The sequence below is a fragment of the Ylistrum balloti genome, unplaced genomic scaffold (assembly GCF_031769215.1).
Source record: "Ylistrum balloti isolate Yb309-2 unplaced genomic scaffold, AGI_CSIRO_Ybal_v1 Utg369862, whole genome shotgun sequence".
NCBI classification, from domain to species: Eukaryota; Metazoa; Mollusca; class Bivalvia; order Pectinida; family Pectinidae; genus Ylistrum; species Ylistrum balloti.
The window spans coordinates 161,840-233,928 of record NW_026782009.1 but is presented as its reverse complement, the minus strand read 5'-3'; the positions used below and the strand labels follow the sequence as shown (position 1 = coordinate 233,928).

At 34.7% G+C, this 72,089-nt stretch overlaps 1 protein-coding gene across 1 annotated transcript; it reads right to left on the bottom strand.

Annotated features, from left to right (window-relative positions):
* Positions 1–33,972: 33,972 nt before the first annotated feature.
* Positions 33,973–68,976, bottom strand: LOC132545908 (allantoicase-like). Its single transcript, XM_060209589.1, has 13 exons — positions 68,829–68,976; positions 64,236–64,316; positions 63,749–63,811; positions 59,655–59,769; positions 52,881–52,979; positions 52,132–52,211; positions 50,137–50,257; positions 48,721–48,791; positions 46,213–46,347; positions 41,099–41,153; positions 37,730–37,779; positions 36,885–36,942; positions 33,973–34,920 (listed from the first exon to the last, which is right to left on the bottom strand). Exons 1-13 carry the CDS (start codon positions 68,847–68,849, stop codon positions 34,682–34,684), a joined length of 1,188 nt encoding a protein of 395 aa, XP_060065572.1. The 5' UTR covers positions 68,850–68,976; the 3' UTR covers positions 33,973–34,681.
* Positions 68,977–72,089: the final 3,113 nt, after the last annotated feature.

The window sequence follows — 72,089 nt, the reverse complement described above, 5'->3', positions numbered from 1 at the left end:
GTATATTTGATGCTGTTTGTTGATACTGTGGTATATTTGATGCTGTGTTGATACTGTGGTATATTTGAGGCTGTGTGTTGATACTGTGGTATATTTGAGGCTGTGTGTTGATACTGTGGTATATTTGAGGCCGCGTGTTGATACCGTGGTATGTTTAAAGCTGTGTGTTGATACTGTGGTACTTTTGATGTATGTTGACCTTCTGATATTTCCATTGTAATGTGCTAATAGTGTGGTATAATTCTGACAGTGAGTTGATGCAGCGATACAATTTATGATATAAATCTGGTTTACCTTCTACACGATCTCATGTTATATAAATCTGGCTTACCTTCTGCACGATCTTATTTTATATAAATCATGTTTACCTTCTACACGATCTCATGTTATATAAATCTGGTTTACCTTCTGCACGATCTTATTTTATATAAATCATGTTTACCTTCTACACGACCTCGTGTTATATAAATCTGGCTTACCTTCTGCACGATCTTATTTTATATAAATCATGTTTACCTTCTACACGACCTCGTGTTATATAAATCTGGTTTACCTGCAGTGTGGTTTACCTTCTGCACGATCTTATTTTATATAAATCTGGTTTACCTTCTACACGATCTCATGTTATATAAATCTGGTTTACCTTCTACACGACCTCGTGTTATATAAATCTGGTTTACCTGCAGTGTGGTTTACCTTCTACACGATCTCATGTTATATCAATCTGGTTTACCTTCTGCACGATCTTATTTTATATAAATCATGTTTACCTTCTACACGACCTCATGTTATATAAATCTGGTTTACCTTCTACACGACCTCGTGTTATATAAATCTGGTTTACCTTCTACACGATCTCATGTTATATCAATCTGGTTTACCTTCTACACGATCTCATGTTATATAAACCTTCTACACGACCTCATGTTATATAAATCTGGTTTACCTTCTACACGACCTCGTGTTATATGAATCTGGTTTACCTTCTGCACGATCTTATTTTATATAAATCATGTTTACCTTCTACACGACCTCATGTTATATAAATCTGGTTTACCTTCTACACGACCTCATGTTATATAAATCTGGTTTACCTTCTGTTATATAAATCTGGTTTACCTTCTACACGACCCCATGTTATATCAGTCTGGTTTACCTTCTTCACGATCTCATGTTATATAAATCTGGTTTACCTGCAACACGATCTAGTTTGATATAAATCTGGTTTACCTTCAACACGATCTCATTTTATATCAGTCTTGTTTACCTTCTACACGATCTCATGTTATATAAATCTGGCTTACCTTCTGCACGATCTTATTTTATATCAGTCTTGTTTACCTTCTACACGATCTCATGTTATATAAATCTTGTTTACCTTCTACACGACCTCATGTTATATAAATCTGGTTTACCTTCTACACGATCTCATGTTATATAAATATTGTTTACCTTCTACACGACCTCATGTTATATAAATCTGGTTTTACCTGCAGTGTGGTTTACCTTCTACACGACCTCATGTTATATAAATCTGGTTTACCTTCTACACGACCTCATTTTATATAAATCTGGTTTACCTTCTACACGACCTCATGTTATATAAATCATGTTTACCTTCTACACGATCTCATGTTATATAAATCTGGTTTACCTTCTACACGACCTCATGTTATATAAATCTGGTTTACCTTCTACACGACCTCGTGTTATATGAATCTGGTTTACATATAAATCATGTTTACCTTCTACACGATCTCATGTTATATAAATCTGGTTAACCTTCTGCACGATCTTATTTTATATAAATCATGTTTACCTTCTACACGATCTCATGTTATATAAATCTGGTTTACCTGCAGTGTGGTTTACCTTCTACACGATCTCATGTTATATAAATCTGGCTTACCTTCTGCACGATCTTATTTTATATCAGTCTTGTTTACCTTCTACACGATCTCATGTTATATAAATCTTGTTTACCTTCTACACGACCTCATGTTATATAAATCTGGTTTACCTGCAGTGTGGTTTACCTTCTACACGATATCATGTTATATAAATCTGGTTTACCTTCTACACGATCTCATGTTATATAAATCTGGTTTACCTTCTACACGATCTCATTTTATATAAATCTGGTTTACCTTCTACACGATCTCATGTTATATAAATCTGGTTTACCTTCTACACGACCTCATGTTATATAAATCTGGTTTACCTTCTACACGACCTCATGTTATATAAATCTGGTTTACCTTCTACACGACCTCATGTTATATAAATCTGGTTTACCTTCTGCACGATCTTATTTTATATAAATCATGTTTACCTTCCTTACCTCCTTCTACACGATCTCATGTTATAAAAATCTGGCTTACATGTTTACCTTCTACACGATCTCATGTTATATAAATCTGGTTTACCTTCTGCACGATCTTATTTTATATAAATCATGTTTACCTTCTACACGACCTCATGTTATATAAATCTGGTTTACCTGCAGTGTGGTTTACCTTCTGCACGATCTTATTTTATATAAATCATGTTTACCTTCTACACGACCTCGTGTTATATAAATCTGGTTTACCTGCAGTGTGGTTTACCTTCTACACGACCTCGTGTTATATAAATCTGGTTTACCTTCTGCACGATCTTATTTTATATAAATCATGTTTACCTGCAGTGTGGTTTACCTTCTACACGATCTCATGTTATATAAATCTGGTTTACCTTCTACACGACCTCATGTTATATAAATCTGGTTTACCTTCTACACGATCTCATGTTATATAAATCTGGTTTACCTTCTACACGACCTCATTTTATATAAATCTGGTTTACCTTCTACACGACCTCATTTTATATAAATCTGGTTTACCTTCTACACGACCTCATTTTATATAAATCTGGTTTACCTTCTACACGACCTCATTTTATATAAATCTGGTTTACCTGCAGTGTGGTTTACCTTCTACACGATATCATGTTATATAAATCTGGTTTACCTTCTACACGATCTCATTTTATATAAATCTGGTTTACCTGCAACACGATCTAATTTTATATAAATCTGGTTTACCTGCAACACGATCTCATTTTATATCAGTCTTGTTTACCTTCTACACGACCTCATGTTATATAAATCTGGTTTACCTTCTGCACGATCTTATTTTATATAAATCATGTTTACCTTCTACACGACCTCGTGTTATATAAATCTGGTTTACCTTCTGCACGATCTTATTTTATATAAATCATGTTTACCTTCTACACGACCTCATGTTATATAAATCTGGTTTACCTGCAGTGTGGTTTACGTTCTAAACGACCTCGTGTTATATAAATCTGGTTTACCTTCTACACGATCTCATGTTATATAAATCTGGCTTACCTTCTGCACGATTATATATAATCTGGTTTACCTTCTGCACGATCTCATTCTACACCCATGTTATATAAATCTGGTCTACACGACCTCGTGTTATATAAATCTGGTTTACCTTCTACACGATCTCATTTTATATAAATCTGGTTTACCTTCTACACGATCTCATGTTATATAAATCTGGTTTACCTGCAGTGTGGTTTACGTTCTACACGATCTCATGTTATATAAATCTGGTTTACCTTCTACACGATCTCATTTTATATCAGTCTTGTTTACCTTCTACACGATCTCATGTTATATAAATCTGGTTTACCTTCTACACGACCTCATGTTATATAAATCTGGTTTACCTTCTACACGATCTCATTTTATATCAGTCTTGTTTACCTTCTACACGATCTCATGTTATATAAATATTGTTTACCTTCTACACGACCTCATGTTATATAAATCTGGTTTACCTGCAGTGTGGTTTACCTTCTACACGACCTCGTATTATATAAATCTGGTTTACCTTCTACACGACCTCATTTTATATAAATCTGGTTTACCTTCTACACGACCTCATGTTATATAAATCTGGTTTACCTGCAGTGTGGTTTACCTTCTGCACGATCTTATTTTATATAAATCTGGTTTACCTTCTACACGATCTCATGTTATATAAATCTGGCTTACCTTCTGCACGATCGTATTTTATATAAATCATGTTTACCTTCTACACGATCTCATGTTATATAAATCTGGTTTACCTTCTACACGATCTCATGTTATATCAATCTGGTTTACCTTCTACACGATCTCATGTTATATAAATCTGGTTTACCTTCTACACGATCTCATGTTATATAAATCTGGTTTACCTTCTACACGATCTCATGTTATATAAATCTGGTTTACCTTCTACACGATCTCATTTTATATAAATCTGGTTTACCTTCTACACGATCTCATGTTATATAAATCTGGTTTACCTGCAATGTGGTTTACCTTCTACACGATCTCATGTTATATAAATCATGTTTACCTTCTACACGATCTCATGTTATATAAATCTGGTTTACCTGCAGTGTGGTTTACCTTCTACACGACCTCGTATTATATAAATCTGGTTTACCTTCTACACGACCTCATGTTATATAAATCTGGTTTACCTTCTACACGACCTCATTTTATATAAATCTGGTTTACCTTCTACACGACCTCATTTTATATAAATCTGGTTTACCTTCTACACGACCTCATGTTATATAAATCTGGTTTACCTTCTGCACGATCTTATTTTATATAAATCATGTTTACCTTCTACACGACCTCATGTTATATAAATCTGGTTCATCTTCTTCACGATCTCATGTTATATAAATCTGGTTTACCTTCTGCATATTTTTTATAAATCTGTTTTGTTTTAATTTTATATAAATCTGGTTTACCTTCTACACGATCTCATTTTATATTGAACACATCTGGTATTTTATATAAATCATGTTTACTTATAAATCTGGCATCTATTTACCTTCTACACGATATAATATAAATTGGTTTACTTCACACGATATTGCCTACACGACCTCATCAGATTTGTTTGTAATAATGAGTAACAATAAATGAATCTATGATTTTAACTGTTAATAAATATTTTGAAATGTTCCAAAACTGTCAGAAATTGGCTCGATACAAGAAAGACCCAGTAGAATGTATGATGGCAACAAAAGAAATTTTCATATCCTGTTAATAGGTAATGTTATTATATAGTTATATTTTATGAGTGTCAGTTTTATACAGGTTTTCAATTGTGCCAGATACCACAATTAGGTGATTAAACGGATTTAAATTTCGAATAATACACAGAAAATACATTTCGATCTTACGATCTGCCTGATAAATAAGCTAGACTAACGCTATAAAACGCCAGTTTAAATAGGTAGTGTTGAATTTAATTTGAGGGGAATCATTTCGAGTCATTCGTTTCACATTAATAATACACTTGTATCTTATACATAAATATGCACTTATTAGCAGTTCTTTCTTATCCAATGCATTGAAGATTAATTTTGAATAGAGGAAAGTTACATCACATAGATATATAAGGCATTTCTAAAAAGGGACTTTTTAAATCTAAACTGCAAGCTAATTTAAAATGAAATTAAAACCTTGGTGTTTTGAAAATACGTTTTGAGATTTTTTCATTAAATTCAAATTAAGATATGGCCCGTAACCGATCTATTAAAATAGGAATGTATTTCAATTTAAAACGAGTGTGGATTATTACCTTTATCTGCTGCAAAATACTCCTCAGTCATTAAGGGTTAAGTTAAGATTGATTTATAGGTATTTAATAATATATATCCTTATCTGTTTGTCGTCATACTATTCGTTTATGGCTGCATTGGAAATATTGTGACTGATTCATGGAAACATATACTGGTCCTTTGGACTTAATGGATATATATTAACTATCTTTTAACGACCTCGTGTGTTCTGCCTTGAATTCAAACTGGCTTATCTAGTAATGACGATATCTTAATGAGAAATACAAAATGATGATTTGAAACCCTCTAACTTACATATATTAAAATGGGTTATCATCAGGTGAATTATCTTTAATGGTATTGCGACTCAATTTTCATAAGGATATTTCAAATTGATATAAGATAGATTCTTTTAATCAAATATTATAAGTAATATTATTGGATTGCTACACTATGACAATACAATATCACCTGAGGTCTTAAGCAAAGTAGTTTTAGTTATCAGTATTATAATGACATTCTTTGCAATAACTACAGGTCTGGATAATTATATTTTGATATGTATCCCATTATCCTTAAGGTGATCATGAGATATCAAACCATTTCATTAATAGCAAAATATAAAGCATTGATTTGAATTTAGAAACTTTCTAAATAATATTATATTGTACGTGTTCAACAATACATTCTGTATTGCTGAATAAACATTGATTGAATCGATCGTACCCATCAAAATATTTGTTATCAATTAAAACTGATTAAATTGCACGGTTTTGAGAAGCGCATTATTAGCATTTAATCTAACAAGAGTTAAAGATAGATTAACATATTTGCTGTACGTTCGTTTGTTTTTTCGATTTGGTTCAACATGTACTGACTCCACACCCACTGTGTTACACCTGAATGATGCAGGATTACTAACTGCAGCTAATTAGAGCACACTAAAGTACAAGTTATGACGGTCATTAAGCCATCGGTTCATTCCACTTGGATGATTGATTTCTAGAACATCTACTTCTCATGTCAATCTTTCCTCTCGTGTACAAAATATTAGTAAAATGGCAGTATTACGATATTTGTTACTCAACATATTCTGGTAGGAGATGTAGATTATTATCGGTGCCTCCGATGGTAGGTCTGTAGAAGTGTTTACCAATTGTCCTTACTCAATGTGAACGGATCGCCATGATCGACGTACTTAGGCGAACCTCTTTTTTCATGTGAAATCGTGCCGTGGATGTGATTCATATGAACTGGGTTTAAAGGCTGTTTACAAAGACGGTAAAATATACAATTAAAAATACAAAAAAAAAAAAAAAAAGTTGACAATTTAAGCATTTATGTTTTTGTATTTACAATATAATGTATCTGAAAATCACAAACACTATTTAATATCAAAATACCTTGTGAAAATCACAAACACTATTTAATATCAAAATACCTTGTGAAAATCACAAACACTATTTAATATCAAAATACATTGTGAAAATCACAAACACTATTTAATATCAAAATACCTTGTGAAAATCACAAACACTATTTAATATCAAAATACATTGTGAAAATCACAAACACTATTTAATATCAAAATACCTTGTGAAAATCACAAACACTATTTAATATCAAAATACCTTGTGAAAATCACAAACACTATTTAATATCAAAATACATTGTGAAAATCACAAACACTATTTAATATCAAAATACCTTGTGAAAATCACAAACACTATTTAATATCAAAATACATTGTGAAAATCACAAACACTATTTAATATCAAAATACCTTGTGAAAATCACAAACACTATTTAATATCAAAATACCTTGTGAAAATCACATTGTTAGTGCGGTTGTATGAGACCAATTAGGTTTTATCAGCGTGAACTGTCGATATGAACATAGAAGTTTCGTTTAAATATAATTCATACTTATCTGCTTTCTTAGAAGACTGAAAGCCGACTTAACTTTGTTAAGAGGATTACTAACGGTCTATTCCTACTTGTATTTGGTACATTTATGCTGCAATACACCGTTCACATCAATGAAAAATCAATTTCTACCAACTATGTACTAACGTATCTGTGTACCGTTATTTAGTGAAATTGATTATGAAAACAATTTAATGAAGGGCGAGAGCTTATTGACCTCAATTTTATCTGTATTTGTTAATTAGAAAGGGTGAATTATTCTCTGTGATGTAATTCATTCCTTTGAATGACAGAATGATATGCAGATGCAGTGTTTATTGTTTAACAATCCCCAGCGTTGGTTATAACCGGGGTAACACATCAAATACATCCTGGAATCAGAATAGTATTTTATAATCTTGAAGTATCTCTCACGATGAATTAAAAGCATTTCTTGGCAGGGTGAAGTATACACATGGTGTGACTATAGCTGATAGGAATGGTGAATTAATAAATTGTCACAATTAAAACTCTTTATACCTGATATGACTTTTTTCCAAATACATTTGATCAATTTAATACACTGTGTTAGAACCGTGATATGCGATGGTTGCCGTGATTCAAGCGTTAACTAATCAAAAAGTTCGTTTACTTTCTAAAAACAAAATTATATAAATGATACTTCAAAAATCAGTGCACAGAGATTCAATCCCTAATTGGAAGACAGGTAAAAGATTCCACATGTTAGAAGTTCCCTTGGGTAATCTAAACCAAGATTTATTAAATGTCAATTCAATTTATAAGCCTAATTGGAAATGATAAAACAGCTAGAAACCTAAAGTATAGCTTGCTTGGGGACTGAATATTCGATTGATTAGTTCAAAACAATAAATTACTGGCACTGAAGTTCTCAATAGTAATACCTATTGAGATAACATGTTGGATATGTGACACTGTCTGAAGAGTTGTTATAGATTGGGAACCTTATAAATTGTACCAGAGGACCTAGTTGTATATTAACTAAGTGTGTACATCTATATATCATAAAAGCAGAATAGAATATATAAATGGATATTACGTACGATTCAAAACATATAATCCAACTTTGAGAAACTATTTTCCAACGCACCGGAGCACACTGTCAGGCTTGTATAGACATCTTTCTTGTTTCTCACTGAGTTGAAAAGAAATGAAGATCGTATCATGATTGGAATTTTAAAAGCTATCTTTCATAATGGTATATTTCTGATTCTTACTTGAACATCATAAATGCTTGCCCAATTATCAAATTTACTATTGATATTCAACACTAAATCAATTCGTATCATTGAATCAAACGTTAAATGATATTTAGCGGGTGTGATATTATACTATTCGAGTATCTAGGCGTCTGTTTGCTACACTCGGCAGCTGCTCCTTTTGTTGGTTTCCAAGAAGTAATGAGTATAACCTATTACACTTAATAATTCAATCATAAAACGATTTTAAGAGGGTTAATCTTCAGTATTAACGGCTTATAAAACTGAATAAATGCTTATAAAATATAATTGTTTCTCCACCACAGTTGAACAGTTCATGATCAACCAAGCTTGTTTTCTTTGAAGTTTTCCTCGTTCACAAATTCGTTTCAATATGTTCCTCCTACATTAGATCGATATGTGATACACTGATAGCCGAGTGACAACTGTTACCTCATTGTATAACTACCGCTGACATCTAAAATATCGGCTTCTTTTTTTAACAGCGACTTTTTTTCAATGAAATTCAATAAGGAACGCTATGAATCATTTGTATTAACACCAGTGAAATAACGTTAAAACGTTACTACAATTTTTTTAATGGTTGGACTATTTGCTGCGATATTGATGAGGACGACATCTTTGTTGTTACTATATTCGTATCTTCATTTTAACACCGAGACAAATGTTATTTAGTGTTGAGAATTTAAAAAAAAAACGATTTTCCTATATAAAAATTTAAACAAAAAAATAGCGTATATCAGCCTCAAATGATGTACGCCGTAGATAACTTAGAAACACCATAGATATGGCACACAGAACGTAAAGACACGTATATATGTACACAGCATAGAGTTGTAAAACTATATAAATGTGTACTGCATAAACCTTTAAAACCACGATAAACGTGTAAAATGAACCTTTAAAACCACGATAAATGTACACTAGTAAATTAAAACATAAACAGGTAAACAACTATTTGTACACGTGTGAATACATTACATGAAGCGACGACGTCAATTGGGAAGGGACACGTCACATTTCTTCCCGCGCGTGCCTGTATTGCATGGGTGGGTTAGGGTGAAATACAAGAATAGCGGACCTGGGTGTATTGCCCTGGACAGACCAATATTACACAAGTAGAAATTAGACAAATATATAAATTTACCGAGGTTTCGTGACAGGTTACAATGGTTATATAAAACTACGTATAGAATTCCTGATTGTAATAAGTCGTTAGTAACTGCGCTGACAAAAAAAGGAACGCTTGCCAATTATGTATTATTGGGATTGTGACGTCCCTTGATTAAATTTCGTGGGGGCATATTTTCATTGATATTATGCGTATTGTTTATACACGAATCTTGTGTCCACATACTGTTAAAGGAAGTATAAGCAATTTTATTGAGCTATATTTTACCACAAAATCAAGTGTCCAAGAAATATTAATTTTGTTAAACAAAATATGAAAATTGAGACCCACAAAAAGACACAATTTAACAGTATTTGAATTCTCAATTTCGAGTCTGGATACCACAAATGAATCCTTTGAAATCATTGTGTCAAAGGATGCGGATTTTGTTCATGATTAAATACATATTGTTTCGTTATTCGAAATAATGGTACGTTGCTGAAATTTTAAAGCATATTCTAAGCGAGAAAAGGAAACTGACCACCAGATTGAAACGTTTTAAATTTTTTTTATTAATTTGTCTACGGAAGATTTAAGAATTGCAGACTTAGTCAACTTGTAGCTGGCATGTACTTTTGTTTCTTTAAAAAAAAGAAGGGGAAAAATTACATGGAACATGCCAAAAGAGTTTAACCTTAAGTAGAAATATGAATATCTTAACCATTTAAACCAAAAACCTTTTAAACGATTTGTGTTATTGACGCGACAGAAAAAGCATAAAACGATCGTTTATACTATAACTTAGCGTCTGGGACCAGCATAACGACAGCTAAATGTCTGTGACTCGGCCCATAGTGGATGATGGTATGGGAATAAGGTTCTGGTGATGTTCCTCTCGTGTATTTGCTACAGTAGACCGTGTCAACGTTTAGATTATCTGATAAATACAGAAAATATTTCCTTTGCCAATTCTTATTTCCACAGCTCTCAATCGTTCGTCTGAGATCAGATATAGCGAGAAAAATGTAACCACTGCGCTACTGAGCCGAATGGTGTTATTAGTGCAAACAAGATTTCTACATCACAATCTCTCATTGAATGAGAAGGACAACTATATATTTTACAAGATTGTATGCCATTACAAGAGTGTTATCTTGATGTTCAAGGAAAAGGAACACCACAATCATAAATCTGCTAATAACACAGAGACGTAAATGTTTGTAATTTCCCATGTGAACCTGACCACGTGTCCTATTGTGTTAACGACCGAACAGCTTCTTTGCCTTTCCTTAGTGACTTTTCGGAATTGGGATGTCCATGTGTAACAACCTATTTGTTATATACCTGTTATATACCTGACAATTATACTGAAGTTTTCTATTAATTGTTTCAGCAGTCTCCGTGTTTATTTTTCTTTTGTTCTTAAATTTGGGTTTGGATATGAATATGTTGACATGTTGGTATTATTTTGTCTTCGTATTAAAGTCGTCATTAAGACGTTAAATCGTGTTTAATCTAAGAATGTATATGTAGTACTAAAAGATATTGATTGTACCAACTAGATACAACGTACTATCTTATAATTATTTCAGCGTTAGATAGATATTAAAAACTAGCACATCATAGACTTACTATATTTACTAAAAACCTCCAGATACATACTGAAAGCCGCTTGATTTAATGATTATATGAGGTCAAGTAACTCAAAAATAATATGCTGTATTAATTAGATATGGTACCAATCGTACGATATAACTACTAAATTAATTATTTCAAATAATGAACTAATGACAACTGGTTATCATTATATAATATGGATATAATTATGAACGTAAAATATAATACCAAAGGACACGGGCGAGGATTATTCGATGCCGAATTAATATCTTGTCATATTATGTGTATAGATATCTAGTGCAACACTGATAAAAATTAAGTATCATCGAAAATGATCATTTACAAAAAAAGTGATGGATAAGACAGGATATTACGAAGGCAAGTAAAAACATCGGTGCCTCCTACTTGTGTGAACCCCAATAATATTCCGATACTGTTGTAAAAACCAAACGAATAGAAGAAATAAGAAGAGGTATATCGTTCATATATCGTGAGATCAAGGTTTTCCAACACAATTAACTTATTATTTAGAAGCATGTCAAAGTGTCAAAAAACTAAGCACAAATGAACTGTTTAATGATCGTGAAATACTTGATTAGCACATTCCTCTGACACATCCTTACCTTCCCGACCCTTGCGGTACTTTATGTGATACAACAACGCGACAATGATCGACTCCTTCATTAATCAGTATAGACGTACATAATTCAAACTCAGTTACAATTCTTTTGTTCTGTGGAGACAAGTCGAACCATTCTAAACATCGGCTTGACTTTGATGGAGTAATCCCGAGTGACCTGAATATTATATAGACTGATCTCTAAAAGTGCAGTCAGTAGTAAGAGTTCAAAGATATATAGTTAATTGGTGTGCGCTTCTAAAATCCTGCTGGTTTATTCTCTGATGTTGGCAGAACTGTTACATTACAAAAACTGTAGGTACGTCTGACTACAAAATGTCATCACGCGGTTCCTACACAGGAAAATTTAAATATGATTTGTACATCACTTAACATTGAAACTGTACCACAGATAGTTTTGGTCAATGTATTTTCTTACAGAATGGGTCTATTTGTACTCATTCTATATGGCAGTACAATGAGGTTTTCCCTAAGTAACGGGTAACTACAAAAAAATTGATACATTAACAGAAGCTCTTGTAATTAGTCACCACAATCACACCACGAAAGATTGTTTCCTTTAACACTTTCTTTAGCATATTTACATCAGGATAATTGTAGTACATGTCTGCTCTCTTTTTGGAATAATATGTTACCTGTCAAACTTAAATTCCCATACAGAATGTTCTATCAAGGTATCCAAATGAGGAAAATGATTTATTTTATATTGGTTAGTTCAGAGGGAATGCTTCATGAACATTTTTGGTAATACTTGTCGCGACTGTGAAACCTTAATACGTACTGTGAAAATATGTGATAATTTAGAGAGTAATGTTGTACGCATTCTAACTGAATTCTGACTGATATATATATATGAATTCTTCTTAATCTCGGCTTCACGTATTCATACCATCGTCAAAAAAGGTACTTTTCAGAATACACATATGCAATTAAAGTTTTAAATTCCATTGATATTGAAAATATAAGAAGGTATTTGAAAATAATGGATGGGTGTGCCTCTTCCTCTAGGTTTACATAGGCGTTATTGTAATTAACAGGTGTTATTCAATGTCAACTGTTTGATACATTAATCTCGCATCAACTTTAGATGACACGGATTTAAGATATTTTTGCAGAAATATAACTATTTTTTAATTATTAATTATTTTGAAATTATGAATATTAATAAATTTTAGCATTAAGGTAATACTATAATCCTTACGGTTTTCAGCAAACTATTGTTCAAAATGAACAGAATATCAATTAATTTACAGACCATGTGAAACGTGAGTATTTATCGTATATTACAGGAATTCAGAACAACATAACTAAAATTACAATGTAGTTCTAGATTTGATAGAATTAAGTGAGCAAAATACCGATATTTTAGGTCAATTTCTTTACAACGTAATTCTAAATTTAAAAGAAATTTTGAAACCAAATACTAATGTTTTAGGTCAATTTCTTTACAACGTAGCTATAAATTTAAAAGAATTTCTTTGATATTTGACAATAATTGCAGGTAAAATTTTACATCACAATTACTGTGTTTACCAAGTATATGTGGGCTAAGGGGTGGTCAAAAACAACCCCAACGAAATGGATAAAACAAACAGCACTAAATCAGTCTGATGTAGATAAACATTTATCATTTTCTTTCAACGTCACTGGGAGGTTCAAATTATGTTCAACTGACAGCTTACAAAATGTAAAAAATCTAACGCATGCGCAAATCGTGATCAGTTGCCATAGCTGTGCAGAGGGCGGAACCGACACGAGGGTGATATGTGTTGGTGGAGGCAGATAGAGTCGGACAGAGGGCCGGAAAGTAATTAATGAACTATCAACTGCTGATCTTTGTTTCGGAATTTTGATAAATTGTCAGTATCGAATATATCAGATAAATACTGGGCAATTAAAATCGTTTTTGTGAAACGAAACTGGCATGAACAAGCGTCCGTTGCATAGTGATTTGTCCAGACCCTCCTCACGATAGATTGTGACTTTCTCGGAGGATCTCTACGGGATCCACAGATATATACACATGATTACAAAATTAATTTACCTTTTTTAGATGCAAGACTGAATGAAAGGTAGTTTAATATCATATTAAACTTTCATTCAAAACTATATTAGTTCTTTGTATGAATATGAATATGACATGTTTATTTCAAACCTGAAAATAACTACAATTAGCAATGACCACTGGCTGTGTTTTCGTGCCTACAAATGACGTGTATGTTAGCTGTTAAAGTATTATGATCAACACATGCGGCTAGCCATTATGGGCTTCTCCATCAACAAATGAGTCAAATTACTGCATCAAAGATCTGCGTGTGTTGTCTTTTCACCCCTCCCTTCGGCCTCCGTCTCTAATCTAACTGTATTTGATTTGCCCCGAAATTTGCTTCATGTGTAACAGATAGCTCCCCACGTTTGATACCGTGTTATTTCAAGCGAAAATATCTCGAAATTCAGATGTTGAACAAATTTAAGTGGGAATAGGCGAGAAAATACGAGTAATGACAAGTGAGATATCGTACTTATGGTTAGCAATATTGAAAGGAGCCACCTAATTATCAGTCAAGTATCAGCCGCGTGTACCAATAAACAGACATAGGAGATCTCCTTAGCGGAAATAAATCGACGTCTTTCAAATTCTTTATCTCCCACGAAACGATAAAGATACTTCAAGAGTCTGACGGAACGAGTTCAGATGATATCAAAACGAAATCGCAATGGCAATAAAAAACTTTAATCGGTTTGTCGTCTGTGAGTTTAACAGAACTCAATTTACATATACTTTAATGATGAAAGATAGTGAAGTCAATGGTTTCAAACAGGAGTTTTACCGAATTGCAAATAAATATAAATCAATTGTGTCCTAAGTAATATATGTTATGTGTTCAGTGACTTTTGATACCAAGAAAACCTCTAAATCGAACAGAATAAAGACATATTAGGCTTTCACCAGTAAATGAAAGATAGATACACTCTAATAACCACATAACAGATCTCTAAAATTTAGAATTAATAATGTATGCAATCATATTTTTTTGATATATTCTAGCAAATATCTTTTAATTTCTCATTTAATATGCATTTGCTACCGTTTAAATATTTAAAGAGAACGATTTATATATACCTATATATATATATATATCAAATATAACTATTAACCTAAAGTTAGGAAGAAAAACATAGAATAAGTAAATTTTATGAAAATACATATCTAGGAAATTCATAAAACACTTCATTATAATTGTATTGTATAACATTATATAGCTTTTTAAAACAACAGTCCACGACAGGTCGCAGATCATTTACATTTACATAATTATTAACAAGCGGACAAACAATGCCAACTTATAGTAAGAGATTACTTTAAAAGCGTCGTGTTCTGACTAAATATTAAAAGTCAAGAAACGATAATCTTCATACCAAGGTACAGAAGTTCCATAACACAACTGCCAAAAACAGACAAGATTGACGTACGTTATCGAAGATTATAGCAAACTGCTTGATTTCTAGGAAAAGTAATGTCTTGTATGCATGGATATCTATAACAATATTACTTAAACATTTTAATCCAGCAGCAAACAGATATTTCTTCTAATAGGCAGGTATGTTTAGGTAAAAATGCTTGTAGTTCAATGACTTCAATATGTATCGTCGAGTTACAAGAAATTGTATAATGAAATATATCGATATTTATGACATTCTATAATTGTTTCGGTAGCAAACACTGATAAGTTTATATACAATGTACTTACTATTTCATCGTATATGACCGACACAATATAGATTAATATCTTTAAAAAAAAACAAGCAAAATGAGTTGATTACATTTTCGATACCTACGTAATATGTATGGTTGTCACTTTGTGATTTTGCCATGTTAATGTATCAGTGAGTTATAAACACTGGCTATGATATAGTGTTTGGTATCTAAACTATCTAAAAATCACAACATTATATGTATATGATTTGGAAATCAATATCGACTAAACGGACATTAATAATGACCCAATCTCCTTAAGTACCGACATTTTCCTGACACATCTATTATAATTCCATAACATACACTCGGTAGCATCCAGGCAATTACAGGTGTACTGGCAATTCAATTAGGATTTATTTATACAAAAATACAATAACTAAATTAGAAGGTCTATACTTGGTTAACATATCACATTAGATAACAGTTACAGATGAAATTATATCTTTGACCTACAGCCGAATGAAAGCATATAGAAGTAAATCAAATCAATTTTTCTAGCCGCTCTATTTCCATATCCTATGTTAAGCGACAGTTTCAAGCCTTTCTTATCAAAATCAATTAGATTAAAAAAATAAAAAAAAAAAAAAGAGAAAAAAACAAAAAAGAAAAGAAAAAAACTTCGTGTCATACCAAAACAATATCGTCTTATTATTAATGTTCGTGTCAAAGTACACATGATATAAAACTGTTCTGCCTATTTCCCTTTTTCACATTGGCGTTGTCACTTTTAAACAAGGTTTATATATGAAAGACTACAAAGCATTGGAATGAATAGGCTGCATTATCTTCCATTATGATGCTACCTAAACATTACTCATATTAAAATGTTCGGTGACATGTTTGTATTCCGTACAATAATTAGCGCGTAATCAATTTTGCATTGTTTTAACGCCCTCAAAGCTACCATTTCTAATGTATTTGCTAATCAGCCATCGAATGACTTTTCTGCTAAGTGAATAATTACCCAAAATACCTTGTTTGTTTTTATGGTGTTGTTTCCCGATGAGTTCGGACTTAACGTATTCATTACATCTGGGGTGCAGAATCTCTCTCTTAATTTACCCAGCTTACTAACCGAAAAAAATACTACGATTAATTTCCAAAATATTTTCATAAAAAACTTCTCGAAATTGCGTCATATCATCTTTAATACGGCCGTGACGAAAAATATCCTGCTTATTTCTTAGATTCTCAATTCTGAATATATTCGTTGGAGAAAAGTGATGTCCTGTAAGTACACAATGCTTTTGGAAGTATATAAAGTAGGACACAAATGCCTCTTCATCGTTTGTCACCCTACTACACATCATAATTTAGCCCTCACTTACACTTAATTCCTGTGCCCTGACTTCTACACAAGACGCCTTAATTTACCAAGTGGCAAAATGATTGTGTTTGTGTTGTTTTATGCTTCTTTCTTTGTGTGAAACGATCACGCATGTTCTATAACGAGATACCTCTCATTCCTTGTACCCCTATTCTGTTCGCTTTGGCAGAACCAATTGTCTTGTACGAATGCCTCATCATTCCGGCACGGGATGGCGGCTTAACGTTCATATGAAAACCCATACACTTTCAGCATTCCCAACATTTCCATCATCGCCATGTCGCTTGTATATACGACCATCTTGCTCTTATCTTAATTACTTGTAAATCTTACGGAATCACCCTGGCACTATCATATATCTGTATATACAGATTCTTAGTACAACTAAATGTAGAGATGTCATCAGGGCTTTTGGTTATCATTTTTCAAAATGCTGAAACATATGAAGTTGATGTTGCTTGTCACCAACACAAAGTACAGAGCCACGATTCTGCATTTTTTAAAAATCTAGTGTATTTGTAGATTATAGTTCGTCTTGTATACATGAACGTCCAATTTATTTGAAATATTCAGAAACAACATACCTCCGTCAACTACAAGTACAACAAATTGATGTTCTTACAAATTATTCTATCTGAACACTGGGGGTAAGATATCTGACAAAGTACTTTAGTGTTTCAGGACAAGGCCTCTTCTAAGAGGTGATATTCTGTTTTTGTTATCCCACCACACATAAACGTAAACATAAATTCGATAAAATCAATTGGATTTATCTTTAACAATACTGTAGATCCTAACTAATTTGCTTTTTATTGCGGTTAAAACTCTTAATGTAAAGTGATAAACAATAGAAAAATCATATACGTGTGAAGCGAAAGAAAATTAGTAATTTTCTAGTCTGCTTAAGACACATATATGTATAATGGTAAATGAAGTGAAATACAAATAATATGTGTTCACTTTTCATACATGATAAGATGACAGGCTTCTAACATTGGCTCCGGTTCATCATAACGGGAGACGTTGTGTGTGCAAAGGGTGATAATTCGAGGCTACCCGTGCTTTAAAACGAAAAGCATATGTGCTATGGATCAAAGGGGAGTGTGGTTTACACAATAAACAAGCCGACCTCGATGCCCGTAGTATCAAATTATATGCCCTCGTGTGGCCACTTAGAGGTTAATTTAATAACGCTTAAGGCTAAATAATTGTACGTACATACATCTTGACAAAGAAGTGGTCTAGGATGACGAAACAATTCAGATTATGTCAAAATCGAATCAACAATGGTAATATGATTCGATTAATTACTAATTGAACACAATATTCAGTGGCGAAATAATTCCATTACAATACATTCTCTATTTTTGAAGAGGTTTGTAAATGTCCAAACACGATTATAAATGTATTACCGAGTGTTATACGTGGTATAGCACGCTACAGACAGCGAATTTCACTTTTCTACGCGTTGGCCTTTTATCATACTTTTTAATGAAAACGAGAACTTTTAATCCCATCAGATCGATGTTAATTCTGATGCATGTTTCACTTAATATAGATTTTTTGCTTTGATGTACTTCAAAATTATGTATTCAATTATATGCACATTTTAAAAATGCGAGTTAAAATATATAACTATGTATTTCCAAGGTTTTGTTGGTAAGCTTAATCCATCCATTGTGCCCAAATAACGTAAATTGTAACATTACATGTACATATATGATACGATTCATTTACAAATGTTAAGGATATACTGACATCTTGTGCGAGCGTTGTATTTGTAGGATAAGTATGTCGTTAATGTCTTTATACCTTCGAGCTTCCCTATGCATTTTTACGTTCCATGTACCATCGTAATTATTAACCGGGAAAAGGGTAGGCGTTCGTTGATTTCATGACATGGCAAAGCGTTATATATATATTTGAAGCACACAATAGACGTATCTAGATCATTTCTGTGAACAATATTAATGCACTATATATAAGCATGATATTGTATATTATCATGTGCAATAGAAAATGCCGATATCTTTGTTAGTCATTATAACAAAAATATTTTTGTGCATTTTTGTAAAAGGTATGAATAAGCATGATATTATCTATCATGTGATTCATTGGTATGCATGTTGTTATTAAGAAAACTTGTAGTAGGAACACGGGCGTCACTTTTTGGCATTTATCGCTTTGGGATTCCCTGAACTTACATAATGTTTGGCAGACTAAATAAGACTCAAAACTCGTCAACATAACGTACCGCGATAATTTTGAAACAAGTAACTTAGTGTAGCAGTGAAAAACCTGTCTGAAAGAAGACAAATAAAATCTTTTAAACTTTCTTTATTCTACAGTTATTCTCATATTGAAAATATACATCATAGAAGTTGTAAGGTAAAGTTAAGACGACAAATTTCAATCTAAATAATCGTTAATTTGTTGCTGTTTTCTTGATTCTTCGAGAAAAGGTCTCAAATCGCGATATTAGTTCAACTGATTCACATTCAAATTAGTACCAAAAACGAAATAATGAAAATATAAGAGTTCATCCAACTATAACCAGGAAACTGGGAATATAACGTATATAAAAGAAGTAACCATTAGCATGGATTTAACCAATGGATAAATAACCAAACTGGGGTTACATTTGTCAGAAGAATGAAATACTGATGCAGTAGGAAAAATAAGGAGTAAAATAACAAGTAATATCACACTTGAAATATCGCCCTTGATGAAACAACATCCTTTATTGTGTTGAAATGAAATTAAATTCTCTACATGACTCTATGCATAACTGATATAAATCATTTTTTTAAACAGAGTCCCTCGCATCAAGTTAAGAAATTTAGGATTCATTCAATTACATTTTATGTTTTCATACATGTTTTAAGCTGGAGACTGGACATACAACTGGATTATAGCTAGACTAAGAAATTCTACAAGTTCAGTGTTTCACTGACGACTTTGGGATCCTATTTTGTTACTATACAGTCAACAGTCTCCATGGGAACTACTTACCATGATTCTTATCAATGTCATAAAACTTTTCCCTTTTCTATATTTTCTGGAAAGATAAGCTATAAGTGGAACATCCAAAGCTAAGGCGACTGTAGACAGGTGCTCTGTAATGTCAGGCAGCAGTTATAGATAAGAAAAAACATATATTTCGTCCTGAAGAAATATTTCGGGTCATCTGAAGTCTAACTTGTAAAGTCTCTTGCTTTCAATAAGTTGTATGTTTATCGTATAATTTGTATCTTTATCTAATGCGTCGAAGTAATGTTGTGAGCTTTGCAAATAAATTGCTTGTAGAATGATGAAAACGAGAATACATTTTTCAGCATCATTGCAAAAGTTGCTAACTGAAATTCCAGAAACTGGTGGGTGGTGCTGGCTGTTGGTGGTGTTGGGAAAATATTCCTCATCGGGTTCACTAAGACAGGTGCCTGCCTAATCAGATGTGTTAATTTGTCTAATTTTACCGAAAAGACATTTTGTGGTTCGTTTCTCGAAATGGTGGGAATATATATATATAAAAAAAAAAAAAAAAAAGAAAGAAAAAAGAAAACTTAATTACATTTCAGAATGCCAAGAGTTTCAATTGAATAGTCAATAGGTACAACGCTTGCAATTCAGATCAAGCGGACAGCTCATAACAGGTCATATTCTAAATGAAATGGTTTCGAAATGACAGAAATTGTTGATTTCTAAATAAAAAGCCATGAAATGCCAATTCAAATACCTCATTAAGAATGGCTTCACATTCAAAATTGAAATTGTTTAGGGAATAGTGCACAAAAACTCAAACACTTTTCCTAAACCAGATGTCTATTACAAAACTTCTATACTCATTCAGATGTGCATCTAATCACATAGCAATCACAAATATACCAAATAAAGCACATATTACACTTATGGATGTGATTTACACTTGGATTCCAAATCAATACAAATATACAGTACTTGTGAATAATGTTAATGTATTACATTGAAATGTGGGGGTTATGTTTTGCGTACTTACTGGTTTTTAACTTCGTTGCGCTTCTGTACTTAAATTTGTTTTCGCAATTATCAAACAAATCAAACAAAATAGTCGTCCTGTCTTTCTTCATTAATTATGGAATACTGTTGTATTCAAATATTTGTATCTTGTAATCTGATCATAAGCTCAATTTTCCTTGTTACAGCCGTGTATCCATCAATATTGTATATACCTAATTGTTACAAATAAAGACCTGAAGATGGGTTTGAAATGACCTAGAATGAAAGAAAATTAAAAAAAAAAAAAGAAGAAGAAAACAAATACTGTACACTTTAAGAAATCCATCTGTACCTCTGGCAAATTGGAATTGTTTCTGATGCATAATATTTATATATGTAGTTGGGATTATGTTTCCTGCAATTGTAGAAATTACAGTTTGCTTTTACAGACCATTGTATACCTGCAATTAGCTCTTTATTGGTTCAAACATATTTCACTGATTAAAAACATCCAAGGAATTGGACACAAGTTCTGATAACTTAGTAGGCCCTCTCCTGACAACACAAGACATAACTGAAGATATAACGTAATGGCAAAAGGTTCAACATTATTACAATTACATGGTTCGAAGGTTATTGTAAATTATCTACCTATATGGTCTAACAAGTATTATTTATGGTGCTGTGATCTAGGGACCTATTATAGAATGGAGCAATTAAAACTATATTACTAGTCGGAGTGATATAGAACGGAATTCAGACAACTCAACAGTTTTTAGATACCACATGTATTTAGAGAACAGGAACAGTGATAAGGGTGGATTATTGCATTAAAGTCATACCTGGTCATGTAACATCAGAAAATCTTGTAAATAGTGTTATAGGTCTTATTGCAGATAAAAGGTTAAATGCCGTAGTAAACGCGAACGTATCGTCTGTCAAAGAATTAAGGGAACTAAAAATAACCATGGAAGATAATGGTAAGTGACAAAGGTTGCAATGGAATGATGCTTATGATATAAATGGTAACATATTCTATATATATATTGCTTAGACGTGTGAACAAGTCACAGTGCTTTATGTTAAGTATGTCCACGTTAAACATAATAAAAACATCAAGTTTGAATATGCTTCTACTCCTCTTGAAATCGATAAGGTTACATCACGGGTGTTATCGATAGTAAAGGAGATATCAAGGTAATTATTTATCACAAATTCTAGAACAAAAAACATGGTTTAATGACATAACAATAATGTATAATGAACAGTGAAACTATATTTGTCTTCGAAAAAAACGTAAATGATTTTAATACACGTGTGAGTTTTATAGATTATAACCAATAGATACAGAGCTCTGCTGCTTCGATCAAATGAAAAGCAATTGACTGTCAATTAGCGTATAAAAATATGTATACAATGTAGCTATGTTCTAAAAAGATTTTTTCAATTCCCTCGCTAGTCAATAGAATATGTGTTTTGCTTTACCAAATTACTAAAACTCAATTGGTCAAATTTTCTTTTCATTGAGCGCAAAACCATTTCAGAACGTTTGATACAAAACACAAAACATGGTGAAATTAGAATAACCGACGTGATCTAAACTGTAAAAAAAAAAAAAAAAAAAAAATTACACCAACTATCTACCTCTGTATGATTACATATTCATATTAAAATGGCCGTTATATTAATTCTATCAAATTTAGTCATAAAAACTTTTGATAGCAATAGTGGCTTTTTTTTCACTAGAAGACCTGTTTTGTAAACTTTTTGAGAAATCCAACCTTGTTTATAAATATGTTATGTGTTCAATTGTTTGATAACAATTTTGTTTCCAGCAAAGATATTATAAAACGTGGAAACTAGAAGTTAATGTGAAAAAACAAAGGTTGTGAAAGGTAAGTGAAAGTCAAAACGTAGCCCTAGTTTTAAAATAAATGGTCGAAAAATTGAAGCAGTGGGCAATTTTAATTATTTGGATGTAATATTTAATTATAAAGGTAAGTTCTTTATTTGTAAGCGGAAGCTGTGTAGACAACCTTAAAAGGTTTTTTTCTCAGTTTATCGGAAAATTAAAAATCAACATCTTCTTATTGACTTACAACACAGATTATTTGATACTGTAGTGAAGCATGTTTTATTATACGGGTCAGAAATAAAGGGTTATGAAAACATGGATGTTGTTGGACAAGTTCACCTAAAATTTTGTAAAAGAATGTTAGGGTTAAGAAATACTACACCGAATTCTATGGTTTATGGCAAACTTGGCCGTTGTCCTATGGCAATAGTCGTAAAACTACGAATGGCATTATTTTTACAATTCTCTAATTAGGAATTAGTATAAACTCAGTAGTTTAGTATATAGATTGATGTACTAGTTGTATGCTAATAATTTGTTTAAGTTGACAGAATTTATAAAATCGCATATTGATGTTGTACGACAAAGTGTCATCTTCCAGAACCAGTGTAGCAATACTAAACACTACATTTAAAATGTTTTTTTTTCAAGATACATTATTAGATCAATTTACGCTTAAGTGGAAGTCTGATATTGAAAGTGCTTCTCTTGGTGAATATTATGGTAATTCTAAACTAATTCTTGAACTTGAACCATGCCGCACTCTGCTTTCAGAGAAAAATGAACTGATCTTATGTTAATTTAGATTTTGTAATGTGAAATTTTCAATCGAAACGGGAAGGTGGCACAATGTCCAAAGATAACCCAGAAAATGTTCACTTTGTTTTAATGTTGTAGGGGATGAATTTCACTATTTATTCCAGTACCAAGATGTGAGAATGAAAGGCTTGAGACAGAAATATCTACCATTTTGTTATTGTAATAAACCAAATTTAGTTAAACTGTATGGGATATTATCATAATGTCACAAAAATTATAGAACTTTCTTTGTCTTTTATTAAGCAATTTAAACAGGATATTGTAAAAAGAATCATGTGAACATTATGTAGTATTACTGTATACTTACCATCCATTTTGTCATTTATCTGTGTTAATATGGTAATTTACCTCATGCAATGCGTTTTAATGTATCTATGGAAAGCAAATAAACTTAAAAAAAAAAAAAACAAACAAACAGAAAGGACGAAGATTTATGTTCCGAATTTGTGCAGTTCCATGTTCAATCCTCGGTTTTTATTGACTACTATTATCATTCTTCACCGTCTTAATAACATTTTTATCAGTGTTTATCAAAATGACATTTAGCCTTAATCGTTAGTGCCTTTAAGTTTAAAAAAAATTGCTTAAAAATATTACTTTGACAATCAATAATAGAAATTAATTTTAAAGTATGCAATGCGATCTTCAATATAATAAAAAATATCTATCTTTAATAAAAAGTGTGTATGCTTTTATGAATACAACTGATTGTGGGAAGGACAGGAAAATGATGAAGTTCATCAATATCACAGAGAAGTTCTGGACTTATAAACAAGTTCGTAAAGTGGGTTCACCAGCATATACATATATTTCTCTGTATACAATAAACGTTTTAATCCCTGTATATTAATTTAAAGATTTGATTCTTTTCTATTATTTTATTGATTTTTTCTATCTTCATGAATCATCTGTCAGGCAACATACATTACAGATTTTAAATGCACATATATCCCTCCACACACACCCCTCAAAGTAACAGTAATCTCATGAATTCCAAAAATGATATTGCGATATGATGTAGATGAAGTTAACGGTACAGTCGGAGAAACACTTTGTTCATTTTTTAGGTGTTTTGTCGTTGTTTAAGAAAACCTCTGCAACATATGTATGTAATATGAAAGCCACACGACTCATTAACGAAAATCTCCACATCAAATCACTATCATTTCTGGAAAACCACATAAAAGTATATGCCCTGACCTGACGTCATATTCATATTTAAAAGAAATCAAGTTAATGAGAAATTAATGTTTCAAAACGAGGAACACAAGAGGATTTCCGTCGTATTAGCTGACTGCGAGTATCAGTAGACACAAGTCACGTGTGTTATACTGATCAATACGTTGTCATCGTATGAATCTGATGAGAGTTAAAGGACTCGTGAGGTAAGTAGATATCATCTAGAGTGTTGTAGAGAAACAATTGACCGCACAATATAGAATGGTAAAATAATTTGAGATTTATTCTCATTTCCTTTCCAAATGGTTTAGTAAATGCACTTTTAATATTCGATCAAGGTGCAGAAAGATAAATTCTCCACGGCATCGCTTGAAGTCATCAACAGCCATTATAAAGTCATACTTGGGCCGTTTTCATCACCCTCCGGTCTCGGCTAGGATGATTTGTGAGTATTTTTAAGGTGATTGATGGCCAAAAAGTTCATTGCTTATCTAAGAGGGTAGGAATTGTTTTTACAAGAGACTGAAAACGGTTATTTTTACAGATGCCAAAAACCTTAGTTCTCCAAAGACCCCTATTCACAGTGCACCTGTACATGTATGTTCCTGTTTTATTACTCGGCAAAAGTGACCGATAAGCGTAGGGTTGTTTATAATAAAACGGCTTGGCATTATAAGTGTAAAAACGAGCTGAAAGTAATCTGTAAGCTATCAAGAATAGCTGGACCATTTTGGAAATGATTGATAGCAAAATACAGGATTCCTTATCTAAATGACAAAAAAGCTTGTTCTATACATTTCCTTGAGTAATCTTTTACAGAATATCTTTAACATATGTTTTAGCCATCAGTTGGAATAGTTCTCTGTTCTCGGTAGAAAATCAGCATAAATGATGCATAAATAAACGTTAAAATGTTATACTTTATGGTCCTGATATTCTCTCTTTTCCCAAATGAGCCATGACGAGAGACGGAAATTGTTTTCTTTGCCTGAAAACTTTGACAGTGCTGTGTTTTTATATGACTAGGGAGGCATGACAAGCCGTATCACTGTGAGTAGAGCGGGCCCTGTAAAATCTATCAGTTTACTGTATACAACAAATTGCCGTGTGCCCCTGTAGACGCAATGTTATTGGCGGATAAAACAAACACATTACTATTATAAACATAATAATTATTATTTACGCAAGCTTCAATTATTTTCATCAGTTGCTGATAGAGAAACATATGCTAGAGTACATCGCACATTTGTAGTGTATCCGGCTTCCTATGTTCACATCATCAGGGCGACTTCTAAAGGACTTTAACTATATCAGTCCAAGGATAACCAGAACCTTATATAGACCATATCTAACCAAATCTTATCACCATCAGAACCGATTCGAGACACGCCATCAGGACAAACGTCGCAATAACATAATGTCTTCTCAAACCATCGGTATCATTTATTCGCTACATGACTCGGTGCGACATATAATAGCGGAGTAGTACTGCTGGAGTTTAAAATTTCATCAGGAATAAATCAAAACAAATTCTTGAAAGATGATGCTGTCCGGTCCCTAAACGTGGTACAAGGATTCAACAACTTCTAATTAAAACAGAGTTTCCCCAAACTATCTGCACTTAGTGGTAAATTATTTTATTAACTCAATAATGAAAACAACACACTCAAAAAATGAGCAATATATTGACCTGTTTATTGTTAGTTGGTAAAGTCATTTGAATATCCCATTGTATATTTATATAAGGTACAAATATATCAAAGTAAATGAGATTCATTCCAAACAAGACACAGAGGGAGAAGTAATATTTAAGATCGAGATGATATGTCACCATAGGCAAATAAAACTAATTTCAAAATAGCTGGAATGTTATTATGTCCCACATTGTATGGTAGGAGTTTATTGTATAGACTGATCATAAGACATAAATTATGTCAATAAGGTAAAACACTGTATTCTAAAGTTATAGGTTATATGTAAGGAAAAATTGATATTCTCTTCTAAATATGAAAAATACAATGCTAAATACAAGCTTATTTAACATTAATTGGTATATAAATGTTGCATAAATAAAGTTAAACGAATATATATAAAAATTTTTCACTAACTTGTAGAAGACAAATCAACATTAATATTATGCATCATATCTATAAACAGACAAGACACAACAGATACACTTTACAATTGACCACAGATTTCCCTATCATATCTTTATTTAGTTTAACATGATGATGTCAAAGAAATCAGATCAAATTAAATCCAAGTAAAATTTAAGTTTACCTGATTAATTTGCAACTGTTAAATATTGAAACAAATTTGTATTATCTGAAGTTATTGTTACGTTTTCCCTCTTGGGAAACACACTTATATTACCCTTCTGAGAATAATCCTCTTTCTGGGGAAACACATGTCCGTGAATATTCCTTTTCTTTGGGAATACATGTCAGAGAATGTTTACTTTCTGCAGAAAAACCCTTTCCAAAAGTAAGACCCAAAAAGATAGTGTCTTTGAGAAATATTTTTCAACTGAAAAAATGTTGTATAACTTTGACAGAATCCCTTTCATGACAATTGGGCACTGAGAAAAATGTCATTAAATTCCTAGCATAAGCCAATACAGTCTTTAGATCAAGTTTCCACATGAATGAATGAATGAACATACATGATGCAGAGGTGCGATACCATCTTTCACACAAACCATTGTTACATTACACACAGATATAAAGTTAACGGCATGGACACATTATCAGTGGAGGTAAATTTAAACAATGGAATAAGATTTTGAGAAAACCACCGCTAAGAATTGTCATGGTTGATAAAAAAAATGTGACGTCTCAAGACAAGAAGTTGCTCTGAAATTGCATAATTCTATAGAAACTGTATAAACATGAAATACATTATGCATAAATAAAGGCTACAATTAACAGATATATTAGTAAAATATGAGACTTTAATCTGGCTTAATGTGATATTATTGAGTATAAATGCTTCACATGTATTACCACAATTTATTTCCTTTTTATCAATGTTATATCATTGTCGCAAAACTCAACATCAGTGTGGTTATTTATAGGAAACACATCAAAACCAATAATAAAATGAAAATAAAAAGAATACAAATTAAGATAAATAAGATAAATTGTCTGAAAGTGTACAATGATGTATAAGGCAATAGTGAATACTACAATGTAAAATATATCCAGCTCAATACATGCTGTTGAATTTCTGTCAGCTTAGCTGAAACCCACTGTTAACACTTAACAAATAGACAAATAGATACAGGTAAAGCATTCATTTGGCAAATGCAATAAAGACGTTTGCAGCAATAGACACGCTGATACACCCTCCTGTGTCGATAGATAGACAGTACAATATCTTATGTTGAAGGCATTGAAAGGCATTTGTAATAATTTCTTAATCAATACTAAACATAATTTAACCTACCAGAATTATTTAACATTTCAATAGTTCACTTGTTTTTCTGTAATATTTAGACTCATATCCATAGGGTGTGTAAATTGAATAATACAGGTCTCGGTGTCAGTATCCTACAAAGTGTTTGTGTGATTGCTGACCCAATACAGCCTTATATGATGATAGTGTTTATATTTTAAACATAATGCATATTATACATTTTTACACTTGAAATAGGCTCAATCCTTTGGTACAAGTAAGTCCAAAAGGAATGATAATGAAAAGCAAAAACAATGAGCAAATTTGATACGGTACAATACCACAGAGTCATTACCATAAATTATAACAGGGTTTATGTTACTTTTCTGTGAAGTTTAAAGACATCCTTCACTGGGCAAACTCATAAAATTCTAGATAATTATCATTCTTCTAAATCCCCTATATAATATTGATATTATATCAGATGTTCCATTTTATTAAAGTGTCATCCCTCATTATGTCTTCATAAATATTCATGAGTAAGCTATTTGATTCTACAGACAATTAATTACCTGTGGTGAATACAGGTTACAGCTGCTGTGCTATTATGAATAATTAAAGAGCAATTTCAAAATAAAAAAGTATATAGATAATTACTGCCAGTATTAAACAGCAAATCTCTCAAATATATATGGGCTCAACACACTATTATTTCAAAAAGAAAATTAGCTCAGGAAAAACATGGTTTCAATATGCATGTATGCATTATAGGTTCATAACAAGTAAGCAACATCCTTGCATTAATTGACATCAAGGAATGTTCAATTTTTTATTTGCTTAACATTGTATTACTTCAATAATTTGTCCTAATAAGAGTATACTAATTTATTTCATCTTTTACTATGGTGTGCACATCTGATTATATTGCAAAATTTTATAAAATGTCAACATCCAATGCATAAGCCACAAAGGTCATACGTCAAACAAGAGGCCTAACGGCCTTGACACTCACCTGAGATAAGCAACATTGAATATCAAGGTTAAAGGATAGTTATCAAGTGTTGGGTAAAAGAAATTATGACACTGAATACATTAAGGCAGTGTCCATACATGCATACCATGTCATCCTATACCGATAATTCTTATAAATTTATTTCCAGTGAGAAATAAGCAATGTTATGCTCAAAAATACAATTTTACTGTGAAAATTACAGTAAAGTCTAAAAAAATTTCTTCCCCAGAAAGAAATGTAAGACTTATTTTGGTAACTAAAGTACCTTAAGATGCTTCCATTCATGAAGAGTATTTTATTCTACCATATGTGGGTTTTGAGAAGAAGATTTTTGAAATTTAAGTCAATTTGACCCTTTTTGGCCCCACTCATCAGACCTAGGGGGTCAGTCAGGATCAGAATGGGCATACTATGAAACCATCATCCTTCACTCATAATTCTAACCAAGTTTGAAATATTTCCAATGGAAATTAAACAAATTATTCTCAAGAAGCTAATTTTCCTATATAAACTGTAATAAACTTTACCCCCTCCCCACGGGGATATAGGAGACCCTGGGGCCAAGAAATTCACAATTTTCGTAAAGCATCTTAAGGTGCTTACATTCATGAAGATTCTTTGATTCTATTATATGGGGGTATAAAGAAGAACATTTTTGAAATCTGAGTCAATTTGAGCCCTTTTGGCCCACTCCTTAGGTCCCTGGAGGGTGGTGACTGTATAATTCACAATTTCGGTTCATCTTAGGCCAGGAAAGACTTCTGCAAAATTTCATTGAAATTAGATAAGGGGTTTTTGAGAAGAAGTCGAAAGTGTTAAATTGTTTACGGATGCATGACACTGCATGAATGGTATTAGAATAGGTTACCATGAGACTTTGTCACAGGTGACCTAAAAAACAATCAATCTGTATACTTTTTGATTGATATAGGATAGTCTTCAACTGCAATCTATATGGTAATTTTTTACTTGCACATCTTATAACAAAGTAATGCTATTTCAAATGTTAGTAAGTAAGTCATAAAATGCCTTAAGTCAAATAAATATTAATTAAACAATCTTATTGTTATTTTTTCGTAAGGAAGTTTTTACCAGGGTACAAGTCACAGAAGGTTTTTCTATAAAATTCAAGTTATAATTTTTTTTTCAAGTTAAGCTGACAATACTCTGAACATTCACATGTAAGTTTTTTGTCTAAAAGTTACAAACCAGGTAAAAATAGGGAAGCTATAAACTTAAGAAAAATAAATGGTCTCTTCTAAAAGCAGAGTATGTCTGTTATATAATTTCATCAACTATGGTCTACAAAACTTTACAGACAATGGATGCAGTGCCATATCAAACCAGAGACAAAACTGACCATAAACCATATTTGTAGAACTGAAACATTTTAGAACCTGTACTACTTATATCAATACTGATAGTTTTTGTTGGCATCTGCAGTGGTTATTCATTGGAGCTAAAATGAATGATAAAGTCAAACTGTTCAACACAGAACAGAATTGTAAATCACTGAAGGTCAGATGCATATAATGCCAAAGGTCCATTTACATAAACACTGAAGGTCCACTGTATATAAACACTGAAGGTTCACTGTATATAAACACTGAAGGTTCACTGTATATAAACACACTGAAGGTTCACTGTATATAAACACTGAAGGTTCACTGTATATAAACACACTGAAGGTTCACTGTAAATAAACACTGAAGGTTCACTGTATATAAACACTGAAGGTTCACTGTATATAAACACACTGAAGGTTCACTGTATATAAACACACTGAAGGTTCACTGTATATAAACACTGAAGGTCCACTGTATATAAACACTGAAGGTTCACTGTATATAAACACACTGAAGGTTCACTGTATATAAACACTGAAGGTCCACTGTATATAAACACTGAAGGTTCACTGTATATAAACACACTGAAGGTCCACTGTATATAAACACTGAAGGTCCACTGTATATAAACACTGAAGGTTCACTGTATATAAACACACTGAAGGTTCACTGTATATAAACACACTGAAGGTTCACTGTATATAAACACTGAAGGTTCACTGTATATAAACACTGAAGGTTCACTGTATATAAACACTGAAGGTCCACTGTATATAAACACACTGAAGGTTCACTGTATATAAACACACTGAAGGTTCACTGTATATAAACACTGGTTCACTGTATATAAACACACTGAAGGTTCACTGTATATAAACACTGAAGGTCCACTGTATATAAACACTGAAGGTCCACTGTATATAAACACTGAAGGTCCACTGTATATAAACACACTGAAGGTCCACTGTATATAAACACTGAAGGTTCACTGTATATAAACACACTGAAGGTCCACTGTATATAAACACTGAAGGTCCACTGTATATAAACACTGAAGGTTCACTGTATATAAACACTGAAGGTTCACTGTATATAAACACTGAAGGTCCACTGTATATAAACACACTGAATATATAACACTGAAGGTTCACTGTATATATAACACACCACTGAAGGTTCACTGTATATAAACACACTGAAGGTTCACTGTATATAAACACTGATTGTTCACTGTATATAAACACTGAAGGTCCACTGGTTCACTGTATATAAACACACTGAAGGTTCACTGTATATAAACACACTGAAGGTTCACTGTATATAAACACACTGAAGGTTCACTGTATATAAACACTGAAGGTCCACTGTATATAAACACACTGAAGGTCCACTGTACTGTATATAAACACACTGAAGGTTCACTGTATATAAACACTGAAGGTCCACTGTATATATAAGGTCCACATATAAACACTGAAGGTCCACTGTATATAAACACTGAAGGTTCACTGTATATAAACACTGAAGGTTCACTGTATATAAACACTGAAGGTTCACTGTATATAAACACTGAAGGTCCACTGTATATAAACACACACTGAAGGTCCACTGTATATAAACACACTGAAGGTTCACTGTATATAAACACACTGAAGGTTCACTGTATATAAACACTGAAGGTCCACTGTATATAAACACACTGAAGGTTCACTGTATATAAACACTGAAGGTCCACTGTATATAAACACTGAAGGTTCACTGTATATAAACACTGAAGGTCCACTGTATATAAACACACTGAAGGTTCACTGTATATAAACACTGGTTCACTGTATATAAACACTGAAGGTTCACTGTACATAAACACACTGAAGGTTCACTGAAGGTATGTATATAACACACTGAAGGTTCACTGTATATAAACACACTGAAGGTTCACTGTATATAAACACACTGAAGGTTCACTGTATATAAACACACTGAAGGTTCACTGTATATAAACACTGAAGGTTCACTGTATATAAACACACTGAAGGTTCACTGTATATAAACACACTGAAGGTTCACTGTATATAAACACTGTATATATAAACACACTGAACACTGTATATAAACACTGAAGGTTCACTGTATATAAACACACTGAAGGTTCACTGTATATAAACACACTGAATAAACACACTGGTTCACTGTATATAAACACACACTGTATATAAACACTGGTTCACACAAGGTTCACTGAAGGTTCACTGTATATAAACACACTGAAGGTTCACTGTATATAAACACACTGAAGGTTCACTGTATATAAACACACTGAAGGTTCACTGTATATAAACACTGAAGGTTCACTGTATATAAACACACTGAAGGTTCACTGTATATAAACACACTGAAGGTTCACTGTATATAAACACACTGAAGGTTCACTGTATATAAACACTGAAGGTTCACTGTATATAAACACTGAAGGTTCACTGTATATAAACACACTGAAGGTTCACTGTATATAAACACACTGAAGGTTCACTGTATATAAACACTGAAGGTTCACTGTATATAAACACACTGAAGGTTCACTGTATATAAACACTGAAGGTTCACTGTATATAAACACTGAAGGTTCACTGTATATAAACACACTGAAGGTTCACTGTATATAAACACTGAAGGTTCACTGTATATAAACACTGAAGGTTCACTGTATATAAACACTGAAGGTTCACTGTATATAAACACACTGAAGGTTCACTGTATATAAACACACTGAAGGTTCACTGTATATAAACACTGAAGGTTCACTGTATATAAACACTGAAAGTTCACTGTATATAAACACTGAAGGTTCACTGTATATAAACACACTGAAGGTTCACTGTATATAAACACTGAAGGTTCACTGTATATAAACACACTGAAGGTTCACTGTATTAAACACACATATAAACACACTGAAGGTTCACTGTATATAAACACACTGAAGGTTCACTGTATATAAACACACTGAAGGTTCACTGTATATAAACACTGAAGGTTCACTGTATATAAACACTGAAGGTTCACTGTATAACAACACTTAATACCAATGATTGTCAAATAAACTTTGGATTATTATTACATTTTACCCTTTCCATTACAAAATTTACAAAAACTTTCAAAGTTAAGCTATGGCATTTATGTATTAAACTAAAAATAAAAGCTTAAACAAGTAATGCTGACTCATCATCCTATTAAACACAGTATTACTTTGGGTTGTTCAATTTTGCTTCATCTGTTTTCCATTTCAAAATCATTCACAATCATCATCTTTTCATTCTAAGATATTCATAATCATCAAATTATTTCCATTTTTCCAACTCTCCACAAGTGAACTTATAGTATGACGATCCTTAAGCCATCTTGGCGCCACCATTGTTTGGTCTTAATTTGTTATTTAAAAGTTGAATCTTTTCCTTCTTTTCTCTTTTTGTGCTTTTTATTATATTACATTCCAAAATTACTCTTACAAAAAAGAGAGAACAATCTCTAACTGCCAAATGAAAGAGGGTTGCCTGTCAGCCATTTTGCTTTTCTGAGAGTCCTAAAATCAGAAGGACACAATTAGGGACCAAGCAAAACCTACATACAGAATTTGGGAAAGATCCTTCTCAGATGGCTGTCTGTTGGCCATTTTGTTTTTATGATCAGTCTCAAAATCAACTAGGGATCAAGGAGAGCCATGCAGTACTTTTGTGTTAACAGGAGTTACTTAAGAATGGAAGGATGATTGACGATGAATGTAGGGCAAATTGAATAGTCCATCATCTGATGAAGTGATGGAACAAGTAATTATCAAAGCTTCTACAACTTGGAGTTAGGAATATCTGTAATGTAACCCCACAGTCGCATTCTACTGATGCCTCCATCTGGTGCAATAGAAAGACGTACATGGGAGATAATTCCACAGCTAAACAATTCATCTGATTCATAGATCGACTGTTTGTGGGCATATAATTTTTTGACAGGAAGTAATGGTCTCCATGTGTGGGTGTCATACTTCTTGACTAGTCCCTCCTCATGATCAACTCCTACCCAACAACCTGTAATGATGCAAGGCAACAATAATTAATGTATGTTATTTACATGACTGTACCTGTACAACACTGTGAATTTTTCAAAATGATATTGATGCTTGCTAAAAAATCAATTCAGTGGTCACCATTCTGTTCCAGCCCTTGTTTATGGTTTTTGCTCTGTTCCTTCCCCTGTTTGTGGTCACCATTCTGTCCCTTCCCCTGTTTATGGTCACCATTCTGTCCCTTTCCCTGTTTGTGGTCACCATTCTGTCCCTTCCCCTGTTTGTGGTCACCATTCTGTCCCTTCCCCTGTTTGTGGTCACCATTCTGTCCCTTCCCCTGTTTGTGGTCACCATTCTGTCCCTTCCCCTGTTTGTGGTCACCATTCTGTCCCTTCCCCTGTTTGTGGTCACCATTTTGTCCCTTCCTCTCTGTGGATAGCATTCTGCAATGTCCCTCCATATGAGATGATCATTCTATCCACATCCAGTATGGATCATTCTGTCTCCACCTATCCCTTGAGTTAATCATTCTTTCCCCATTCCTGTCAGGAGTGATAATTCTGTCCCTCCTTGCCTGGAGTTAATCATTCTGTCCTTACTCCTATCAGGAGTGACAATTCTGTCTCCTCCTTGGCTGAAGTTATCATTCTGTTCAAGTCCTCTGCCTGGGATTACTGTCTTCCACTGTTAGGGTTACTTTTTTGACCCCTCCCCTCTATCTTGGATTACTGTTTTCCACTGTTAGGGTTACTAGTTTGTCCCCTCCCCTCTGCTTGGGTTATGTTTTCCACTGTAAGGGTTACTATTTTGTCCCTTCCCCTCTGCCTGGGATTACTGTCTTTCACTGTTAGGGTTACTATTTTGTCCCTTCCCCTCTGCCTGGGATTACTGTCTTCCATGTTAGGGTTACTATTTTGTCCCTTCCCCTCTGCCTGGGATTACTGTCTTCCACTGTTAGGGTTACTATTTTGTCCCTTCCCCTCTGCCTGAAATTACTGTCTTCCACTGTTAGGGTTACTATTTTGTCCCTTCCCCTCTGCCTGGGATTACTGTCTTACACTGTTAGGGTTACTATTTTATCCCCTCCCCTCTGTCTTGGATTACTGTCTTCCACTGTTAGGGTTACTATTTTGTCCCCTCCCCTCTGCCTGGGATTACTGTCTTCCACTGTTAGGGTTACTATTTTGTCCCTTCCCCTCTGCCTGGGATTACTGTTTTCCACTGTTAGGTTTACTATTTTGTCCCCTCCCCTCTGCCTGGGATTACTGTTTTCCACTGTTAGGTTTACTATTTTGTCCCCTCCCCTCTATTTTGAATTACATTATCTTCCTCCCTTGCCTCAGCTTTCTGTTCTCTCCCTCTCATGTTATAATTTATCAAAGTCATCTTCCCTGTCCAAAATGGTTACTCCAAACCTCCTGCGATGGATTTTTACTATACTTGTATAATTTCTGCATGAAAACCCCTAGATCTGATGATTTGTCTTGGATTAAATATAAAATACAGTGATTTCTACAGTTTAATGGGATAGTAGTTGTAGAAAGACAGGTGGACGACTGGCTTCATATCATCTTCAATTCAACAGATTTATAAAGGATAATAATATTATTATAAGATTTGCCCTTTACAAGTCAAAGTGTTTACACCATATGACCTCCATCACTTTAAAGTACAGCAAGGTATCAAACATTTAAATGACCAGATACAGGCAGATGTTCACTTCTGTGACACTTCTTGAAATCAATATGTCAGTGTTAATAGCATGGAATAAAAACTAGTTTAAAAGATATTTCAATTCTTATTTTAATGAGGCATCATGATATTAGATGATATTTCTCTATTCAGATAATTTACACTATAACCTCAGGGCAAAATGTATTTTTCCACCTATACTATAATAGTAGCTATGGTCTTTCATTCATTTGGTTTATACCATTATTACAACTGAGGGGTTAGAGGTTTAATAGCTAATGACAGATTGCATACCTTCAATGCGACAAGAATCTGGAAAATTTCCTTTGAAATGGTTTGTATCAATCTCAATCTGAAATGAATAAAAATTATATGATGAAAATAAAATTGGATCAAGTCCTCAATAACTTAAATGTAGATGTTTTAATAGGATAACAGTCAGCTATTTGAATCTGGATTTACTACAGAAGTTAAATTACTCTGAAATGGACATTAACAATTTATTGGGATATATGAAATGACTTATCCCTAACAATATCAAAATATCCCTGAACCAATCATCAGCTTGCAACAGAATGTTGATACAGGTGTATCTTGATTTGATTTTTACGTCTGTGATTAAATGTAGAATATCTTAAGTGATTTCAAATTGCAACAATATAACATGACATATTTTAATTTTATAGTCATAGCTAAATTCAAATATTTGAAATATTTTTGTCATGGACACCAATAACCTCGATTATATGAAATGATATTTAAACTTGTGAATCACACTCACAAATTTCATGAAAGTTGAGAAATTTCATTTCCTTTTTGAAAATTTGATAATAATTTATCATTATTGAATACCATGAAAATATTTAATATATTGTTCTGTTTGTGTGCAATACAATGTTTCTTTCCGATATAACAAAAGAACCACAGGGGTGGAACAATATTCACCTGTCAAATAACAACTGGAAAGAAGCTTCCTAAGCTGTCGATGTCTTTACAAAATATTGATAGATGTAAAACAGATAGATGTTTAAGCACTTAGCTGTCAGTTTTCCCACTACACTAATGCACTTTGTAATAGACCCTGCATGTCTCAGGACTTATTATATGTCACAGGATACATTTATTGAGGACTACTATACCTTTGTAACAGTGCCTGGATGTCCCAGTCGGAATATACACCAGTCTTCCCCTGAAAGTCATTAATATTACTTCAGATTTTAAAATGTTTAAATGTGAAAACTAATACAACGCTTACCAAGAAAGAAAACAGAAAGTCAGACATCTATCTTGGGTTGTTTCACTACTGGTATTGGGTAGTTTCTCCCAGCTGCTAAAATTCACATTCAATCTTACAATACATTCTCTATTTTACATGACTTAACATTTTTCTGATTGAATTTCCCCTTTTTCAACAGAAATTACGTTTTGATCTTTCAGTTTTAGAGCTTTTTGAGTAGAATTTTAAAAATTTGTATGTTTTCTGTTTTATAAAGAATCATTATTCCAAAGTTGTTTAAATAGTCAATCACAATGTACTGAACTACTACAATTCAGACTATTTTCCCCCTAGTCATAAAAAGGGTACTTTTCCTTATATATCCCTAAAAGTCTTAACATAATATCAGTGAATAACTTCAATCTGATATCACTTTTCAACTGATGATATTGCTTTTTCAGTTTTGATTGGTCAGAGCAGTGCTTTTTAGTAATTAAACTGAAATTTGCAAACTTTCCTGTTCAGACACTTATGAAGCGATGGTTTAATCAGTTGATTTTCCATCAAATCTGTTGGTAAAATGTAGAGTACTACATAGCAAAGTCTATTGAAAATGGACCTGATTGATTGTCAAGTGTAACGTAAAACTATATGATGTCCTAGAATGTGCTTATATGTATTGAAGCCTACTAAGTTTCAAAGAAATTGGTTCAAAACTGAAGAAACAGATATCTGGACAAAAAAGGGCAATAACTCTTTTCAAAGTTGTAAGATCACAATTCATTAAGAATCCATTATTTCATGTAATGCGTATACAAGTAGAGCCTAGCATACTGGTGAATAACTGTGGGAGGAGATCTCTGTACAAAATCAAAATGCTAAAAAACAAAGGGTAATAACTCCTCAAAATAGTGTTGAATCAAATGTAATCGTGTAACAATAGATCAATTTACCAAGGTGTGGCGATAGCTTTGCTCTTGATAGCAATAGGTTGATAACTATCGCGATAGTTTGTTCAACTATCGCGATAGTTTGTTCAACTATCGCGATAGTTAACAATATTTTTATAACTAAACAAGAATGCTACTTGAATACAAGATTTTCCAGCAAGTTATAGCCAAATAACTGCAAAAACTTTGTTTATTTATGAAAGTGTCTTTGTGACTTCAATTGGGGTAGTGTTAAATTACAAGAATTCACCTACTTAGAGAGGAAATAGAATTTTAAGCACAAGTTATTATATTGATGAGTGTTTATATTTTAAATAAGTGTTATATTGTTATTGTTTCCAATATGATCTAATTAAATCTACAAACTATAGTAGGGGAGGTGGTGACTTCATTAACTCTGAGTCCATGTTTTAAACCCATCCCTGAAATGACCCATTTCGATAAACAACATGGCAGAAGGAAGCAACATTTCAAAAATTGTTCACAATAAAAAGGCCAAAAAGATAAAGCAGAAGGACAGTATATTTGTAATGACAAAGTGTCACAAAACTGATCCCAATTAATCTTCCGCTTGTGAAATTACAGGCACCTTCATTTTGTAAATAGCTATATTATATACCTTTAGTTACTAGGGTTATACTATAATTTTCAACACAGCTCTGCCAATGATGTATGAAGAGTGTCCAGCTGATAAGAGTTTCACAATAAATATCACAGAAAAGCATGTTTATGTTCAGAATATATAATATGACATTATAATTAACTGTAACAAATATCACTGTGCAACCTACTTCATTTTATAAAAGTTGTTAATATCTTTTTCAGTTTTAGCATTTGCTAAATTAATTGGGCATTCTTATACATAGTCTAATGGTTAGTGACTTTGCTTTACTTCAGGGTTAAAAAAGTCATATTTTAAACATATTTTAAAGGTTAGAAACTATTTTGATAGTATCAAAATAGTCACTTGACTATCACAATAATATCACATTAGTAATTTTACTATTGTAATACTGTCATGTTAGCTTTTTTGGTCTCAATGGTCAACCCTATACAAATGGCTGTGTAGGAAAAGACGACATCATGTCATGGTGTTCACGCCTAACGAGTTTGAAAGAAATTCGCTGAAAACTGATAGAAGAAATTTCCTGACAAGAACATTTTCATGAAAACAACAACGAGCATTAAATTATCAAATGACGTCAAACTGCCGTTTAGGAAATCCCAACTCAAATAAAAAAAAATACAACTTCTTTCTCATTCTACACAATGCCTATATTTGCCGATAAAAGGGGCATAATTCTGCTAAAAATGATCAGAAAATTCTGAAAGCCAAACTATCTTGACATGGAATATTTGTAGACCGTTTCATTACAATCAGTCAATATATGGTGGTAAGACAGCACTAACAAGGACAAGTAAACAGCTGAATGGACAGATGGATGGATGGCAAGGTATACCATAATATGGCCTGTTGTTGATGAGTGTGTAAAAATGTGATAAATGTGAAAAAAAATCTAATGGTTTCTCATTAAACATCATTAAATATGAATATTCTGTCATACAGGTGAAATATAGATATGATACTAATTAGGTACCCATCAAATATCCTTAAGTTATCAAAGTGAAAAATACCCCTGTCTCTCTGCTTGACCAATTCAAAGGCTGAATTAGTGATTCAGCATTTTGCTTAGACAACCATTAAAAAATTTTAAATCCTAAACAAACTGAATGAAAAAAAAACCTAAAAACTGAACTATGAAACAAAATTGAATAAGTACAGAATCTTTACATATATACATTTCTTCTCAATCTAATATTTATATTTTGAAAATCTATACTTTGTATACTTGCCAATCAGTTCATGTGTACTCCATTATAAGTGTTTAGGTGCGTCTATATTCTGAGGAAGATTGTTAGAGAAGTACATATGTACTCCATTGTACTTTATAAGTGTTTAGGTAAGTCTATATTCTGAGGAAGATTGTTAGAGAAGTACATATGTACTCCATTGTACTTTATAAGTGTTTAGGTGCGTCTATATTCTGAGGAAGATTGTTAGAGAAGTACATATGTACTCCATTGTACTTTATAAGTGTTTAGGTGAGTCTATATTCTGAGGAAGATTGTTATAGAAGTACATATGCCATTTACAAGACATGTAGAAATTTGTGTAGAGATTGATCCTAAAGGACATAGATCAGTTTGGGTACATCATATCACTGCAGCACGCCTCATCCAGACATTTCATTGTCAGTATGTATGAAATATTGTGTCTGTCTCAAACCAAAAAGTACAAATAAAGGATATAATATTTGTTTGGTGACAAGAGGGGTTCCTACCTGGAACATGCAGGATACCCTGTGCATCTGCTGTCAGTATTGCTGGTCTCTCTGGCTGTAACACAAAATGCAGGTACAGTTACTCAGTATCACTAATACCAGTAAAATAATTCAAAATATGCTTTCATTTCATAGACTAATTCAATTTTTTTATGTAACTTACACTGACATATACAAATTCTACAGAAAATATATAATCATTTCCCATTTCCTCCCCTTCTCAACCGCCTAAAACAAAGTAACACATGATTGGGTTGTTAGTAGTGGTAGTCCATGAGGAACTGACCTAAACTTGTGGTTGTTGACATGTGAGCTCACTATAAGTGAGAACCAATGTCACCCTGCTGACAGACACACATTAAATCTCACTACAAGTCCTTTAATACAGTGAAACAAAGCAATGCAATTGGGAGGCAGCTATTTAATCATTTGTTATTATTAGTATACATTCAATGAACATTCTTGCTAAATAGTAATGGCAATATTCCTATTATTCGACCTTTCATTTATCTACCAAGGAAATAGTGGACCCTTTGTAAGGACCTGTATTCATCCCTATGTAAACAACATGAATACCCATCCCTCACATGAAAGGACCTGCATCCATCCCTGATGTAATGACCAGCACACATCCCTGATGTAAGGACCATCAACCATCTCTGATGTAAGGACCATTACCCATCCCTGATGTAAGGACCATCACACATGTCTGATGTAAGGACCATCACCCATCTCTGATGTAAGGACCATCACCCATCCCTGATGTAAGGATCATCACCCATCCCTGATGTAAGGACCATCACCCATCTCTGATGTAAGGACCATTACCCATCCCTGATGTAAGGACCATCACACATGTCTGATGTAAGGACCATCACCCATCCCTGATGTAAGGACCATCACACATCCCTGATGTAAGGACCATCACCCATCCCTGATGTAAGGACCATCACCCATCTCTGATGTAAGGATCATCACACATCTCTGATGTAAGGATCATCACCCATCCCTGATGTAAGGACCATCACCCATCCCTGATGTAAGGACTATCACCCATCCTTATCACCCATCCCTGATGTAAGGACCATCACACATCTCTACCACCCATCCCTGATGTAAGGACCATCACCCATCCCTGATGTAAGGACCATCACCCATTTCTGATGTAAGGACCGTCACCCATCCCTGATGTAAGGACTATCACCCATCCCTGATGTAAGGATCTTCAAACATCCCTGATGTAAGGACCATCACCCATCCCTGATGTAAGGACCATCACACATGTCTGATGTAAGGACCATCACCCATCCCTGATGTAAGGATCATCACCCATCCCTAATGTGAGGATCATCACCCATCCCTGATGTAAGGATCATCACATATCCCTGATGTAAGGACCATCACCCATCCCTGATGTAAGGACCATCACCCCTTCCTGATGTAAGGACCATCACCCATCTCTGATGTAAGGACCGTCACCCATCCCTGATGTAAGGACCATCACACATCCCTGATGTAGGGACCGTCACTCATCCCTGATGTAAGGATCGTCACACATCCCTGATGTAAGGACCGTCACACATCCCTGATGTAAGGATCATCACCCATCCCTGATGTAAGGATCATCACACATCCCTGATGTAAGGACCATCACACATCCCTGATGTAAGGACCATCACCCATCCCTGATGTAAGGACTATCACCCATCCCTGATGTAAGGATCTTCAAACATCCCTGATGTAAGGACCGTCACCCATCCCTGATGTAAGGACCATCACCCATCCCTGATGTAAGGACCATCACCCATCCCTGATGTAAGGATCATCACCCATCCCTGATGTGAGGATCATCACCCATCCCTGATGTAAGGATCATCACATATCCCTGATGTAAGGACCATCACCCATCCCTGATGTAAGGACCATCACCCATCCCTGATGTAAGGACCATCACCCATCTCTGATGTAAGGACCGTCACCCATCCCTGATGTAAGGACCATCACACATCCCTGATGTAGGGACCGTCACCCATCCCTGATGTAAGGATCGTCACACATCCCTGATGTAAGGACCGTCACCCATCCCTGATGTAAGGACCATCACACATCCCTGATGTAAGGACCATCACCCATCCCTGATGTAAGGACCATCACACATCCCTGATGTAAGGACCATCACCCATCCCTGATGTAAGGATCATCACACATCCCTGATGTAAGGACCATCACCCATCCCTGATGTAAGGATCATCACACATCCCTGATGTAAGGATCATCACACATCCCTGATGTAAGGACCATCACCCATCTCTGATGTAAGGACCATCACCCATCTATGATGTAAGGATCATCACACATCTCTGATGTAAGGACCATCACACATCCCTGATGTAAGGATCATCACACATCCCTGATGTAAGGACCATTACCCATCTCTGATGTAAGGATCATCACACATCCCTGATGTAAGGACCATCACCCATCCTTGATGTAAGGACCGTCACCCATCCCTGATGTAAGGACCGTCACCCATCCCTGATGTAAGGATCATCACCCATCCCTGATGTAAGGACCATCACCCATCCCTGATGTAAGGACCATCACCCATCCCTGATGAAAGGACCATCACCCATCCCTGATGTAAGGATCATCACACATCCCTGATGTAAGGACCATCACTCATCTCTGATGTAAGGATCATCACACATCCCTGATGTAAGGACCATCACCCATCTCAGATTTTAGGACCATCACCCATCCCTGATGTAAGGATCATCACCCATCCCTGACATAAGGACCATCACCCATTTCTGATGTAAGGACCATCACCCATCTCTGATGTAAGGACCATCACCCATCCCTGATGTAAGGACAAGGATTCGCCATCCCTTATTTTAGGACCAGCACCCATCCCTGATGTAATGACCAGTATCTGTCCCTAATGTAAGGCCCAGCATTCACCATTCCTAATGTTAGTGTAACAGAGGTCATTATCTATTTCAATGCCTCCGCTAAGAATCGAACCCAGGACCCCTGGCTTACTAGTCTGATGCTCAACCAATCAAGCTAAAGAGAAGTTCTCTCTAGCCGAGTGGTATTTTGCGGCTAGTATTTAACCAGGGCTACATACTCCCCTTCCAGGAAATAACTCGTCCTTGAGTTTCCAGGGGTTACAGCGATGCTGGTGGGGCATGGCTAAGTACTAATCCCAGGTCCCTACATGGGCGCCAGTGTAACAGAGGTCATTATTTATTTTAATGCCTCTGCTAGGAATCGAACCCTGGACCCCTGGCTTACTAGTCTGGCGCTCAACCAATCCAGCTATGGAGAAGTTCTCTCTAGCTGAGTGGCATATTGCAGCTTGTATTTTACCAGGGCTACATTAGGACCAGCACCAATCCCTGAGGTTAGAAATGGCACCAATCCATCATGTTAGGACCAGCAATAATTCCTAAATGGTAAAATTAGCATTTAAACTGAAAATATTTGTAACTACATGTATTCCAGTTTTAATCTGAGAGTCACCTGACGAGTCTGTCTACACGTTTATTTTCTAAATATGGGACAGGAACTTCCATTTGATAAACATGTAAAACTATTCACCCCTGGGAGCTTCATGCTGTCAATTAATTTTCAGATCAGAAGATATCTAACACTGTCATTCTTACTAACTGAAATGTATACCCTTACAACTTGGAAACAAGCTGACCTCAAAAATAAGCCTATCCTGAAAAAACAGCCTTTCTGCATTCTTGTTTGAAGTAAAACCTGTAAGTATCCGTCATCACTGGTTAATATTATTTCCATTCAGCTTTCTGTAAATCTGCAAGGTGGTGTACACATTTCATAAAATATGTAAGAAATATTCAAAAATAGAACTGGTCAAATTGTATGGCTAAAAATATCTAACCTGCATGTAAGAATTTACATCCCTGTATTGTAAATAGAAAAAAACATTGCCCACAGCTTTTGAGTGTGTCATGAATTATTCTTTTTTTTTGTTTGTTTTAAGTACATCATTAAGAGGTTGAAAAGGATGAAAAGCTTTAATGAAACTATGCATTTCATTCACATCTTTACAAGGTCTTATAATACACTGCTTTGATCCCCAGTCACCCAGTCTTCAAAACTTACGAGTTTGCATGTACATACATTACATATTTTCCTATGTACATACAGAGAGTGAAGCATCAGACATTCCCCATTATCAGTGTGTAGTTTCCTCCTTATAATTGCGATTGTGAAAAACTATGGTAATGATTCTCACATATCATCATTAGGATATATATTCTATCATCGAATATATTTTTGCAATTTTGTCATAAATTATATGTAATGAAAGCATAGAGAGACTTTCAAGAGAATAAGCTATTGTCATATTTCCAAGAAGTTTGGGTATTATCAAGGTCTGTTCTGTTTTCTTGACTACAACAAATCTATGTCAGTGCCAATGTCATGATTTCAAATAAAAACTTAGTTAACAACACTGAAACCACTTAGTAAAGTAAAGAGCTACACAAAAAAAAAATAAGGAAGGGTTTTTACAAGACTAAAGTGGTATTTACCAGTATTTGATTCTGAGTGATTCAAATGTGTCATATGGTTGATATTGTAAGTGTTAAAATGACATCTTTTGAAACTTCTTTGGTCTATAAATCATTTACCGAGCTAGTCTCAGTAACATGAACCACCATCTTTAGATCTGGTACCTGAACTGCTCATCTAGTATTCCATGCTTTTCACAAATAAATAAATATCCTACATCATTAAAGTCTTGATAAATAAGAATTCATCAATGTCATTTCTTTTCTTAATTCCTGTTGTACTTCATCCAAGTTCAAGAAAACGAGCTTCATCCAGGGAATCTAAAATTTAAATATCGTGATACTACGTCTTTTGTTAAATCAGAAAAACTAGATTGACAGTTTTGATAAATTGGACTACTCTGACAATAAATATGGGTAATGAAATTTCTTATTGCAAACTTTTTAAGGTTTCTTCCAAGGAGTCTACCAGCCAATATCATGATTCTAGGCCTTTTGGTTACAGAGAAGAAGTCATTTGAAGGTTCTATTAAATTTGACACATGACTTTGTATATGTTGATATACATACATGCCTCTTGGTCTCCCATCCATCTGCCATTGTTTCTGCACGTCCTGGCTGAATCAGATTTCGAGCATGACCAAAATGACTATCACTGTAACCAATACACAACCCTCCATTCTCCATGGCAACTAAATCTGTCAACTGAAAACAATACAAGTACTTCAAACCTTTTCTTCTCTTTCAGTGATTTGTTGTTGTTGCTTGAGGTAGGGTGGACATGGGTAGATTTATCAGCATTTAATTTAAGAATGGTCGAATATTTATCTACTAGAATAAAAACAAAATTAAAGAACTTGTTTTCTCAATTCTGCTTTGGAGAATGATCATATAAAAAGGGAAAAAAAATTGCTGTTAAACCCAAATATTCTTCTTGTAGCATGCTGATTGTAATGCATGTATAGGTTAATTACAAGGTTAAGATAAATGACCTCTCTTTGACCTATGGTACACCTCATATAACAAACATTGTACTAGTAAATAAATGTACATCAGATACCTGCCAATGTTCTATCAAAAAAGAGTCTGGAATCTTTTAAGAGAATTGTGATATATATACTCTTTACAGTTATAAACAAATGGTTGTAATTTATAAAAAGTGAGGTGATAATTATACTTGTATGTGTGTTGATGCTAGTCTTCACTTAAATAAATAAAAGCTCAAAAGTTTCTTGCAGTAATGAACTGCATTGATATTTTTCTATCCTGATATCGAATGACTAAATCTAACATATACTGTATTCTCAAAATCATGTGAATCAAAGCTAAAATGAGGAAAGTAACCATTATGTAGAGTTAACAAGACTTTACCATAAACTAGACCCTGACATATAGACACAATTATCTCAATACACCTACATAACTATATACACTATCAATAATGTATCTATGCCAACAACAGGAACAAAACTGCACAGCTTTCTGGTGTCAATTTGGGTTCAGTAAAAAATCCAATTTATTTTTCAACAGCTATTGTTAACACCATTAGTAATGCTACACAAAACTGTCTCATTATTACATTGCATGATTGATTAACATTGCAGTAGGTAATTCATTAGTGTGAATATGTTTCTTCTGAGACATGCAAAATAAATGATATGTGATTAATGGTGTGATGCTGGTAGTACTCTGTGTGATAAAGGTACTGTGAGGGATGGTGATACTGTGAGTGATAAAGGTACTGTGAGGGATGGTGGTACTGTATGTGAGAGTGGTACTGTGTGTGGTGGCGGTACTGTGTGTGATGGTAGTACTGTGTGTGAGAGTGGTACTGTGTGTGGTGGTGGTACTGTGTGTGATGGTAGTACTGTGAGGGATGGTGGTACTGTGTGTGAGAGTGGCACTGGGTGTGGTGGTGGTACTGTGTGTGATGGTGGTACTGTGAGTGATAAAGTTAGTGTGTGATGGTAGTACTGTGTGTGATGGTGGTACTGTGTGTGATGGTGGTACTGTGTGTGATGGTAGTACTGTGAGTGATAAAGGTACTGTATTTGATGGTAGTACTGTGTGTGATGGTGGTACTGTGTGTGATGGTGGTACTGTGTGCGATGGTAGTACTGTGTGTGATGGTGGTACTGTGTGTGATGGTGGTACTGTGTGTGAGAGTGGTACTGTGTGTGGTGGTGGTACTGTGTGTGAGGGTGGTACTGTGTGAGGGTGGTACTGTGTGTGGTGGTACTGTGTGTGATGTGGTACTGTGTGAGGGTGGTACTGTGTGAGAGGGTGGTACTGTGTGAAGGTTGGTACTGTGTGAGGGTGGTACTGTGTATGAGGGTGGTACTGTGTGTGAGGGTGATACTGTGTTTGAGGGTGGTACTGTGTGTGTTTGTGGTATTGTGTGATGGTGGTACTGTGTGTGAAGGTGGTACTATGTGTGATGGTGGTACTGTGTGAGGGTGGTACTGTGTGTGATGGTGGTACTGTGTGATGGTGGTACTGTGTGTGATGGTGGTACTGTGTGAGGGTTGGTACTGTGTGAGAGTGGTACTGTTTGTGATGGTGGTACTGTGTGTGATGGTGGTACTGTGTATGAGGGTGGTACTGTGTGTGATGGTGGTACTGTGTGTGATGGTGGTACTGTGTATGAGGTTGGTACTGTGTGCGATGGTGGTATTATGTGTGAGGGTGGTACTGTGTGTGATGGTGGTACTGTGTATGAGGGTGGTATTATGTGTGAGGGTGGTACTGTGTATGATGGTGGTAATGTGTATGATGGTGGTACTGTGTATGATGGTGGTACTGTGTGTGATGGTAGTACTGTGTGTGATTGATTCTGGTACTGTGTGATGATGCTACTGTATGATGATGATAGTATGTATGCTGGTTGTACTTTGTGAAATAGAGATACTGTATGTGACAGTTGCACTGGGACATTGAGTGACACTTTTCCTTGTGGTGTAATTTCAGTGATACTGCCCTGAATGTAATCATTCTGTGGTTGTATAGGTACTGTGTATTGGATGTTGGTAAATTTTGTAAGTAATGATGATAATTTAGTCTAGGTTTTCATGTACATACCTGATCATGTGGCACAGAACTCCAGTCCCGTTTTGCTCGCCCATATATTCGTAATCTAGCTATACCACCATCTGAAATGTGATTGTTGATGGAGTTTATATTCTTTAAAATAGGTTATCTAAGCAATGATACAACTCAGAGTTGAGAACATGTCATTTTGTGATCTTTTAATGGAATACATATTATATATTCAGTAAAACATGGATCAGTCAAAGTTGACAAGACCAAATGAAATATTCAACTTATCTGAAGGTTCGACTTTGCCGTGTTTCTATGAACAGAGACATTGTGCATCGAAAATTGACCATATTTTCGTCGGTTGTTAACTGAATATGTGTCCCATTGCATGTTGTGACAGTAACAAATAAGTTTCTTATACACTAAAAGTGTTTTGTTTCCATAAACATTTATAAGTACGAATATAAAATAAAAAGTGTAATGTGAAACACTCGTGATTGTGTGGATATGAACCCACATAGCGTAATCAAAACCTAAAGTAATACAAATAATAAACTCTTATTTATATATATATATATCATTAAGGCCTGTCAAAAATGTTTTAAAAACAAAACTCAATAAATAAATACTCGTGAACATTCTATATTGACATAACATCAATATCACTGAGGTCAGTTTTAAAAAGGTTAAGGCCGCGGCAATGTCATCGAAAAATAAACTTACATATACAGCACCATTTGAGCATGACCGTAAAATAGAATAAAATACAACTTGCAGTTTGTATAAGTACATGTATATATATTTCAAATCATAAACAAACGTATCAATGCTAAACTAGGATTTTCATTAATCTGCACTGGTGCGTTTACATTGTATTTTGTTTTAAGTTTCATTGCCTAATTCTGTATAAATTGTTTCACCTGTGTAAACCCAGGGATTAACGTTCAATCAATAATTACAATAGAGCTCGTTAACACTGATACAACTGACCTACGACACTCAGTCCTTCAGGCCATAGCCAGGAAAGTTTTACCTGAGACAAGATGTCGCCTGAACATTTAACAAGGAAGTGTTGGAAGAATTGAGAAGGGATGGATCACAAAATATCTTTGACATAAAAGCAGTATTTGACTTAACAGTGTTCCAATTATCCGTGTTTAATTCTCTAAGATAAAGAAGAGAAAAAGATCGGGACTGAACAAAACATTCAACTGATCTGATGTATTCAATTCAAGCGTGTTGGACACAAGTGAGTTTTACTCTAATCAATTAAGCTTCGGGCTAAAGGTGGATATTCTTCCATTTTCATACATTGTATATCCCACAAACTAAGTTTTCAAATCACAAATATGAACTGTTAATAAAATGTATTAGAGATGATCTGACATATGATGACTGATGGCAATAATTTTAGATATTGATAGTCTGAAGAAAACACAGCTGAATCACGTTAATTACCTGGAAACATGTTCACTCTTAGATGAGTCCATCGTGATCTGTTGTGAATTTCAAAGTAATTATGGCATGATGTCAGATAACCTGGGCGTAGCGGTGTTTTGGTCAAAATCTCTGTCCAATCCTATTATAACAACAACAATCAATAAAGTCATCGTGGTGACAGTGATCTATCATTAACAAAACACAAGGCAGCCGTTATATACCTTAAGAATTTTTTTATGAAAACTGGTTGCAGTTTTTTTTGGTGATATAGTGTTATATAACAAGGTCAATCAATAATATGTAATGACACCCAAGTCAATTTATATTTTGAAGTCAACCAATTATATCTTGTTACTACACTGAGCCATGGGAGATAACTCTTACAAAAAGCTATATCAGTGAAGAATACAGCAGTTGCTTCCCATGATATCCATTTATTAATCTTGAGCTTTGAATTTTGTGGCCTATAATACTATTCCATACTCCATATTCAATACTGTAACAAAGTTCAATACAGAAGTGTTATCTGTTATAAATCATAAAGAAATAAAAGCATGATAATTTAATGTCTTTTTCAAAAATAATTTCAGAAATATCTTTCTTAGGATCTCTGATCTTAACATCATTTTCATGACATATCTGGATCACTCATGTCATGAACAATTGTCATTAGGGCCAGATGTGTAAATGAGCAATTATCGCAAAGTATAACAAATCACAAATTATTTTCATTGACCTACCAAATTGAATGTTGCGTGACATCACAAATGAATTTGAATGTCAAGTACAGATCAAAACTTCACAATGCTTTACCAATGTTGACCATTTAGCCTACACAATGTCTAAACATCACTTAGAGTGGTATGGCTGCCTTTTAAATGTGACAGATGCATCACATGTCTAATCTATATTTTGTATAAGCCAAACTAGCAAAATAAATCATTTGTAACTCCCACCTACATACAGATACATCATATATGTCTATAAATCACAACATGGCACAAATTATTATCTCATAATTGTCTAATACCTAATTCCTGTAAGTATGGTGACATTTAATATTTCCTAATTCCTGTAAGTATGGTGACATTTAATATTTCCTAATTCCTGTAAGTATGGTGACATTTAATATTTCCTAATTCCTGTAAGTATGGTGACATTTAATATTTCCTACATTTAATATTTCCTCCATTTAATATTTCCTGTAAGTATGGTGACATTTCTTATTTCCTAATTCCTGTAAGTATGGTGACATTTAATATTTCCTAATTCCTGTAAGTATGGTGACATTTCTTATTTCCTAATTCCTGTAAGTATGGTGACATTTAATATTTCCTAATTCCTGTAAGTATGGTGACATTTAATATTTCCTAATTCTTGTAAGTATGGTGACATTTAATATTTCCTGATTCCTGTAAGTATGGTGACATTTCTTAACAAATTATTAATCATGACTTGTTTAAATGATAGGTGTACAGTATTTTGAAAGCAATCTTCGACCTAAGCAACTTTATTTTTGGCAAATATTCTTTTCAATTTCATCAATCAGCTGTTTCAGTCGTCACTTTTTGTCAGGACCATACTTGTCATTTCTACAATATTATCAACATGGTAATTTTTAATTAAATCAGTTCTGTGGGATTAGAGTAGGATTTCAGAATTGAAAATAAAGACGGCTGCCAAAGTTGCCATACTAGAACTGATAACAACTCCACAGAAACAATAATTGGTAAGGACTATACACAGTACCAATATAGATACTGACTGGAACAAATGAAACAAGAATCGGCTCAGTAGAATTTCTATAAAGTTCAAAACAGATTTCAAAATGGGTGCCATGGTGGAAGTGGTAGATTTCAATTTTGCTCCAAAATAAAAAGCATTTCAAAAACATTTTCACAAAAAACCTAAATAAAATTTTTAATTGAGAAGTCATATAAATTTTTTTAAGTAATCTATCAAATAAAATAAGATGTACATGTACCCTTGTCCATGATCATTGAGTGTCTTTACCTCAGATTGAAGTTTAGCTATGTCTGTTATTTCCTGTACTGTGGCCTCTGTTCCCATATCACTGAGTCTGTCAGGCAGACCTGTAAAATCAGGGTAAAATCAACTGGTCATTGATTAGCAGAGCTTAAATACACCTGGCTGTGAGGAAAAGGATATAGTATTAAGTTTTATATTTCCATTAGTTCAGTGAACATTAATCATTTAGCACACTGCCCCTGTAAAGGCTCTGTCACACAAAGCTTGCATGCTACTTGTGGTGACTACATTTACTAGCTGCAGCTCACCCCAGATTGCCTGCACCCAGCATGAATCTGGCTCGAACTTGCCCGTATGTGTGAAGTGATGTCCAAGATGCTCACTGCCAGCTTTGTAAATGCTAAAACCTGGGTAAGTTCATCCATGCAGACCACTAGCAGGGGGCCTGAAATACCCATCAGTCACAGGCTGCTAACTCCTTGAAGAAAGCAGGTTGGTCGTAAACATGTGGCCATTTTTCAACAGCTGAGAGCATAAAAAAGGTTGATTTGCTGGTAAGGAACCATATTGGTACTGCCATACAGTGTGTGACATGCCATTTCTGCGATGATGGAGGTATACAGGGAAAGTGAGGACAGGTTCAAGGCCAGTTACTGTCTTCTTGCTGGTTATCTGAAGGTTGACTGTGACGAAGAACAGAAACAAAACAGTATGATCATGTATAATTGGCTAATGTGTAGCTTAAAGAATATAAGAAAATGTCTTTGACAAACCTTGATCCAGATTTGCACCCTGAATTGAGACTTGAGGACAGTAGTTCCCAGTAAAGTAACAGGTGTCAAAATCGACCCCATAGATACAGCCAGCAACACCTGAAAAACATTAGTATTATAGTCAGCATAGATACAGCCAGCAACACCTGGAAGTCATTAGTATTATAGTCAGCATAGATACAGCCAGCAACACCTGGATTAGTATTATAGTCAGCATAGATACAGCCAGCAACACCTGAAAAACATTAGTATTATAGTCAGCATAGATACAGCCAGCAACACCTGAAAAACATTAGTATAATAGTCAGCATAGATACAGCCAGCAACACCTGAAAAACATTAGTATAATAGTCAGCATAGATACAGCCAGCAACACCTGGAAGAAATTAGTATTATAGTCAGCATAGATACAGCCAGCAACACCTGGAAGTCATTAGTATTATAGTCAGCATAGATACAGCCAGCAACACCTGGAAGTCATTAGTATTATAGTCAGCATAGATACAGCCAGCAACACCTGAAAAACATTAGTATAATAGTCAGCATAGATACAGCCAGCAACACCTGAAAAACATTAGTATAATAGTCAGCATAGATACAGCCAGCAACACCTGGAAGAAATTAGTATTATAGTCAGCATAGATACAGCCAGCAACACCTGGAAGAAATTAGTATTATAGTCAGCATAGATACAGCCAGCAACACCTGGAAGACATTAGTATTATAGTCAGCATAGATACAGCCAGCAACACCTGGAAGACATTAGTATTATTCAGCATAGATACAGCCAGCAACACCTGAAAAACATTAGTATTATAGTCAGCATAGATACAGCCAGCACCACCTGGAAGTAATTAGTATTATAGTCAGCATAGATACAGCCAGCAAAACCTGAAAAACATTAGTATTATAGTCAGCATAGATACAGCCAGCAACACCTGGAAGTCATTAGTATTATAGTCAGCATAGATACAGCCAGCAACACCTGGAAGTCATTAGTATTATAGTCAGCATAGATACAGCCAGCAACACCTGGAAGTCATTAGTATTATAGTCAGCATAGATACAGCCAGCAACACCTGGAAGTCATTAGTATTATAGTCAGCATAGATACAGCCAGCAAAACCTGAAAAACATTAGTATTATAGTCAGCATAGATACAGCCAGCAACACCTGGAAGTCATTAGTATTATAGTCAGCATAGATACAGCCAGCAACACCTGGAAGTCATTAGTATTATAGTCAGCATAGATACAGCCAGCAACACCTGGAAGTCATTAGTATTATAGTCAGCATAGATACAGCCAGCAACACCTGGAAGTCATTAGTATTATAGTCAGCATAGATACAGCCAGCAACACCTGGAAGAAATTAGTATTATAGTCAGCATAGATACAGCCAGCAACACCTGGAAGTCATTAGTATTATAGTCAACATAGATACAGCCAGCAACACCTGAAAGTCATTAGTATTATAGTCAGCATAGATACAGCCAGCAACACCTGAAAAACATTAGTATAATAGTCAGCATAGATACAGCCAGCAACACCTGAAAAACATTAGTATAATAGTCAGCATAGACACAGCCAGCAACACCTGGAAGTCATTAGTATTATAGTCAGCATAGATACAGCCAGCAACACCTGGAAGACATTAGTATTATAGTCAGCATAGATACAGCCAGCAACACCTGGAAGTAATTAGTATTATAGTCAGCATAGATACAGCCAGCAAAACCTGAAAAACATTAGTATTATAGTCAGCATAGATACAGCCAGCAACACCTGGAAGTCATTAGTATTATAGTCAGCATAGATACAGCCAGCAACACCTGGAAGTCATTAGTATTATAGTCAGCATAGATACAGCCAGCAACACCTGGAAGTCATTAGTATTATTGTCAGCATAGATACAGCCAGCAACACCTGGAAGTCATTAGTATTATAGTCAGCATAGATACAGCCAGCAACACCTGGAAGTCATTAGTATTATAGTCAGCATAGATACAGCCAGCAACACCTGGAAGACATTAGTATTATAGTCAGCATAGATACAGCCAGCAACACCTGAAAAACATTAGTATTATAGTCAGCATAGATACAGCCAGCAACACCTGGAAGTCATTAGTATTATAGTCAGCATAGATACAGCCAGCAACACCTGGAAGTCATTAGTATTATAGTCAGCATAGATACAGCCAGCAACACCTGGAAGTCATTAGTATTATAGTCAGCATAGATACAGCCAGCAACACCTGGAAGTCATTAGTATTATAGTCAGCATAGATACAGCCAGCAACACCTGGAAGAAATTAGTATTATAGTCAGCATAGATACAGCCAGCAACACCTGGAAGTCATTAGTATTATAGTCAACATAGATACAGCCAGCAACACCTGAAAGTCATTAGTATTATAGTCAGCATAGATACAGCCAGCAACACCTGAAAAACATTAGTATAATAGTCAGCATAGATACAGCCAGCAACACCTGAAAAACATTAGTATAATAGTCAGCATAGACACAGCCAGCAACACCTGGAAGTCATTAGTATTATAGTCAGCATAGACACAGCCAGCAACACCTGGAAGACATTAGTATTATAGTCAGCATAGATACAGCCAGCAACACCTGGAAGTAATTAGTATTATAGTCAGCATAGATACAGCCAGCAAAACCTGAAAAACATTAGTATTATAGTCAGCATAGATACAGCCAGCAACACCTGGAAGTCATTAGTATTATAGTCAGCATAGATACAGCCAGCAACACCTGGAAGTCATTAGTATTATAGTCAGCATAGATACAGCCAGCAACACCTGGACGTCATTAGTATTATTGTCAGCATAGATACAGCCAGCAACACCTGGAAGTCATTAGTATTATAGTCAGCATAGATACAGCCAGCAACACCTGGAAGAAATTAGTATTATAGTCAGCATAGATACAGCCAGCAACACCTGGAAGTCATTAGTATTATAGTCAGCATAGATACAGCCAGCAACACCTGGAAGTCATTAGTATTATAGTCAGCATAGATACAGCCAGCAACACCTGAAAAACATTAGTATAATAGTCAGCATAGATACAGCCAGCAACACCTGGAATTCATTAGTATTATAGTCAGCATAGATACAGCCAGCAACACCTGGAAGACATTAGTATTATAGTCAGCATAGATACAGCCAGCAACACCTGGAAGTCATTAGTATTAAAGTCAGCATAGATACAGCCAGCAACACCTGAAAAAACATTAGTATTATAGTCAACATAGATACAGCCAGCAACACCTGAAAAACATTAGTATAATAGTCAGCATAGCTACAGCCAGCAACACCTGCTTCACAACAGTCATAGCGTCAGCCTAGTTACATCGAGCCACACCTGTAATAAATTAGTATTATAGTCAGCATAGATACAGCCAGCAACACCTGGAAGTCATTAGTATTATAGTCAGCATAGATACAGCCAGCAACACCTGGAAGTCATTAGTATTATAGTCAGCATAGATACAGCCAGCAACACCTGAAAAAACATTAGTATTATAGTCAGCATAGATACAGCCAGCAACACCTGAAAAACATTAGTATAATAGTCAGCATAGATACAGCCAGCAACACCTGGAAGTCATTAGTATTATAGTCAGCATAGATACAGCCAGCAACACCTGGAAGACATTAGTATTATAGTCAGCATAGATACAGCCAGCAACACCTGGAAGTCATTAGTATTATAGTCAGCATAGATACAGCCAGCAAAACCTGAAAAACATTAGTATTATAGTCAGCATAGATTACAGCCAGCAAACACCTGGAAGTCATTAGTATTATAGTCAGCATAGATACAGCCAGCAACACCTGGAAGTCATTAGTATTATAGTCAGCATAGATACAGCCAGCAACACCTGGAAGTCATTAGTATTATAGTCAGCATAGATACAGCCAGCAACACCTGGAAGTCATTAGTATTATAGTCAGCATAGATACAGCCAGCAACACCTGGAAGAAATTAGTATTATAGTCAGCATAGATACAGCCAGCAACACCTGGAAGTCATTAGTATTATAGTCAGCATAGATACAGCCAGCAACACCTGGAAGTCATTAGTATTATAGTCAGCATAGATACAGCCAGCAACACCTGAAAAACATTAGTATAATAGTCAGCATAGATACAGCCAGCAACACCTGGAATTCATTAGTATTATAGTCAGCATAGATACAGCCAGCAACACCTGGAAGACATTAGTATCATAGTCAGCATAGATACAGCCAGCAACACCTGGAAGTCATTAGTATTATAGTCAGCATAGATACAGCCAGCAACACCTGAAAAAACATTAGTATTATAGTCAGCATAGATACAGCCAGCAACACCTGGAAGTCATTAGTATTATAGTCAGCATAGATACAGCCAGCAACACCTGGAAGTCATTAGTATTATAGTCAGCATAGATACAGCCAGCAACACCTGAAAAACATTAGTATAATAGTCAGCATAGATACAGCCAGCAACACCTGAAAAACATTAGTATAATAGTCAGCATAGATACAGCCAGCAACACCTGGAAGTCATTAGTATTATAGTCAGCATAGACACAGCCAGCAACACCTGGAAGACATTAGTATTATAGTCAGCATAGATACAGCCAGCAACACCTGGAAGTAATTAGTATTATAGTCAGCATAGATACAGCCAGCAACACCTGGAAGTCATTAGTATTATAGTCAGCATAGATACAGCCAGCAACACCTGGAAGAAATTAGTATTATAGTCAGCATAGATACAGCCAGCAACACCTGGAAGTCATTAGTATTATAGTCAGCATAGACACAGCCAGCAACACCTGGAAGTCATTGGAAGTCATTAGTATTATAGTCAGCATAGATACAGCCAGCAACACCTGGAAGTCATTAGTATTATAGTCAGCATAGATACAGCCAGCAACACCTGGAAGTCATTAGTATTATAGTCAGCATAGATACAGCCAGCAACACCTGGAAGTCATTAGTATTATAGTCAGCATAGATACAGCCAGCAACATCTGGAAGTCATTAGTATTATAGTCAACATAGATACAGCCAGCAACACCTGAAAAACATTAGTATAATAGTCAGCATAGCTACAGCCAGCAACACCTGGAAGAAATTAGTATTATAGTCAGCATAGATACAGCCAGCAACACCTGGAAGAAATTAGTATTATAGTCAGCATAGACACAGCCAGCAACACCTGGAAGTCATTAGTATTATAGTCAGCATAGATACAGCCAGCAACACCTGGAAGACATTAGTATTATAGTCAGCATAGATACAGCCAGCAACACCTGAAAAACATTAGTATAATAGTCAGCATAGATACAGCCAGCAACACCTGAAAAACATTAGTATAATAGTCAGCATAGACACAGCCAGCAACACCTGGAAGTCATTAGTATTATAGTCAGCATAGACACAGCCAGCAACACCTGGAAGACATTAGTATTATAGTCAGCATAGATACAGCCAGCAACACCTGGAAGTAATTAGTATTATAGTCAGCATAGATACAGCCAGCAAAACCTGAAAAACATTAGTATTATAGTCAGCATAGATACAGCCAGCAACACCTGGAAGTCATTAGTATTATAGTCAGCATAGATACAGCCAGCAACACCTGGAAGTCATTAGTATTATAGTCAGCATAGATACAGCCAGCAACACCTGGACGTCATTAGTATTATTGTCAGCATAGATACAGCCAGCAACACCTGGAAGTCATTAGTATTATAGTCAGCATAGATACAGCCAGCAACACCTGGAAGAAATTAGTATTATAGTCAGCATAGACACAGCCAGCAACACCTGGAAGTCATTAGTATTATAGTCAGCATAGATACAGCCAGCAACACCTGGAAGAAATTAGTATTATAGTCAGCATAGACACAGCCAGCAACACCTGGACGTCATTAGTATTATAGTCAGCATAGATACAGCCAGCAACACCTGGAAGTCATTAGTATTATAGTCAGAATAGACACAGCCAGCAACACCTGGAAGTCATTAGTATTACAGTCAGCATAGATACAGCCAGCTACACCTGGAAGTCATTAGTATTATAGTCAGCATAGATACAGCCAGCAACACCTGGAAGTCATTAGTATTATAGTCAGCATAGATACAGCCAGCAACACCTGGAAGTCATTAGTATTATAGTCAGCATAGATACAGCCAGCAACACCTGGAAGTCATTAGTATTATAGTCAGCATAGATACAGCCAGCAACACCTGGAAGTCATTAGTATTATAGTCAGCATAGATACAGCCAGCAACACCTGGAAGTCATTAGTATTATAGTCAGCATAGACACAGCCAGCAACACCTGGAAGTCATTAGTATTACAGTCAGCATATACACAGCCAGCAACACCTGGAAGACATTAGTATTATAGTCAGCATAGACACAGCCAGCAACACCTGGAAGTCATTAGTATTATAGTCAGCATAGATACAGCCAGCAACACTTGAAAGTAGAACATAGCCAAGAACTTTAACAGCATGTCAATGATTAAATGCATCTGGACAAAAACATTAGGCAAGCAAGGTTTGCGAAAAATCATTCACTAATTCGATGGTGAGACAAGGAGTCCTTGGGGGAAGAAAGATCTCAATCCTGGAAGGATGATTTTTGAGTTAATAACATTTCCATTTGAGTTGTGATTCCACACCCCAAAGGGAGAGAATGATCTTATTATTCCCAAAGTTTGGAGTCTGTATACTGAGGAGAGAACATATATACCTAGCTGTATGATGCACCAGTCATGTCCTGCCATCCTTTTTCTCCTGGTCTCCCATCCATCCATCCATTTTCCAAACTCTGTAAACAGGCCTTCCTTAAACACTGGTGCTGAAGGCTGTAACAAAATAGAATATATATTCTCCACTTTGTGTCCTCAATAGGCTTTAAAACGAGGAAAGAAAAAATATCCAGTAGAAAATTTAGTCATTCAAATCATAGGCTGCCGCCAATCTAGCCAGTTGAGTAGGTAGGATCAATATTACATTCATTACTTTACTTACTGAGTGAGCAGAGATCAATGGGCTCAATAAATGTTTGTTTGACAATTACATATCTTTTAACTATTCTTTTTACTGTAATATTGTTCAATATTGTTAAAATTTACATAAACAAGAGAGCCATGGCCCTAACAGCATCTAACAATCAATGAATGGATGGACAAATCACAGAATTTGCAGATGGTGGTCTGACAAATCTGATGAATTCAAATTTTGAACATTCCTTGAAAGTATCAGAAAAACATAAATTGTAAGTTCTATAAATGAAAATCTGTTGCACAATCATGTTACAAAATGGCTATCTTGATTACCATGATGAAGTTTTGATCAGGCTGAAAAATAACATATCTTTTTTTATTTCCTGAAAAAATCAAACTCCAAATATTTTTTGTCAATGATGTGAATGGAACTTGAGACCTTTCTGAATTAAAGAGTTAATTGCACACCTCTAATGATGTTTCAAAATAAAATCTGAATGATATCCATTAAAGCATTAAGGAAGATTAGCATTTTGAAGCAAAGCATTGTCTAATTACCTTTTTCAGTCCCTATGCCCAGGTTTCTCTGGGTCAAATCAACTTTCTGAATTTAAGAAATGATTTCCCATCCAAATGAAGTTTCAGAGAAAGTTTGGTTAAAGTACACAGAGCCGTTCAGCAGGAGTAGTGTTTTAAAGGAAAATTTAGGGACAGTGCCTGGCATGCACGATAGCATTAGATCATCTTGAACATTGGGGGTCAGATGACCTCAAAAAGTGAAAATTTCCTAGGTATCATAGCATGTCTCACATGGCTGAGCATCAGTTAGCAGGATATTACCTCTAAATACCAATGATACTACAGTAAAACATGTTTATAACGAACACGCTTACAATGAATTAATGGTTATAACGTAGTGTTTTTCATTCCCCGTCAATTGCACTATCCTTTATATGTTAAAATCACAATATTTAACAAATTTTACATAACGAATTAATGTCTATAATGTAGCAGCTTTTGGGTCCGCTCAGGTGAATATCTGTGCTAATTAATAACCATATAACATAGTGGCCTCCGGCAGTCATCACACCTGAGTGAAGTAAGTTGTGTGTCCTGTATTGAGACCCATGTCCAGGTAAGTTTCAATTACGTACATGTAAGATTGACGAATAAAGTGAGTTGTTGTTACACATACCTGCATTCTATTGTTTTTTGAGTTTTGAGTCACTGAACTGATTTTATCGATATAAAATCTTTGCGTTCTGTTCTTATTGTCGTCATTTTGGAAATGGCTTCGTTGTCGCCGTCTCATAAGCGGAAGAAGGCGTTAACAATTGAAACCAAATACCAAATTATTTGTGAAGAAGACAATGGGGAAAAGGCTAACAAGGATATTGCAGATAGCTTCGAAATTCAAGCAACAACACTGAGTACAATTTTAATTCAATGCATTACATACCATTCAAAAGCCCCCTATCAAGATCTCAGACAGTAACAAAAAGCAAACCGTCATTTGTAATTTTTTCATGTAACTATTTGAGTTTTTCCTAAGCAATAAGAATTGTTGTTTATTTGGACATACCATACATGTAATAAAATATAATCATGAAATAAGACCCTTTCATTTTTATTGCATGTACAATTCCTATAACGAATTATGCGAGACTGCTCGCCAAAATTCGTTTTATGTGTATAATGAACTATGTGTATAACAAACTAAATTTCTTGGTCCCTAGAGGTTCGTTATAAACGTGTTTTACTGTACATCCTTGACGGTGTTGATGTAATTGATGTAATTGCATCAGGTTGTTCTATGTACACAATCATTTATATTACTAATTCAAGCTACATATCAAAAGGATTCAGTAATTGGTAATCAAACCAGCTTAAACAGTGTACATAACAAAAATGGCAGCCTTCAAATGTAGCTTTATTCCATTGTAAATCTTTAACTTAGAGCCCCCAATGCTCCCAGATGTCCAACCCCAAGTGTCCGCATGAAACACAAACAAACAAGATTTCTACATTCTCCAATAAATTGACTCAAACTTTTTGTTAAAAAGAATTCTTTGTTTAAAATATTTAATACATTTGAAATTTTAATATTTAGCCACAGGTATAGACATGAAGTAGTCTCAAATTATTGGTGGGTGTGTGTGCACTACGTAACAAGAGATCCCAGAGGGATCTTGGCTCCCACCATTTGAGGATCTGTTTTCAATTCTAGAAGATTTGTTTATTTTTTTTTTGTTTGTTACAGGTGTTGTAACTGTTCATGAACTGGTCTTCATTGAATGTACTCAATGATGGCACAAGATATTTTTATTAAGCACCTATTAGCAAATATCATTTGAAAAAGATCCCAAAGTATTATTAGATAGCAGTCAGTTACAGGTGGATAATGGACAATATGCTTGTGCTGTATTACTGTCGACATCCAAGATAGCTGCCTGTGGGCCACCTTGATTTTAAATCAGTCCAAAAAAGGTACAATGCACAACTAGGGACCAAGGGAAACCAATATCTATGAAATATCAGAAGGATCCATCCAGTACTTCCTCAGATATAGCAGTAACAAGATTTTACTCTCAAAATCCAAGATGGCTGCCTGTCAGCCATCTTGATTTCGGATCAGTCCAGAAAGGTATAATGCACAACTTGGAACCAAAGGGAACCTGCATATAAAATTTGAGAAAGATCCATCCAGTACTTTCCGAGAAATAGCAGTAACAAACTTTTACATTCAAAATCCAAGATGGCCACCTGTCTGCCATCTTGAATTCAAATCAGTCCAAAAAAGGTACAATGCACAACTAGGAACCAAGGGGAAACTGCATATGAAATTTGAGGAAGATCCATCCAGTACTTTCTCAGAAATAGCGGTAACAAACTTTTACTTCCAAAATCCAAGATGGCCACCTGTCGGCCATCTTGAATCCGAATCAGTCCAAAAAAGGTACAATGCACAACTAGGGACCAAGGGGAAACTGCATATGAAATTTGAGAAAGATCCATCCAGTACTTTTCCAGAAATAGCGGTAACAAACTTTTACTTCCAAAATCCAAGATGGCCACCTGTCGGCCATCTTGAATACGAATCAGTTCAAAAAAGGTACAATGCACAACTAGGGACCAAGGGGAACCTGCATATGAAATTTGAGGAAGATCCATCCAGTACTTTCTCAGAAATAGCGGTAACAAACTTTTACTTCCAAAATCCAAGATGGCCACCTGTCGGCCATCTTGAATTCGAATCAGTCCAAAAAAGGTACAATGCACAACTAGGGACCAAGGGGAAACTGCATATGAAATTTGAGAAAGATCCATCCAGTACTTTTCCAGAAATAGCGGTAACAAAATTTTACTTCCAAAATCCAAGATGGCCACCTGTCGGCCATCTTGGATACGAATCAGTTCAAAAAAGGTACAATGCACAACTAGGGACCAAGGGGAACCTGCATATGAAATTTGAGAAAGATCCATCCAGTACTTTTCCAGAAATAGAGGTAACAAGAATTGTTTACGGACGGACGGACGGACGGACGGACGGACAGACGACGGACCATGGACGGAGGGTGATTTGAATAAAAATATCATCTAGGAGTGATACTGAAACAGTTTCCTACCTGATCTCATTTAGAGGTGCTAAAACATACATCCCATGGTGATCACACTTTAGCAACCCCAGGATGGAGGTTGTACATGGTGTAATACACAACTGGCTTAAATAAGGTGTATACCATCTATAAATGCTATAGTAAATATACTGAGGTAATTGACTATGGGGGACCACATTTACAGCATGTGTGATCATAATGAAGCTGTAAAAAGTCCTTACCTTTAATAAATTTTCTGCAACTCCAAAATAGTCATCAGTTGCAAAACAGATTTTACCACCAACCTGCATAACAGAGTAGTAAAATTAAACATTAATGGCTCTTCATTGAATTGTTACTTATTAGTTAATAACTACTAATAAAGTCTGATAATAAGACACATGCTAAATTAGGAAATGTCTGTAAGACATAACTGCCCGCGCCGCCAAGGCCTTGACCCGCAACCCCAGAAACATAATAATGTCTAAAGTATACTTATTCTTGATCTTTGCATAAAGTTTGACCAAATTCCATGAAAGACTGAAGCTGCTGAGTGTTTGAATTGAATCAATAGCTGATGACTTTCTATTTATAGCAAAGGTGACTGTGACCATGACTTTGGGCACTTAAAACACAACAATGTTTCACTTTTTTTAGGAATTTGTCTATCTTTTTCACAGCCAGTTGATTAATAATTTTTTTAACTTCATTATAAATAATATAACATACCGTATCCACAGCCAAGTCATTCAGCTCTGTGAATTTTGGGGCAGTTCTCTCAAAGGGTGTAGGTTCATGTGACATATCCATCTGTGTAACACAAAAATCATCTCATCTTAGGTTATACTAAAATATTGGCCAATTATATATTTTATTTGTGTAAGATTTATCTGCCGTGAAGTTGTTTGTAATTTTAAGACTCAGACAAATATGTTCATGCACCTATAATCTTTCACAAATAGTACCTTAAGTATCGGGTAAACCAATGACAAGAATTTATGGAATTATGACTGATTATAATAGGACTGGTATGTCTAAACTATGTGATACAGTAAAAGCAGTTGAAATAGAAACTAACTTGAGATTCATGAAAGGTATGCCTTCCTCACAAAATACCTAACCTGTCTCCTGAATTGCTAAAAGGTGGTAATGAGTGGATATATTCCCTATTTAAGAACAAATAGTACACCAGATACTAGATTTCTCATTTCCTCGCATGATGTAACATATAATTTTGTTTTAGTATAAACACAATAGTCCAGGTACTATCGATTTTGTTATTACAAGGATGATAAAATCAATATTAAGTATAGACAAAACATGATACATCACAACAACCACTAACTTGGTAATGTAACAAACCTTTAAGCGTGTTGCATATGTAGCAGGCTGAAATATGTCAGCTACATGTACCAGCACAGTAGATAAAAGAATGAATGATTCAGAAATATTTCAATTTTCATTAGAAATCTGGCTTCAGAAATTGCTCCTCTTCATTTCTGCTTTATGCACATGTTACAAAGCTATATAACAGCAAGCATGAAATCTTTGTATGCAAATTTAAAACTGTGTTAATTTGATATCACAATTCCTGTACCTTTTAAACCACCCCATATAAGTTACCTGAGACTGGAATAATTCTGCTGCTGTATAGCTGATAAAACAAATTCACAATGGCATCTGATACACACACTTGCCTATACATACAGTGATAACTTTTGTAGTATTTACAGCTAAGGAATTCATCTACAAATTTTGCTACCATTAAGCCTAAGGTTGAATATCATTTATTTTTATCTGCAAGGGAGAATAAAATATTTTTCTCTGTGTTTGACATATCTAGCTGCAGTGACACAAGTATACAAATGAGATTTCAATGTATCAGGTCTCCTTATTCAAATGCTAGCATGGTTTACACAGACAAATGTAAACAAGCAGGTTCATATATCATATAACCATGCCTTAAAGTTAAATATTCCAAGTTACTAAACACCATATATTGCTATATAAAAACTATAAGTAACAAGGTCATAATCATCAAGATCCACTACCCATGTTCAACTGTAAAATATATACATTTTAATGAGCAACATGGAAAACTGTAAAAAAAATCAGCCAATCAGGTCACTGCAGCCTCATTATATATGTGCAGAATTCACTGTTAATCGTGACCTACTTTTCAACAATGGCATATTTTTTGGTCATTTTTTCTAATGAAGGTTTTAAAATATATCATCAAATGACATTTAAGAGAAAAAACTACAAAAAAATATATATATTTTAGTTTGATAATTATTGCAATAATTATGAATTTGATCCCCCACTTGTCCCCCCTATAACAACTGAACGGCCTTGAGCTGACCTTAGATTAATGTCATGTCATTACCGTCTGGCCTCAAGTTTTTAATAGACAAAAAATAAAAAGTATTTGTCATGGCCACCAGAAGGCCCAAATTGGCACTCCTCCTTTGGGCAAGGGATTAAGGTAACAAGTGTACCAACTAAATTTCTTCAAAATCTGACAAGTCCTTTGTTGGGAAGGGGATAATAAATCCATTTAAATAAAACTAAGTTTGTGGAAAATCCACATCGCAGGACAGTGAGACTGGCGAAATCAATGTCATGTACATACATCTCTGTATACATGACAGTGGTAAGAATAGCTCATACTATATTGTAATAGAGATGTTCAAAATTTTTCATGAATCTGGCTTGTGAGTTTCAGAGGTATAAAATTGTTTCATGACAGAGGTATTTACACACGTACACATCACGTATGTACTCTTTACATACATGTGTATGTGTGTAAACTATCGTACAATGAACAAGAGAATTATGCCAATATACATGACTGATTAGTAAAAAATCTAAATCCTATCAACAACTCACTGGTAAAAGCCTATCTTTAGATGACTTGCGGATTTTGAGCATTGAAACTCCCATTCTTTTTTTTTAAATATGAATGTCTGTATCATGTACATGCTTTAACTGATGGTATGGAAATGTTATGGTAGTATTTGCATACACGTCTTGATTTTGATATTTGCAAGTACATAAAATTACTTGGGATGGTTTTTGTTCCTTTTTTTCGGCATCCATCGACCAAAGGAATTATCGAGACACCTAAATTTACACCACCACTCTCTATTTAGATTTTATATCTTTGAAATTGTTTATGTTCTATGTATGTGATATAATTTATGTAATACTTGTGTCTTGATAAAGGGGCAGGTTGCCTCGAAGAGTTTACATTTCACTTGTCAATGCCGTTGCTATCACTTCATTGATCATGTATATAAATATTCACAATATCTGTGGTAAATGCACATTGTGTGTGCATACGTGGGCCAAGTTGTTATACAAGTCATAACAGTGGGCCTGAAACTTATTCTGTTTTGTAAACATTGTGATTATAACAGGTTAATCATCAAATCAAACGACCATTTAACACCTGTATTAATCATATACACAAAGGCTACATAGTACCTCAAGTTAAACTCTTCATTTATCATGAAGTTTGCCTGTTGTCTGTCTGGAGGGGTTTTAATTTATTTCCTTTGTTAAAATTTCTGATTTGATATATTGGACATTGGGTGTCAAGCCTTGTGTAGAATGCAGTGACAAAATCATGCATGTTATGTAATAATCATTTGTGGAATTTTTGACATTTGTTGTCACCAAATTTCACATTATGAAAAAATCTAGTTAAAAGTTATAGGTTATACATCATCTTGAAAAAAGTTGTTACCATGACTACATAAAACATATAATCGTGTCCAGTTGTTGCATCTATTTCAAAATTATTTTAAACATTTGTCAATAAATAAAGATGTGACCTGTGTATGGTAGTGTCTTATCAGGTAAATAAAGTATTGTCATCACTGAAATAACACATTGACGTCACATGTTACATGACCTTGTTTCGCATTCCAAATATGCATACCAGGTATGTTGTGACAGATAGGATACCACAGACTGTATATATTATTGCACCATTTAAACTGGAAAATAGCATTATAAATGAAAACTCCTGGCCAAACCCTTAAAGATCCGGGAAGTATACAATATTGTCTGTAATTTATTCCGCATTTTTAACATTCTTTAAATCAAGTTGACCTCAGCAAGACATCAAATTGTACAATTATCATTACATGTATTAAAGTTGTTAAAGAAAATAAGGCACACTAAGTTCTATTATATTCTGGTGAAGTGTAAAAGTTGAGAGTAAAGGTCACTTTGATGTCCCTGCTTAAAATGGAAATTTATGTTGATGAGAAACTTAAAGCTTAAATGAAATTAAAGAAATCCAGAATTTTGATCATGCTTTTGAAGATTTTTCTGTCTAGTAAGACTATTTAATTCCAGCACATCTAGGCCTGAAAGTTCCATTTTTCGATATCTTTGGTAAAACAAGAAATCCCAGAGTGATCTTGATACCCACAGTTGTTTTTATCTTTATATGTTCTTTAAAGGTTGGATGTTTTCCATTGTTATCTCTTCTCTGTCTTTGTTCTTCATGATAAGAAATTATAAAATAACATTCATTTGCAGAATAAAAGTGATAAAAGTGATAAAAATCTTAAACTGCCAAATCCAAGATGGTTGCCTGGAAAACATTTTTTATTTGGTCAGTCCCAAAGTCAAAACAGGGACAACTAGTGAGCAAGGGATACCTAAACGTCAAATTTGACAGAGATTCGTCCAGAGTGTTTGTGAAGAAATACTGATAACAAAATTCAGTGTAAAAATCCAACATTGTCACCTGTCAGCCATACTTTTTGTTTCTGATCTGACCCAAAATCACACCGGTACAACTAGGGACTAAGAGGAACATACAAATGATATGTAAGAAAGATCCAACCATCCAACCAGTACTTCTCAAGAAAAGTGATGATATTAATTGTTTATGAATGGATGATGGACAGACAGATAGACCACAGACATAGGGTGATTTGAATTTGATTACCGGTACATGTACGCAAAGCTTATGATTAATGACGGAATATTGTTTTCTTTTATTTTTTTTCGCTTTTCTTTCAACCAGATATAGTGTAATTCACAGTAATCAATTACAAATGCTATTATAATTCCTAGGATGTTTTTTGTCATTTTTTTAAATCCAAACTCCTTTTTATATATGCATTTCAACATTTGTTGAAAAGATCTCTTTTCATATTATCTAATTCTATTTAATTCTGTTGTGATATTGTAGCCTTGTACTGATATGTGTTTTGGACATAATACTGATGTTCACTTTGTGTGTAAAATTGACAAGTTTCAGTGTGTTCAGGTAAAACAGAGTTTTTATATGATCTCACTTACATGCTGGTGGAATGTCCCCATTTCTCAAGTCCCTTTTATATCCTTTAGATAGTCTACATGTAAATATAACACTTCCAATATCAGTCCACTTATCAGTAATGCAACTACCAGTTTCCCCGTCTTCTTTCTACGTCCTGCATTCATTGGTTAAAATATCTAGGTCACTGAAATGAAGAAAGAATTTTATGCATGTTTATATGATAACAAAACAATATCTTTATTTACAGTTGAAAGGATTGGTAACCTTACCTTTAACTAGGTGGTGTCAGATAAATATTGGCAAGCTATTTACATTGTGGATTATCAGACCGTGTCAATGTGAAACATCTGGAGGATAAATTAACCTAAATCACTGGGGAATGTTGAAGGAAGCTCTAGGTATGTGAGAAATAATGTATGATAAAAAGCAATTCATGAACTGGAACAACTATATGTAAAAATATTGTACCTACAGTTACATAAAGGTGGTAGAAAACACCCTTTTTATCATGAACTTTTATCAGTAGTACTACAAATATAATATAAAGATTAATGATAAACTAAATATGTGACTAAGAGGGTAATTTATTTCACTACCTTAGTATTTTACTGTATGAAAAAACATAAAGGGATCTTATTTTTGTAACTTTTATATGAAAAAATAATGAAATTTGAACTATCTTTGGTGAAATAAAATAAAAAACAACCAACAAAAATATGTATCAAACATTAAATTACCAGCTTGCATCAATTTACATGTAAGAAATTCCTACATTTACATAATATACATGTAAAACAATAATTGTATATGCTCTCAAACATACCACTGGTTAAGAACAGTCAATATGCAGCCATTACTGAGAAAACCCATACAATTAGCAATTAATTCCTTTTTGTATCCATTAGAGATTTGGCAAGGAATCACACTGATCAGGAGAAAGTGCTGTACAATACAAATCTACATCAATAAAAAGATGTTCTAAAGAAAAATACAACTACAGATTCTTACCATTACTGTGAATCTGAGATATGATGCAAAGACATGCCATACCTGAAAATGACAGAGAGGCCCTGACCAGTATTGGTTACAGACAATGATAGTCAGGTCCTGACCAGTATTGGATAAGTTAATGATAGCCAGGTCCTGACCAGTATTGGTTACAGACAATGTTAGTCAGGTCCTGACCAGTATTGGTTACAGACAATGATTTTCAGGTCCTGACCAGTATTGGTTACAGACAATGATAATCAGGTCCTGACCAGTATTGGTTACAGACAATGATAGTCAGGTCCTGACCAGTATTGGTTACAATGATAGTCAGGTCCTGACCAGTATTGGTTACAGACAATAATAGTCAGGTCCTTACCAGTATTGGTTACAGACAATAATAGTCAGATCCTGACCAGTATTGGATAAGACAATGATAATCCGGTCCTGACCAGTATTGGTTACAGACAATAATAGTCAGGTCCTGACCAGTATTGGTTACAGACAATGATAGTCAGGTCCTGACCAGTATTGGTTACAATGATAGTCAGGTCCTGACCAGTATTGGTTACAGACAATGATAATCCGGTCCTGACCAGTATTGGTTACAGACAATAATAGTCAGATCCTGACCAGTATTGGTTACAGACAATGATAGTCCGGTCCTGACCAGTATTGGTTACAGACAATGATAGTCCGGTCCTGACCAGTATTGGTTACAGACAATGATAGTCAGGTCCTGACCAGTATTGGTTACAGACAATGATAGTCCGGTCCTGACCAGTATTGGTTACAGACAATGATAGTCAGGTCCTGACCAGTATTGGTTACAGACAATGATAGTCAGGTAATGACCAGTATTGGTTACAATGATAGTCAGGTCATGACCAGTATTGTTTACAGACAATGTTAGTCAGGTCCTGACCAGTATTGGTTACAGACAACGATAGTCCGGTCCTGACCAGTATTGGTTACAGACAATGATAGTCAGGTCCTGACCAGTATTGGTTAGAGACAATGATAGTCAGGACCTGACCAGTATTGGTTACAGACAATGATAGTCAGGTCCTGACCAGTATTGGTTACAGACAATGATAGTCAGGTCCTGACCAGTATTGGTTACAATGATAGTCAGGTCCTGACCAGTATTGGTTACAGACAATGATAGTCAGGTCCTGACCAGTATTGGTTACAGACAATGGTTACAGACAATGATAATCAGGTCCTGACCAGTATTGGTTACAGACAATGATAGTCAGGTCCTGACCAGTATTGGTTACAGACAATGATAGTCAGGTCCTGACCAGTATTGGTTACAATGATAGTCAGGTCCTGACCAGTATTGGTTACAGACAATGATAGTCAGGTCCTGACCAGTATTGGTTACAGACAATGATAGTCAGGATAAGTCCTGACCAGTATTGGTTACAGACAATGATAGTCAGGTCCTGACCAGTATTGGTTACAGACAATGATAGTCAGGTCCTGACCAGTATTGGTTACAGACAATGATAGTCAGGTCCTGACCAGTATTGGTTACAGACAATGATAGTCAGGTAATGACCAGTATTGGTTAAAATGATAGTCAGGTCATGACCAGTATTGTTTACAGACAATGTTAGTCAGGTCCTGACCAGTATTGGTTACAGACAACGATAGTCTGGTCCTAACCAGTATTGGTTACAGACAATGATAGTCAGGTCCTGACCAGTATTGGTTAGAGACAATGATAGTCAGGACCTGACCAGTATTGGTTACAGACAATGATAGTCAGGTCCTGACCAGTATTGGTTACAGACAATGATAGTCAGGTCCTGACCAGTATTGGTTACAGACAATGATAGTCAGGTCCTGACCAGTATTGGATAAGTTAATGATAGTCAGGTCCTGACCAGTATTGGTTACAGACAATGATAGTCAGGTCCTGACCAGTATTGGTTACAGACAATGATAGTCAGGTCCTGACCAGTATTGGTTACAGACAATGATAGTCAGGTCCTGACCAGTATTGGATAAGTTAATGATAGTCAGGTCCTGACCAGTATTGGTTACAGACAATGATAGTCAGGTCCTGACCAGTATTGGATAAGTTAATGATAGTCAGGTCCTGACCAGTATTGGATAAGTTAATGATAGTCAGGTCCTGACCAGTATTGGTTACAGACAATGATAGTCAGGTCCTGACCAGTATTGGTTACAGACAATGATAGTCAGGTAATGACCAGTATTGGTTAAAATGATAGTCAGGTCATGACCAGTATTGTTTACAGACAATGATAGTCAGGTCCTGACCA

Coding starts and splice junctions, on each gene's coding strand:
- LOC132545908 (XM_060209589.1), bottom strand. CDS start 68,849: ATGGGGACATTCCACCAGCAT. Junction 52,980..59,654: donor CTGGTGCATCATACAGCTAG/GTATATATGTTC, acceptor AATGTTTTTCAG/GTGTTGCTGGCTGTATCTAT. Junction 36,943..37,729: donor ATCCAGGCACTGTTACAAAG/GTATAGTAGTCC, acceptor TATTCATTTCAG/ATTGAGATTGATACAAACCA.